The sequence below is a fragment of the Theobroma umbraticum genome, unplaced genomic scaffold (assembly GCF_002168275.2).
Source record: "Theobroma umbraticum cultivar Fairchild unplaced genomic scaffold, ASM216827v3 scaffold_12.1, whole genome shotgun sequence".
Classification (NCBI taxonomy): domain Eukaryota; kingdom Viridiplantae; phylum Streptophyta; class Magnoliopsida; order Malvales; family Malvaceae; genus Theobroma; species Theobroma umbraticum.
In genome coordinates, this window is record NW_018397269.1 from 598266 (window position 1) to 670354 (window position 72089).

Here is a 72089-nt window from a genome sequence, read left to right on the forward strand (position 1 = left end):
TTGTTTAACACTAATCATATTCTATTTCATAGGTGGTATGTTTCTATTCTGTCAAGTGTCTCTCTTTAACTATAAATAAAGAAATATATTAGCATGGGATTGTTGAGTTCTCCTGTTCTGTTAAATAGATGAGTGGCAAGTGTGTAAACTGTTTGTACAGTTTCTGTATTCCAAGCAATTTATAGAATAATCCATTGAGTATATAATACACTAAACCGTTGCAGCTAGTATCATTCTTTAATTTGTTTGTCTAGAACTCTAGATATACGTACAGATAATAAGGTCATTGGGATGAACATAAAAATTACAATTTTTTGGGTTCAATAATTGTGGCGGCTCATATGACAATCAATATAGAATAGAAGTTTATCTCTTCTTTTTTTTTATAAAGAAGATGAATATAAAATGCGCATTCTCTGTGTTTACAGGTTCTTTTATACTAGTTTATTAGCCTCCTAGGCCTGCAGTTGGCATAGAGGTTTTATAATTTTTGCAAAAGCAGATAAGCTTATAATACAAACATAAGAGACAATTCAAATATATAACATTTCAGATGGTCGTTTTGTTTTGCATTCCTGTTATAGCTCCTTTTGACCTTTGCTGCCGACAGATAAAATGAATGTATAATTCCAAGATCAGCATCTTCAACGAAATACAAATCTCTTGCCATGTGTGCCATTTTGCTTTTCATTGTTGTCTTCCATTGTGCTTGCTCATTCATCTTGTATTTGTTTTATTAAAGCAGAATATGGCCTTTCTGAGAATGGCTTTCAATCAGCAACTGTGGAACATGTTTTATATTTGCTATTCCTTTCTTCTTTTTTGACTTTGTTGCCTGGCTGTTGCACTGGCCTTTATTCTTATAGGGTCAGTTACATGAATGGTCAATGGTCTGTCATTAAATATGTATTCTTTGCTCCTGATAGTTGTCATTTGTCTCTCTGGATAGATCTTCTTACCAGCACGGCATACTCTTTCTGTTCATGGCTTTGCACAGACAAACACATGAACAGACATTAACACACTATTGTTAATAAGTTTTTTCTCCCCTGGTAGAAGTTTTATTAGTATTTTTGCTGATGCACTTAAGTTTGCTGATTTGACCGCATGGCTGTGATCTAATAACTGAGGTCAGAATTTACCAATTCCATTCATACATGAACTCTTCGAAGGTGACAGTTTTACAATCTTGTGTGTGCATTGATTTCAAAGATATTGAATTTATGATTGAAATTATACAGACATTGTATTGCACCTTTAACAATTTTGTGATCTTGTTTCTGCATATGATTCAGAGATATAACATTTGTGGTTGGAATCATAAAGAAATTACAATAACATGATGGCATCTGAGTACTGAAAGAAAGAAGCAACAAAGTGTGTGATCATATATTCTTGGAAAGAGAATACATTAGCTTGTCTCTAAGCTCAATTCAATTCTACCATATTTTCAGGTTCTCAACCTGACTACTTGCGGTACCTTTCTTGACCACCGAGTTTCCGTTTGGATTTGCCACTGTTCTCGACACTCTTTTTCGCTTCTTTCTTTCCCTCCTTGCGTGAAGAATGCTTGCTAGCGTAATCACCTTTATCATGATTAAGATGAGCACTGCTATGACTACCTTGACCATCCTTGTGTTTATACTGATGATGACTTGGGGCAGAAGAGGCATCAGATACCATTGAATCATCACTGTTTCCCTCACCATCATCATCTTTGATGCTGTACTTGTTATAATTGTCTTCACTGCCTTCAAAATCATCTTGCATAGGCGAAGCTAAGTACCTTGTCCACCCTGATTCACTGCTACTGCATCCTTCTTTGCTCAGAAAGTGTTTGAAGGGGTCCATTAATAGAGGATAAAGGCGGCTACAAAAAAGAGAAAATCAGATAGAGGTTATTGATGAAAAGGAAGGATGTTATTGAGGAATGATGAAGTTGGAGAGATGACTTAGGCAAGAAAGAGCTATATAGTCTTTGGTGAAGTATGAAGAAACAAAGAGTTATGCACTAAGAACAAAGAACCATGATCTTTATTCTGCGAGAGGAAGAGCGAATTCAAACCTAATAAAACTCTTGTTAAGCACAAGCTTTAACTTGTACTTATATGTTGGTTGGTGAAACTAGATTACACTATATAGCCTCTTTGAATTTTTGTCGCTTACGACTAGAGAATTCAACTTCAAGGTGTCGGGTTCCACTCTTGAGATAGGCCTGTTGGGATTATGGGATGAGAAGGGGTTATCTCTCCTTATGTTGTCCAAGATCACATGTACTGGGAAAAAAAACGAAAAGAAAACTTCGAATTTTGGTAAAAGATAAGCAGAAAATTGGAAAAAAAAAAAATGAAATGAAGTAATCTGTAAACTTCTGTCTTTGTCTAGACTCGATCTCCTGTCATAATCATCCTGGCCAGAACATTAACTTTTTGGTGTAGTGTACAGATAAAACCATTTCAGTATTTCAGAAATAGGAGAGAATATATCTTTACACTCAGACTCCTCTGTCCTGTCACAATGGTGCAGATGAACCCATTCCTCAAACCGGATGAGATATGAAACCCATGTTCTCAAGCATGTTAGGCCACAGCCTCCCCACTTCCATCCATGTTTCTTTTGCGTCAGCCTTCTATTCTTTGTCTTCTCGTCTTCATAAGTCAGCTTTCCGGGATCAAACGTGCATAGTTTCTATGTCAGGATCTTTATGCTTTTGTTCTGTCTTTGTTTGCTTGTCTCCTAAGAAAGCAGACCTCTGTCTTGTTGCTATTGAAATAAAATATGGCATGGTTGGTTAATATTTCATTTTTGGTGGATTGTTAGCCAATCTGGATTAGGTTTTGTTGCAATGACAACTAAAAAGGCTCAAGAATTTCTTTTTTTGTTCCTTTTTATACTCTAAAATTAAATAAATAGATAGAAAAGAGTCTATAAGGTAGCCTACCACTTGATTTAGAAAATGTAAAATTACAATTAATTCTTATAAATCCTCATTAATTTTAATTAATTTAGATTTCTAAATGAATTAATTAAAAAGAAAAACGTTCTCGTCATAACTTCTTCATATTTTCATTTCGTGATTTCATAAATAAAGATAAATTTAAATTTTAGACAAGATAAGTGTAAACTTAACTTTTCCTATTTTCATAACGAAAATCTAGTCAATTTTATATTTTAAATAATTTAGATATTGTTGACTTATTGTCCTGTAATTATTTGTCTAAAGGACCATTAATTTTTTTTTTTTCATATTCTTCATCTTCCAAATGTTTCATTATACTGCAAATTGAGCGCTTTTTGACTAAGGCCAACATACAAAATGTTCACAAGAAAATAGGTCAATCAAATCTTCACAGTCCAATGCCAAGATTTGGCTTGGATTTGCTCCCTATGATTAGGATTTCCCTATCAACATGTTTGGTTGGGGAGAGCAGAATAGTCATTCTCTTTTATTCTTAATTTTTTTTTTTAACATTTTATTTAGTTGGAAGGATGCTGATCCCGGAAGATGAATGAATAGTCAATACCAAGCCCTCCAAGAGGCAAGAAGTAGAGCAAAAACATTAATGAACAAAAATGTCCTTCATTAATTTAAAGAATTCCATACTATATAAAATTCATTTCATTTTTTACAATTTTTTTCTCTCTCTACTCAACTACCTCTCTCCTTCTCTTACTAAATTAAAATAAATTAAAAATAAAAAAATAAAAATAAATTTTAAAAAAATGTTTAAGGTTTAATTATACATTATAAAAGTTAATACTTTAAACTTAAGAATTAAATTAAAATTTTAATTATAAATTTTTTATATTTTAATATTTTAAAAATAAATAATAAAATAATAAAATGAATGTTTTAATTATAAAGATTTTAATTTAAAAATTAAATATTATAATAAATGGTATTTTTATCATTTATCACTTATTCTTTAACTATTCCTAAAACTATTCCTGTCAACTAAATATTACAATAATTTATAATAGTAATTCTTATCTTATTCCATTCTTATAAACCAAATTATATAATAGGTTCTATATCTATGGAATGATTATTCCATTCTATTTTTTTCTGCAAACCAAACACACTCTATAAGTTTATGATTAATTTAGTTGGTCCGCTTTATCGCGATATCAAATAATTATGTTACTTCGATATTGAAAGTTTAGTGCATGTATTTTGACTGGCCTTACTGGTGTGATTCACGTGAAAATCAATTGTGAGGTGACCACGGCTATATTCTTATACAATAATGATTTGCATGAATTTTAACTTTCTCCACGTTTTACATGTGGATTAGCTGGCTTTTAAATTAATCTATGTCAGTTGTTTGCCATTATTTCTTAGTATCACAAAGCAATTAGGTTCACACTTTAAGCTTATATTAATACAAGTTGATCCATCTAGAAGTCCAAGACATGGTGTTTGGTTAGGATTCAGGATCTGAAACTCAATTTTAAGTTAGAAGCTCTAAACTTAATTGCCACCCTTTTCACCTTTGCTTTGGGATTAGGAAAATGGAAAAGAAACAGGGAGAAAACAATGGTTGTTGAGAAAAGTTAAAATACTTTATCAATTTTAATTTTTAATTATAATTATACACGAGTCTATTAATTTATAACATAGACTTTTCATCTCAAATAATCAAACGATGTTAATGTTTAAAATAAAATATCTAAAATTTTCTCTTCTTTTTACTCCTTTTAGATCGATTGGTAATGTTCACTACCACGACTAACCACCCTGTGGCCAGACCTAAACTCAGGGAGTACCCACCAAGATCAGTGATGCCCAAGGAACATTGGATCTGTGCTCTTTGGGGAGCACTTGGGGAGCACCCGTCTGTGCTCCTTGGGGAACGCGCTATTGGTGCTCCCCAGGGAGCACTTGGGGAGGTTTTTTTTTTAAAAAAAAGAAAAAAATTAAAAATTAAAAGTTAAAATTTATATAGTATGTTAATTTTTAAAATTATTTTTTTAATATTGTTACATCATTAAACTAATGAAAGTATTAACGATGGATTAAAGATTGGACTTATGTGTTTAACGAAAAATATTTTTTTGAAGCAGATTGTCTATTTTAAAAACTAATAAATGTGTATAAAATTATGAATAAAAGTAAAAAAGTTAAGGTATTTTATCTTATTGAAAATTTGATATGAGATGGTTGATTATAAATGGTATAATCCATGAAACAATTTTAATTAAAAGTAATGTTTACTTTCCAGCTGGGATGTGATGCTTAATACATTGTCTTAGCTGTGTTGAGATCTCCTAAATATGGAAATAAATTATAAATTTTATCACCTAATGATATTATGTTATCTATTTCTAGTATCTAATGGGAGCCTTTGGCTTGTCCAATTGATCTCTTTTGCAACTTTGGATTTTTGCCATCTTTTCTCTATTCTCCTTCGAATGAGGTGTTTAGGAAAAATTTCCATGCTCTAAAGTCTAAATAAGTAACTACATATGTTCAAGAAAGAAGGGAAAACAATTTATCCTTGTTTCACGTTGTTAAACATGTTGAAGAAAAGCCAAAGATGGGGTTGTTGGTTTAAGGTGTCAGTTCAGATTTTGGTCGGAAAGGGCATGAGTTCAAATCCCTTTCTTGACATGTATTTCAATATTTTTAAAACCTTACTAGAAAAGTGCTATTAAAAACAAAAAAAAAAACCTTAATAGAAAAACAAAATAGCATACCATTCAATTCAACTATTATTAGATTGGATCTCACTCAAAGCCCAAAACCTAATATTCCAATCCAACAAGTTGAGCATATGTGAGTTCATAAAATCATAAATTAAGTTACAATGTGTAGAAGTAGGAGCCTCTCATAATATGCAAGAGACCATTTTGGGCCAGTCAATGGATTGTATTCACTTTTGCTGTTTTGCCCCTTAAGGTTGAGGAGATGTTTTTACTTAATCACATCCACTTTGAGCCCCAAATTGAAAGATCAAATCTTGGAGCCTTTACGGGCAAGTGGATTGCAAGGTGCAAGCAGGATCTGCAATTTGAAGTTTGGAATATATTTAGATAGGGATATCTTTAGAATGATTACCAGTGTTCCGCGTGGGGTCATTTCTTTTACAAGAATTTTTTATAGAAACGTAGAATTAAGAATAGCTAAGGGTTCGTTTGGTAATAAAAAATAACTTATTAAAATAAAACTTTTTCTATATAAAATGTTTTATACAAAAATTTAATATTTTTTTTTGTTTGGATAAATTGTCAATTGTTTGGATTATTTTATGAAAAACATTTTTCATCATAGTGTAGTTATTTAGATGTTAAAATAATAAATAGGAGTTGATTACAAAACAATATTGATATTTGATTTTCACTAGTTTGGGATCAAAATTAAGAATGAAAATGAAAACGGACAAAATCAATAATGATATTTCCTAAAGCATTTAACCACATATCTGTAATGAAAACATACTCTAATTTTCAAAAAAAAAATGTTTCATCTTATTACTTTTTTTATCATAACTATAAAAATATAAATATTCATCAATTGTGTAAGATATCCAAAACCTATATTTATAAATACGTATTCATTAAATGATGATCATTGAAATTTTTTTTATTATAATTATTAGTAAGATTTAAACTTATTATAAATGTGTATTCATCAAATAATGATCATTGAAATATTTTTTATTATAATTATTAGTAAGATTTTTTTCATTTATAAATAAAAACTTTAATTGTATTTAATGGTTCCATTAATATAATATTTTTCTACTTTTAATAGTGTTGTATAATTTAAATATTAATATTTTAAATTAATTATTTTAAAGTTAAATATTAATATTTTTTTATATTTTAAGTTAAATATTAATATTCATCAAACTTATACTCATAAACTTAGTACAAAAGTATTTTTATTGTTCTCTGGAAAATGTCTTATGCCATTCAAGAGTGTAAGATATTTTCTATGGTTAACCTTATTGACTTGTAAAATGTTTTACATCTAGAATTAATTTTTCATTTGCCAAACAAACATAAGTCTTAAAAACGTTTTCCAAAAAATATTTTACTATAAAACAAACAGACCCTAAATACATTTTATATTTGCGGCATGCACAAAAAGAGTTTGACTTGGTCAACTTTATCATCGGTAAAAAATTCATACCCTTTAGAGTTTAATAGGATTCATGATACTAAATTCTTACATATCTTTGAACCATAGACAACATCAGTCAAAGAGCTCAGAACCCCATCAAACATTTTAATTTTTATAAATCCAAGATCTATGACCTTGACGATTAACCTATCATCTAAAATCAAATTTCGAACCACCCTTCTTAAAAGGGATCAAAATAATCCTTTTACCAACATATGTGAGTGAAAAAAGCATAATTCAAATACCAACCATCATTAGAATTTACATCCATACTTTCAAAGATTATAAGAACAGTACCGCAATCATCATCATTGGTAACAATAACACACTCATCTTTGTTCTCATTACCCTCATCCCCATTTATAGGACAATCCATCTAAATATGTTTGTCCCCTTTGCATTGAAAGCACTGAACATTGTTGGATTTAAGCTTGCTACCCTTAGATCCCTTGCGAGTTTACTTACTCCTCTAACCTTAGCCATCAATGCAAGTCAATTGAATATCTAACCCTTGCTTATTTTTCTTTCAAGCTTTACTAAACATTAACGTTTTTTGTGTTTTCTCTAATATTATTTTATCCTTCTCGTAAACTAGAGATTTCACAAATATCTTTAAGGGGTTTGGAAGTGTTGTGATGAACAATAATACTTTCTTCTCTTTCTCCACCTTCACTTAACCTTGTGCAATTGATCAATAATCTCATTAAACTCGCTCATATGTTTCATAAGATCTCCATTCTCCTTCATCTTCAAGTGATACAACTTTCATTTAAACTGCAGCTTGTTGGAATGATTTTTCGCCAAATAAATCTTCTCTAACTTTGCTTACAACTCTTAAGCAGATTTCGTATCAATAACATGGTTAAACACATTATCCTCAATGCGAAGCCAAATAGCGCTAACATGCATTCCCTCCAACTCTTCCCATTCATCATCCTCCATGTCATTTGATTACCTTTTCTCTTTCCATAGCAAGAGGCACATCAAACCTTGTTATATAAGGAGCTCATTCATCCTTCTTTACCATTGTGTGTAACTAGTCTTTCTATCAAACTTCTCAATTGAGAAATTCGTAAAACAAGTAACGTTTTGACATCTTTTGTTGAATCTTGATCTATTGAACTTGAAGCTTTCATTCTAATCTGTTGTGAAAAATTACCCAAAAACAACAAAGAAAAATCCCAAACAAATCAAGAAAATAGAAAACATAAGAACTTACGTAATTCAACAACTTGCCTATGTCCATGAAGTGAAATAGTTTTTCTACTATTGAGAATTAAAATACAACAAAATCTCTTGAATGGTTTCGCAAATCAACTAAAAGACCCTTTGTAAACCCTCTCTCAATAACCTAACAAGAACACTCACTCACACCTATTATAGCTCCACCTAAAGTAAGTAAAAGGCAAAGTTACAAGGTTTTTTTTTCCTCGAAGACTCCCAAAAGCATCCACTCTAGCTCTACCTATAGTAAAAACATAGTTCTTGCTCTAAGACTCAAAAACTCTGCATAAATTTTAAAATTTAAAGAATCACTTTTATAATACAAATGTGATCCAAAGTAAAATAAGTTTAAAACTCAATGTGAATGAAGAAATTTAAAAGTGTACAACTACTCAATTTTATATAAAAATTAAAAATCTAATTAAATAAGATTTCAAATTTTAATAAATTCAAAACTCAACAGTTTCTTATACAATTAGTGGATTCATCTGTGACATATATTTTTTCAAAACAAAATTATAAATCGATAAAGAAACTAATTTCTTGCGACACATACATCATTTCAAAGAACCTTCACTTGCCTCTTTCAAAGATAAACTACTTGCCTTTCTAATCACATGGAATCAAAGAATTATTCGTTTGTAAAGTAAATTATGCTTAAGAATCAACAAGTACGATGGTTTATTTTAATAACAGTTATGATGTCCCCAATATCTCATATGTCCATTATGCTTATATTTGACATGTAAAAGCGTCATGTGATGAATGGCTGAGATTTTAGAGTATCAATTAGTGAAAAATTTTGAGTACTTATAGCACTTTTCTTGAATAATTTTCTTTTCACAAATTCCATTTCTTATTACATTTACTTTTCTGATCAACATAAATGTATCTGAGGTTAAGCATTGAAATTAATACTTCTAATTAATTCCATGTTAATTTTATCATGAAAATCTTGTGCCACGTGCACGTTTAAAAACTTTATTAGTTTGTTTGTACCTAAGTATATAATAGTAGGTGTATGAGAATGATCAGGTAGCTGTAGTCCAACTCAAAGTGTTAACCAAATAATATTAATAGCCTTTAAGATTTGCATTCATCTTAATTATTTTCTTTCCTTATTTGAAATAACATCTTGCACTCCAAATTGTCAATTTTCATTAAAAATTTGGAAGCCCTAGTGACCCTAGGTTGTGCTTTGTACTGTATTAACAATTGAAAACTAATGGGATAAGCAAAGAATATCCTAAGGGCATATATCCACACCAAAAGAGAACTTAAACAGCAACCATTCAACAATTATAAAATCATATCACAAATTGTCTCCCATTATTCACAGTACCAAAAGCAAAGGTCTTTTGTTTTTTATTTTTTCCTCTCAAAGTCCCCCTTCAACTGAAAAATCATTACCCCTTGTGCATTTCCCTGCCGCCGCGTCCACTAAACAAGGAAACCAGCTTTTTATCTGCAATAAATAAATAAATAAATAAAACTGTACTTAGTCAAAGTTTTGTATTAAAGATTAAAGGTGTCATTCACATGCTTGGATGCCTTTTTATCCAATGGAATTTCAGGGATGACTAGGAAAGAAGAAAACTATTAGGACCTTGCGGCTGAGGTCTCAACAGCCACAACTTATGTTTTAAATTTGATGAATGGATGCTAATGGATGTCAATCGGTCATTCATTTTCTATTCCTTTTGTTCCATTTTTTAACAAAAAATAAATTATTATTATTAAAATCATGTCATTAATTTTCATCATAAAAGGTTGTATGTGTTTCCTTCATTGTTGAAAGCAACTCTTTGCTCTTGAAGTTTTTAAAAAGAAAAAGCTTAATAGTACTTGAATTTCGAGCTTAAATGCCAGTACCATTAAGCCATCAAAGGTGATTATTTCTCAATACAAAAGGATTTAACCTGCACCACATACACTAAACTATGGAATCTTAAGTTGTAGTAATTAGTTTAATTCATCTCATCCATATAAATTTAACATAATCCATGAACAGAAAAAGTTAGTAAAATGCACTAATATAAATTATGATTACTTCTCCATTGTTAATGCTCATGCATTTACAAATTCCCGCAAGCTTATTTAAGGCAAAAATGTAGAAAAAAAAACCAAATCAAAACTGAGGAAAAAGAAGAAAAGGCATGAGTCTTCCATCTCTAATATTCCTTGAAAGATCAAAATTGTTTTTCTTCGGCAGATATGCTTTTTGGTCATCTCAAACTTGTTCACAGCAGCATATTGAAGAAGAGACTGGCTTTGCCAAGAAGGTAGGCTTGTCGTCTCCGGCCATGATCACAACAATTTTTGGTTCCGAATCAAGAACTGTGTTCATTGCCATTTCTTGCTTTAACTGAACTTGACTAGATGATGAATTTGCGGAGCGTTTTCTATATGAGCATGCCAGCATAACCAATGCCAAAGCTATCAAAATTAACACCAAAGCCAAGCTACCGAAGAGGTAAGGCAGGGGAGAACTAGTGCTTTGCTTGATGCTTGATGTTGTATTTGCCAGCCCCGTTTCTCTCATGTTTTCCTTTCTTCCTCTCTTAATTTCTCAGACACTTTTCTGTTTGGGAGGTGCAATGAAATAAGAAGTTGGTGGAAGATGAATTTATAGTGGGAAAGGAAGTGAAATAGTGATTTGAAATGTAACAGTTTAGGTCACTGGAGCCAAAAGGAAGATTCTTGGAGCCTGCATAAAATGCCAATCGTCAAGCATCTTTAATGATTTTTTGTTCTATGAAATTGCCCTCTACTTAATTTGGGCGTTATGTATACATATGCAATCTTAACAACTTTTGGTTTTGATGATTGGGATTTAGTTCTTTCCAAATTGTACCCTTTTGTTCAAAGATATATGAACAATCTCAAGCGCTTTCTTCTTCTTTGTTTTTTGGCGATCAGTGCTTATTTAACAATCGATTTTGTGCACTACTTTATTTGCATAATTTCTTTTATTAATAAACAGTCTTCTCATATAATTAGTGAAGTAATTAAACTGCATGTTACTATAGAATATAGATGATCATTTTATCTAATAAATTATGATTGATAAGTTAAGGAATAAAAAAATATAATTGGTTAGATCATACCTTTATCGGAAATCAATTTAAGTATATCTAATTCTATTATAAAGTTTTATTAGAAATAAAACAATAATAGTTATAAAAGCATTTTTAACCTTTGCAAAAATTTCAAAACTTCTTAAGTTCCATCGAATAAATTTATATTTACCCAATTAAATGAAATTACATATATTCCAATATTATGGAATGTAATATATATTAATAAATATTTTAACTATACTACACTTTAATAAATATATTTATTACCCTGACAGTTAAAATGTGAACCAAAAATAGTGATTGTTTATTTACATTAATACAAATACTATAAATAGCTTTTTAAAATTTCTGATTGGTAAATACATTTATTAGTTAATTTTTAAATTTCATTAATGTAATTTTTTTTAAAAAAAAGCTCATTGATTTTACTTCAAAGTCAACAAAATTTAAATTTTTAAATATATTTAATTTCATTAGTATTTTAATTTTTAAAAAAAATTTACAAAAAAATTATACAAATGTTGTGTACTAAAACAACACAGCAAGACTTGACAATTCGTGTTCGCACGTTATAATTGTATCATATAAATATAAAATATTAATAATTATACGGATAAACACGAACATTATACAATTAACTAAATATGTAAGGATCCTAAATATGAATATAGATACATTCATTAAATGTGCAACACGACACATCATGCTTAACATGTTTATTTAATGGATCGAGTTAAATTTTATATGACACAACACGATTTATAACTCATTTGAACGATTAACATAGTTAAATTAAAATGCATCCATTATTTATATTTAAAATTAATAATCATAAATACAATTATAATAAAATAATAATATTCATTAAACAAAATAGAATCCAACACCATTATCATCAACCGTAATAAAAGAAAGTATCTATATAAGGATTTAAACTTGTCATAACCGGATCATAAACATGTCAAATTGACACATTTACATGATTAATAAAATAAATAATAAATTGATCATGGATTATATAACCGTACCATACATGGGAATCTTATTACCTATTTGTATTTCCAAGAATGCATTCAACATTCTTCTTATGCCAAACATGACGTGACGGAATCCTAAGGCTTGGATTACATTGACAAACTTGAAGCCTTATTTTTGAGGTGGGGTATTATAGGTTTTCTAAACCAATGTCCTTGAGTGTAATTATGCTCAATCCTCAAAGACCTTTAAGTAATTAATTTAGTCAAACTGATTCTATGGACATCTAAATGAAAGTAAAATTCTTAACTTGGTGCCCATGAAAATTGCTCTATTTGGGCATCTAGAGGGATCATGATGTATTTCAGTCATTTTGATTTAATTACAGATTAGCTTTGGCCAATTATGACATTCAAGATATAATTAATGTCAACTTTAAGCTAGGTAGCTAACAAATGGCCGCATCCTTCTATAAAAAGAAAGTTTTAAGTTCAGATAATAATGTAGTGGTAGTTAATTTACCAGTGAAAGATAGAAATTTATTTATTTTTTCTTAAAATAGTACATTTTAATAAATGAAAAAAATTAAAATAATTAATCCATTCAAATATATATGTAAAAAAATGTTATAAATAGAATTGTTGAATTATCATATAAAAAATTTAAAATTAAGTTTTTTTTAAATAAATAAAAAGATTCGAATCATATCTTTTAAATAAGAGATTATGTATAAATTAATTAATCAAAAGTTTGATTGTGAATTAAGTTTATTAATATATTTTGGATTGAGCTATCAACAATCAAGTACGTTTGACTATGTAACACTCTTTTTTTATTGACAAGCACTGCAACTTATATACCAAGAAAAACAGAGCATTTAAGGATCAAAGAAAACTGATCCATGAGTTTGACAGTCATCACCTTTGACTTTGTGGATACTGAAATAAGTAGGAAGATTGCTCACCTATTGCTTGTTGGATAAAAAAAAAAAAACAAGGCTTTCGCATCCTTCTTGTACGTCGCTCGCAAAGCTTTAATGGAAAGTCCAACTTCTATGTAACCATTTTCCACCAAGTACCACACGTCTTGGGACTTGAATATGGTATTCATTTTTGTGCTCCATATTTCGTAGCCATTGCCTTAAAAGAGTGGAATTGTGGGCAGCAAAGGATTCACGCCGGTATAGTTGCTAGCCATGCTTGTTTGTACTTCAATGCGCTTGAAACTAAACCTAGTGTCTGATACCAGATGACATAATTTGTTGATCTCTCAAAGGAATTTTAATCACATACAAAGTATTCAGAAAATTGAGTATTAGCTGAAGAAAGAAAGATGTCCTATTTCCATGTTAGTACCAGTGCCCTGAGTCTTTTCTAGCTTAGAGAAAGGTAGCAAAACATTTTGCTAATGTTGGCTTGAAGGGTGGTTCTGCTAGCTTCTAGTAAATTCAGAAGCACAAATATGACCTCTTAAAAATCCTCATATTACTGGAATTTTGGTGAAATTGTTAGCAATCTGATTTCTTAGCTTTTTCCTTAGTTTTTATTCACAAAATCTGATGACTTGTTTTGCTTCAAATCAAAGTAGCTAGATGTTAATGGCATTTGTGATTGTGTGGAAACGCTTGTTTCTTGCTTGTCTAAGACAATTAATTCAATCAAAATTTTGTTGAAAGCTCTAAAAGGAGACGGGAAAACCACCAAATATGACTTGTAAAGTTAGGACTCCAAAAATAATATAAACACCGATTTAGAACTTGGAATCAAAATCAGCCTCCATTGACAATAATTTTATGTAGTGTTTATTTTGTCAACACACCCTAGCTAAATTTTATCATATCAAGCTTATATTGATGTCAATAACATTATTGTAGAGTATATTATGTATTCTTTTCAAGGGCATTAACTCATTGACAAATTATATGGTGCTAACTTGGAGGATGGTGATTCGTAGTCATACTCAGTTGACACCACAACATTATGTACTTGCTCATTCAAAAGTGAAAGTTGTTAACATCAAATCGATCAGTGGAAGAAAATGTGAACAAATGGATAATTATAAGAACCTTTGTTTTTTTGGCTACAAACAATAAATAATAGTCTTTTTATCCATTTTTTTAACATATATTATAAAAAAAAAAAAAGAAGAGAAGCATGTGAATATTTGACTGAATAAAAGGTGTATGCATCTGCACCTCAAAATGTCAAGTATGAATCCATTTCCACCCAAAATCATTAAAAAAATAAAAAGATAAAAGAAATTGTGTCAAATTTTTCACTTCATTCTTCTAATTTTTCTTCTTCTATTATTTGTGCAAAACCAAAGAAAAAAAAAATCAAGGGCACCATAATAACAGTATTGGAATCGAAACTACTATACTTAGCATTCATGTTCGAGAGATACAGAGAGATATCATTGCGGAAGGGACAAGTCAATTTGGATATCACAACTTTGCAAAGCAATGTCTTCCGCTAATAAAGAAAACAAAATCAAATACTAATTTCTGACTCTAATTCCAACGTGCCATATTCTCAAAACCACGTGTTTTTTTTGGGGTCTCTCTTTTCCTTTTGCCCCTTAAAACCACATGTTTTAGGTGGCTCCTTTTTGCACATACCAAAAGCTTTATCAACCTCCCACCAATAATTTTCTTTTCCAAATAGAATATGAATAGTTTGCTTTCTTATGTTTTCAACGATTTTCACAACTCATTCAACTCTATGATTATGGAAACAGTCCTCCGTATGTCTCCGAGCCGTACCATCCAGCCAGCAATCCAGATCAACAGTGAACACATTTTCCATTAGTTATCTTTGTCATATTGTCAAATCGTCAACAAAAACAAGAAAATGAAGTTATCCAAGCGTAATTTGCATGTTCCTGACTACATAGTGGCTAGATCTTATCCCACTGGCTTCAAAAATTCTTTTTCACATCCATACAAAAAATTAAAATAAGAATAAAAAAGGTTTGTGAAGCAAATAAATGCATTTCCTTCAATGTACCATTTTCATATGATTAGTGAATGCCAGTTTTTTCATGCTTTGGTTAATTAGCTTAATAAAGAAGAATTTACAATTTCGAATGCAACATTTTCATATGATTTTATGGGCTGATGAGGTGCGTTGGATAGCTATATATGCCTCAAACAAAGCTCCAAGCCTCCCCTAGCAGCAAAGCACCCTATTTAAGCTTTATATTAGTTTTTTTTTTCCATATTTAAGAGAAGGAGAAGCACGACTATTGTAAACGGATCAAGTTACTTGTGAGCTATTCAGGCTCATTTCAACGAGTACTCAAAATTCAATCTAGTGGCTTGTATTAAGATATTGTAATTGTGTGGCTATATATGGTTGCTTGTTCAACAAAACGATCTGGAAGGGTCTTGCATAACTTTCTGGACTTTTAAAGTTGTTAAGATAAAGGCATAGAGGTTGAAATCAAATTCATAACAAGTAGTCATTGTCATCAACTATATAATGATTTTCATGATATTTGGCATATCCTCAAACATTGTTGAGTTGTTTTCAAAATAAATAAAATCCCACCTAGAAAATCAAGCAAATGATTTTAACAAAAGGACATACAATAGCCTTCTGTAAATGTTCCATGAAACCATGGGAATTGCCAATTTCTTCACTGTTATTTTTAATCTATGGAATCCGTCTTCCATTAATTAAATTGAAGTGATAAAGTTCCCTTTTAAAAATCCCAATTTTGCATATTTTACATATGCTTTAATTTACTTCCTTGGTGCTCTCTCTCTCTCTCTCTCTATACTACAAATCAAAAAAAAAAATGATCAAGTTTTTCACATTGAGCCATCAAAAGAGAATTGTTATAAAATTTGACTTTGGACCAACCACATCACTAGTGACCTGTATGAGTAATAAACTGCAATTAACAAAATTTATCAAGTCAAATTCTAGTATATATAAAAGCCATGCCAATTGAACCCTTTTAGTTTATACCCTCCCAACATTTCCTAGTGACGAAATCATGGTATTGTTCATTCATCACCGACCATAAGCGAGTAGAAGAAAAATGAACATATCATTTGCTTTGTCATTAAAATATTCATTATTTCAACGCTATGATTGATCTTGAAAAATTTTCTGTTTACGTCTCCCAGTCGTCACATCCAACCACCAACCCAAATCAAATAAGTTGAATTAATGCCATTTTTTTCCCATCATATTCCTCTCCCAATTGACGGGTTTGGTATGGCAGAGAGGAGAGGATGTGCTGGAAAAGATAATGGTGTGATACAAAAAGTTATGAGTTTGCGTATATTTTGGTCAATTGTGAAGTGGTGACAACACTAATGGAGCTTCTTAGACCGTCCTTCCTTGTTTCCACTTAGGCATTTTAGTTTAAAATAATTAATAGCACTCTACGCGGCGACCTGGATTAAAATCACAAAATGGAACTCAATCCTCTCAAATCATCTCTTTTAAAATCACATAATATAGTGCTATACAAGTCAGAGATTTATATGCCATAGGTAATTCCTATCACATCATCAGCTGTTGTTGCTGCCAAAATTTTGGTTCAAGATCAACATCAGTTTTTAGTCAAATATCTGCAAGAGGTCAATCTCTTTGATGGTATAGTCAATGTAGAGTAAGAGTCGAAGAGAATATAAAGAATAAAGCATACAAAAAAGAGAAAAATGAGAGCTCTGTTTAGAGATTTAAATATATTACAGTGATGATAAAAAAATCTTGTATCGTTAAATTAAAAATATTTTGAAGGCTTAAATATATTAAAGATCATTTTTCCTATTACTAATATATCTTATAAATTAAATGCTTATTTAAAATTCAACAAATCAAAATATATCATTGTATATACGTTTGTAGCTTAATCATAACAATTCTCTGATATTAATTATTAGATAAGTTTCTGTGCATAGACATGTCAATTTTAATTTTCATTCTACTTTGTTAGACTTACAAATTGACTAAGAAAGCCTTACGTAATATGTCTTGATTTCTTGCATATACATTAAAAATTCATGGTCATCTATATGCTGCTGTATGGACATTCACACATATGAATCTCCGCCCACCACGGCTAAGCTGTGACTCTGGATCCCATGTTGTTCATGCTTTCCATAGATATGGCCATGGGTCCAATATATTGGAAAACAAGGGAACATAAGGGCCCCAAAACCACTAGTAAAACCTTTTATTTGTTTCCTGTTATTCTCTTTCTTTCTCTGAATTTTCCATGAATTTTTTCTGCTGAGAAAAGACTAAAGAATATCTGCGATTTCACTGTTCACTATATAGATTAAGCTAATTTGAACAAAATCTAGATTGTCTCCCACTAAAACAAGTTGAAGTTGAAAAACCTCTTTACCTTAGATTTCTGCCAACTGGTTCTTCATGTGCCAAACAGTTCAAAGCTTAAAAGGCGTTAATTTTCACCTTCCCATAATTCTGTGTGCCGCTGGACTGTTTTCTACTGAATTTATTCTTCATGGACTGTTTTTACATCAATCATGTCCAGTGAAGAAATCACTACCTTTGAACAGAGTTTGTAAAAAAGACCTTATCAAGACGCTGACCGTTTTGTTTACTCAAGTTGAAGTCATATTTCTAGCTAAAAGTGAAATTAAAAGTTCATAATTACTCACTCAATTGTCTCAATATTCTTCTCTATATATCATATACTTTTTTTTTTGTTTCAAATTAAATATTCATCTTATTGTTTTAAAATGTTTTGAAATAATATTTATTATTTCAAAATGAAAAATACTTTTTTAATGTTACATTTTTTGAAATAAATATTTTAGGTGGATTATCTCTCTAATTTTTATAATTTTTAAAGAAAATAATTATAAATAAAAAGCAAAATGCCTTACTTTTAAAATTTTATACCATTTAAAAATAAATATTCATTTTAAAATAGAAAAAATTAATAAATCATTTAAATTTAATCACATGCCATGTATCTTAAAATTAGAATATGAAACCTCCAATGCATACAAAGATATTTTAACAATATAAACCCTATCTCAATTAATTATATAAAATATGCTCTTTTTATTAATTTATACAAACATACATTCTCAAATTGATTATGAAGGGTTCGACTAAAGACAAATCAAGACTGACGGATTATGAGAGTGTATCGAGAAATCATGCTGAAGCAGTCTTGGGATTACTTTATGGGTCGATTGGAATCAAGGACTCTAATGTATCTATTAGACGAAAGGACAAGCTAGCTCGAAAATTCTAAAAGAACATTGATAATTTGATATTAATTCAATGTTTATGCAAAGGCCGCTTCTAGATAATTTAGTGGATTGACGCTTTTTCTTTTCCTAATGCTCATTTAGTAGATTAAGCTAGATAGAATTAATTCAAAACCCCAATGCATATTAAGAATGAATTTTATACTCTTTAGCAGCCATTATGCAACTCATTCGAAAGATAAGGGTTGATATTCCCTCACTTGTGTGCCTTAAATTTAACAGAATTTGGACTTAAGTATTATTGAGAAGCCACCAATTCTTTGAAGGCACCTTTCAGATTCAAGCAACTTAACCAAGAATCAAGTCGCCAATTGGATCTTTAAACTATAATGAAATAAGGTGACATCATTTTGATTCTTAGCCCATTTTCTAGCAATTGACTAAAACAAAATTACACCCACTCAAGCCCTGTTTTAGGTATTGGCTAGGATGTCCAGGGATTCTGATTAGATATTTTTCACTGTCTCCTCCTAGAAATTAATAAGGGAAAGGCATTACTAAAAAGGAGGCCGTATTTAAAGCTACATCATCTATTTGCATTCTTAATTTTCTTAAATTAGTAGGCAAAAAGGTATACGAAGTCCTATAAAGAGTACAGCTCCCACTTGTTCATTCATGAATCTTAATTTTTTTTCTTGTAAGGAAGTGTAACAATTAGAAAATTTTTCATTCTTTAAGACCACATTACAAGAATTAAAAATTGAAAATTTATCTTGCAAGTTTAGGAGAGGGAAGAGATCCTATCTCCGGCTATAAGCTTCAGATCGAATGACCCTCCATAATTTTCTTTAATCTAAAAAATTAAGAGTGTTTAGTATTAGATACATAAGGTTTTCTTACATTCTTTTCCACTTAATAATTAATTGGTAAAATTAAAAATATAAACCCATTATAAAAAAGTGGATTAATAGGACAAGGCAAATTAAGCAGATAGGCAAGATTCTCTAATCTCTAGGTTGCTTGGACACTAAAGGCCCCAGTAATTAGCACAAGAACATTTGTTATTCCAAACTTGTAATTAAATTAACTAATTAATCAAATCAAGAACTTCGATGAGAAATTAAGAATAATAAGATGATTTTTGAAGGATTTGTCAAAACTCGAATATTATTATTTTACTATTCATTATACTTGACGGCTTCAAGGGGGACATGTTAGATATGATTTGATTCACCTAAACATCTTTTCATTAGTTTCTAACTTTCTGTTACTCCACTAACAATTCCAACCCCACCCCCCCCGCCCCCAATGCTATTAATGCACAGCCATGTGATTCCCTTGTTGAGGCCGTCCATTGCCAACAATTTTGCATTTTAATTGACGGCGGAGGCTACCAATATCATGGCCAAAACTATGCATTTCAATTGAAGAATTGGGTCAATTCCAATCAACTCCAATGGGGAAACTCAACAAAAATGTGGAAATAACTAAGCAGTTTCTGGTGGAAACTATCATTTCGAATGTTTCCCACTAAAGAAAAAGCTGATTTGGAAATGCACTTTGCCTAACATTGATTTGCCATATTTTAAGAAAACAACCTTTCTTTTCACTTGCTCTAGTCCTGCCCAATTCTACACTAACCCTTCTAACTTTTTTCTTTTCGAAGTCTTCCAATAGTAACAGCACCCAAGTACATTTTCGAGCCACCACGTCTTTCAACCTAATCCATTACTAACTTTGAACCTTTTTTTTCTTCCTTCTAATCAACCATGGTAGCTAATGAGTCACAAAGTAATTTTTTATAGCCAATAATTTAATGGATAAGGAGTCTAATTAAAAAGGTAAATCAATTCATTTTGTGCTTTGGGTATTTTTTCCACTAAGGACGTCTATTTTAAATTGCCATCTATCATGAGATAAGCTTCACTCATTGACAATTGTGACCAAATTTAGAGAAATTGATAAGACCACTTTCTAGAACAAATTGTACTATTACAATTTGGACTAGCAATAATGTCCTATTTAGCTCTTATATTTGAAAAAAAAAAATTCTAATATGGTACTTGTATTAAGAAAATGTTTAATATGATAGTTCAACTTTCTTTTCATGTATCCACCTATCCTCGACCCTTTAACATTGTTAATAGAAGTTGATGACATGTCTATCAATCAATCAAAGTTTGACACATGACCCATTAAACACCATGTTAAAATATTCTTTTCATTTGTACATGTGGCACATGTATGGCCCCACATGGCTATCATGTGTCACAAAAATTCACTCGGCATAATATCTAAAAAAATCATTGACCTCTTGCAGTCTTGTGCATATCATGATAACGTAAATTGTGGAGGTCAGTGGTATTGGTTTTTGTTAACCACTGCTCCCCTCTTCTTACGGTTGATATATATATCCCTTGATTTAAAAAAAATATTTAAAAAAATTAAAAAAATTATTATATTTTATTACGTTCAATTAAATTTTTATATTTTTTTTGTTAAATAAGTCTTTATATTTTTATTTTCAGTCAAATAAATTTTTATATTTTTATTTTAAGTCAAATAAGCATTTATAATTAATTAATGATTGATTTAGTCAAAATATTATTTGTTATTTTATATTATGTGAAATTGACGTAACATACTAAAATATCACAATTGATGATAATATAATATACTGATATATCATAATTGATTATAAAATGATATATTAATTTGATATGATAACATGATTATGTGATTTGTTTATCTTCTATATCAATGTCATGTCAGTACCACATGGATATAAAATAATAATTATTATATTAACTAACGATAATTAGTCAATAATTGATTATAAAGATTTATTTGATCTGAAAATAAAAGTACAGGTACTTGATTGACTCCAAGAATTTGTTTCAATTTTCTTAAATAAAAAACTTATTTGAGTATTATGCCAATTCCCTCCAAAGGGATGCTCCAATTATTTTGACATGTGGTAGCCATGTAGGCGTCACATGTACAAATGGAAAAGGTTTAATGGGTAACATAGCATATATTTTGTCACATTTCCCAATTTGGTTGATTGACAATCGGGTCATTAACTTTAGTTAAAGAGGGTTATAATAATGAGATAAATTTGAAATAAAAATTGAAATATCACATTTTTAGCATAAATGTCACATTAAATTTTTTTTTTTGAAGTACAAGAGCTAAATATATACGGCATAATTCCATTAGACTGTTAATGACAATGGAACTTCTTTAGTCAATTTTATTAAAATTCAGTCCATATATACATAAAAGGTCAATTCTCTTAGAGAAATCAGTGTCTCATAATGGGAGGAGATTATAAAATATGACAATGTTCCATGAGTTATTTTATTAGTTTTATTTAGGGTAAATCATCTCTTCGATCACCGAAATTTTTGTATTTGTCTAACATCGATTAGAGTGGCTTTTGATGTATAGATATGTTCATCGTCCATGGGTTGCTTCGCTCCTGTTGAGTTTGTTTTAGGACTTTTCTGTGCTCAGGCCATTATCTATTTTAATGGCAGGTGCCTCTGACAATGTATAGGCTTCTTTTGCTCAAACCGAATTAACTTATGTCGTGAGAGTCTTTTACAATTCAAATAAGAGACTTGAAATGATATTATAGTGATGAGGTTAATAAATTTGCTTTAAAAAATAAAAAATATTACATAAGCTGTGCACAATTACAGGCCATTAGACAGTAAGTAAAAGCCTTTTGGGCATTTCACATCAACGGTTAATTCAACTAGTTCTGCGAAGCTTATAGAGCATAAAACAATTATGGAATTCTAAAGTACTGAAAATTGATACCCGAAAAAAACCTATTAATGACTCGACTCAACGGAATCGTGCATATATTAAGCTTATTGGACAGCAAAGCTAGTAGCAAAGCTAGTGGCCCAACCTATAACAAAATAAAGTCTCTGTCTCCTTTCCCCAACAAAAGACGCCATTGATTGTATTGGTTGTTGCTCTCTTTTCCCTCTCCCATTCTTTTCTTCAAATTTGCCAGAACACATTTTTGACACTTTGGATCCATCTTCAAGAGCTATGGTTTTTTTTTTTTTTATGCTCTTTAATTATAATCAATGAACTTTGGGGTCCATTTCCAATTAGTACCACTCTTTCCTCCTCTTCTTCTTTTTCAGCTTTCATGTCTGCCAAGTTTTGCAAGCAATGCGATGATATTTATGTGAGTTTAGCTCAAATAATCCACAAAATTAAGGATGCTATAAACTTAAAACAGAACAATATTTTTTCTTCATTTTTATTTACTTTGTTCTGTTTTTGTTTTTCCCCTTTGCATAATGGATCAATTCCGAATTTCCAATGTATATATCCTTACTTGAACCCTCAACCAGAAAAGAAAAACAAAATGAGAAAAAAAAAAAAAGAATAACAAGAAAGGAAAGGAAACAAATGAAGATTATTTGTAAAACACCCACAAAAAAGGTGAGCTTAACATTTTTCATATGCTCATCAACATATACATATTCCCGCAAAACTGCAACTACACCTGAACTAGAAAAAAGAAAACAAACACAACAAAAAGAATTATATGGAAAAAACCATGATGAAGGAATTAAGGTTGAAAGATAAAAGATATTCTTTAAGTTTTTCCCTTTAAGCTTCATGTAACTCTCTCAAACTTGTTCACTAAGGCGAGTGGAAGAGGCCGGCTTCGCCAGGTAAGTAGGATTTTCATCACCAGCCATGATGACAACAATCTTAGGCTCCATTTCTAGTTGCATGCTCACTTGCTTGGCAGGCTTTTCTTCAGCTTCATCATGAGCGGAATTGGATGGAGAGTTTTTGTACGAACAAGCTAGAATGACTAGTGCAAAAGCAATGAGTCCTAGCATGAGTGCTAGGCCACCAAAGAGGTAAGGAACGGGAGAGTTCCAGTGCCCGAAACCGGCTCCAGTTGCAGATGCAGTGGAGTTGCTTGCAGGCCTCATCTCTTTTGATGTGCAAAACTTTATCTCTTACTACTTGTTTTTCTAACTGGTTTTGATGGTGCAGTGTAATGGGGGCTTTGAATTTATAGTACCAACCAATTGAGGTCCACAGTGCCTGGATTAGGACAAGGAAACTGAGGCTGCTTTTGGTAAGGTACCAAATTGCCCCCAATTTTTAAAAGAGATTCTTTCTTGGGCTCTACTGATACTAGGGTATTGATTATTTGAGAAGCTTCTTGGTCAGTTGGGCAGCCAAAATGCCCTCTTTCATTGCCTGAAATTACATATTCTAATGATTCCGTAGATAATTTATTTATATAGCTCTTGCAATGTAGGTTAAGCCAACTTAATTAGGACTATCCAAATTGAGGATTTCAAAAGAGTCTTCTAAATTATGGAGTGCCAACCACAATTGATTCAAGAATCCACATACCATTAATTTTTTTTATATATATAGATAAGTTTTGCAGTTGCAAATCAATTAGACATCACTTTCAGCTTCAAAGCCTGCATATAACTATAACACTGTTAATCTTAATTAAGATGTAAGGCAGTGTAATCAACTCATGATATACATATTGCAAAAAGGGATAGATGGGTAAATTTGCTAGGGTGGAAATTCATGTTACAAGAATGAAGCAACCAACAAAGAAAAAAGAGCGAATGAATGCGAATGTGTGTCCAATGAAAGGCTTTTCGTTTATCTATTAATAGGGGTCCCATTAAACGTGTCCTTTTGGCACACGTATTCCCTTAATCTTCCCCTTCCGAGCATGACTCGGGGAATGAATCTGCTAAGCAGCCTCTTCCTTCCCTGTTGAAAATGGGACAATTTTCCATGTGCTTGCAGCATAACAAGATGCCAAATACTATCCCCTCCTTAACAAGAAATCACCCTTTTATAATTACACAATAATAGCTTTGTTGGGATATAATTAATTGTTTGGAATCCAAGTGATTTTCCTCATTGCAATTCATCAAACAATTCAAAATTTTTATTATCGCTATATAAACAGACATGACCCTTTCTTATTCCATAATCTTTTAAGATTAATGATTAGTCTAGCTATATATATATGGAACGAAAGTTAAGTCCCTTTCCTAAAACTTCTGTTGCCAAAAACATAAATTTTTTTTTAATACAAACAAGTTAAAAATCTTGTAAACCATAAACCCCAATATTACTTAATTTCTATCCAAAAGCCCAGCAGAAAAAAAAAAGTGAAAATAATGAATACTAAAAAACCAAATGAATGGGGTGTTTTCAAAGCAAAATAATTCCATATGTATCCTTAATTTGGTACGTAGCTGGTGAGTTTCATGTTGATGAACAAGGTCTCCCTTCATCACAAAGCATGCTTAATTAACTGGTTTGCAGTTAGCTAAGGTATCAACTTTGGTACCATAATGAAACACTCACCTAAGTATTACTGCTATTCAATGTGAGGCATTTGCTTTTGGTATTGTTAGAGTGAAAAGGACCATGCATTTTGCCACCAACATCATATATATATATGGAGAGATTTTGAATTAATGTTTCTCATGCATTAACATGGCTAATAAGACTGTGCTTTAAGCTCCCTATTAGTTTCATTATTATTAAAGAAAAAAAGGTAAATGATCTCCTCCTACTTGGCTAGATATTTGCTTGTTAAAGAAATTTAAAAATACTTAAAATGTAAAAGGACGAGGTAATTTAATTTCTCTGATTTCCTTGCATCTTATGAAAACTTTATGTTGTGATTCTCATAATGGTATTAGCTATCTTATTCCTGTTGTCTTCGCGATTTAAATACAAGATTTCTAATTCTAGTACCAAAAAGAAGCAGCATTTAAAGTCATCTTGTTTAGACTAACGATAGGGATATATCTAGCTATTCCCACAATAATGACAACAGGCTGGAACTTTGCTGTAGTCAAATGCGTACAATATCATTTAGAATGATTGATTAATATAGGTATAACATATACAAAAGTTTTTGAATTATTTAAAAATTTTAAATAATTTTTATTCTTTTATTATATTCAAATCAAGTCTTTATATTTTATTTTTATTCAAATATATAAACACCTATAATTAATGGTTGATTAGCACAATAATAACTTTTTCTATCAATTTTATTTAATATGGATAATTAAAATTGAAAGTTTTGCATTTTAATTTGAAAGAAATAATAAATTAAATTCTAAAATGAAAATTTTATATTGACAATCAAAACACTTTCATTATATATCAAATAATATATTTAAAAAAGAAATTGATAAACAAATCAAACAAAACCAGTATAAATTTAGACTAAATCCACGCATAGAGGAACTTGAACATGAGATCATAAATGTCGAATTCGTTGATTTGAATTTTATTCTATTTTCTTTTTTATTTCAATTCACTATTTCAATCATTATCTAACTTGCCTTTTCTACAAAGTGTCAACCACAAAACTGACATCAATCATACACAAAGCTTAGTGTAAAAAGTTGCTTGATCCATATCAGCAAAAATAAACCTAAACCATCATTGTCGGCATAGCCAATATGCTAAACCGGGGATGGTTTTCATGGTAAAATTGTTGGCTACCACATTTTTTTTAATTGTGATTTAAAATAATTAAGATGGAGGGTTAATCTAAGCAGATTAGGATTAATTGTGATGAGGAAAGAAAACTAATGGTGGGGTTTGGCAGTAGTGGGAGTGGGTGGGGGCGAGGGCTCCTTTTGGATTACAAAGAGCCAAGAGTGCAATAAGAAAGATCCTAAATGCTTTGTTAAATAAATTAATATACAGTATTATGATGGAAGTGCTGCTATGAAGTTTACATAAAGTAAGATTCACAACTACATATAATTAAATCCAGGTTTTATAGCATCAAATCCGAAGTGACATTTCCTAGAATTTATTGGGCCGCTGGGTTTATTTAATTGTTTTCATATTGATTAATGGCCGGAATAAGTGGCGGTTTCGTGGGTGCAATTTAGTTTGCAAGATTTAAATCTTAAACCTTAATCACTTTGAATTTTATAATTTTAAAAGGAATAACAATCCTTAAATTAAAATTGAGTTGTTTAAGATCATGTACTAACTAATTAATCATATGCTTAGATACTATTGTAAATCACATGTTATTATTTTATTACTAACATAATTTTTTGTGAGATATATGAAAAAATTTAAGAGATGAATAGAAGATCAAACTTTAAATTTTAAAGATTTTCATGATTAGTGTTTTGAATTTTTAATTTTAATAATTTAAGTTTATAAATGATTTTTCTAGTAAGAAAAGATGTAACGTTGCAACAAGTCAAGCAAAATGCACTATAAACGACAAAGAGAAAGATTAGAATAGTTCTTGAAATGTTAATTACTCTTGTGATAAGAGAATAGGGATACAAGTGATGAGAGATGAGCGACATAAATTAGAAAAGAGGTAGAGAAAGTGTTGTGGTGAAGTACGGAAAAGAATGAGGTGGAAAGACATTTGGAAATGAGAGAGAGTATTTGGAAAGAGCTTAGAGAGAGAGAGAGCTTTTTAAAGAGAATATCGTAAACAAGGGATCTTCTCTCTCAAATGAATTACCAAAGTGAAAGTGGTGACTTCGAAATAGTTTCTTGGGAAGAGCACGATTAGGACGAACATGTTCATCATGGGAAGAAGGAATCCATTACAGAAGAACATGTTTATCAGCACAGTAACCACTACGTATATTGAATGGTTAATATTTTAGCTTAATTATAGAGTGGAGCTTAGTGATGTGTCACATTTTTTCTTGAAAATGAGAGAAAAGGAAAAACAATTGTATTATTTTCTTTTACGCTCTTCAATAGATATAAGCCTGTTTTCACAATTTATTAACTAAATATGACTCCCAAACCTAATTGATTTTTCATAATCTTACTTAATTTGTTTGATTAAGAATAATCTAAAGAAAGAAAAAAGAATCTTCTCTAATTTTCTTTGTTTGTTTTTTTAAAAGAGAAAAATCGGGGGAGTTGGGCTGGCCAACTGAGACACCCAGCCCCAATATAGTGGGCCAACAAGAAATCCGTTATCCAAATCATATAAGGAAAAGGAAAGAAAAAAAACAAAACCCCCATGAATTTGGAGACTCAGAAAACCATGACAGTTTGTTTCAGTTGCATGCTTTAAAGATTTTGGTTTTGGTTATCTCTGTTACATTCCTTCAAAGGTTTTCCCTGCTTTGATTCTTTTCTTCTCTGCATTTTTTACTTTGATAAATTATATATATTAAGTTCATTTCTATTCTGTTTTCTTTTTATTGCTACAATAAATTTCCACTCTTTGTTTCCTTTTGGGTCTGAACAAAATCTAATCTTCATAGCTTTATACTTGAATTTGATCCCATTAGTTGAACTCATTCATGTTTTTGAAAAATCAATGTGGGTTTTTTCTTTTTGAACTCTCGTTGTTATTCATTAGCTATAAAGCGAGGAATCGAGGTTTTCTTTTTCTTTTTCTTTTTCTTTTTCCTTTTGGGGCCAGATTACACCAAGTTTTTCCTTGCTGTTGAATGCTGCATTTGTGGGGGTAAAGGAAGATTCTAAGTCGAGGTGATTCTCAAAACTTTAACTAGATTCATTTTTGTCTGTCAGCTAGTTTGCCTATGCCGTTCCTTTACTTAAAATCCTTACTTTTTTTTATATTATAGTGCTATTGTCTGAATCATTGCAATTATCGATAATCTGTTATTATAGGGTGAAGACGTTATAGTCCTCCTGGAACCCAATGGTTGTAAAACTAATTGTAACTCTAGGTAGTTTTTCATAATGCTTTTAAAGTTAAATCAAGTACTGATCAAAACTTATATGCACATATGTATGTATGTGTGTAAAATATAATTTATGTTTCATATAAAGACATGTACGCTTTGTCAATATAAGCAGAGTCAAAGTTGCAAGTATATGTCCTTATGCATGCGGACAATATTGTTTTTGACTGTTAAATGGAAGGAAATTAAGAATTGGCAGTTCCCAACTCTCCAGACAGGAGTTGGAATTGTGTGAGGAAAACTCTTGAAATGGCGCATTATAGGGTGCAACTTTGGGATCAAACTGACAAGCTAGAATGCACTAATGAAGAAAAGTAAAGCTTGATATTTTTATATAAGTTTGGTAAGTTCCAACATTCTTGAAGGACAATAAATGAACAAACCAGTGGTGGTGATGGAACAGGATCAACTAACATCAGCAACAGTGAGGCCATAGAATTAGGGGCCTTTTGCTAGCTTGAACAATTTTCAGAATAATTCTCAGTGTTACATTATTAGGATTTTGTAGTAGAAGGTTGTTGAGCTCATACTTTATGTTGTAAAAGATTGAAACTCTCTAAGATTAGCAGTGCTTGTTCCAATTACTGTTTCATGTATAGAAAATTTATGGTCTTTATAGTATCCATTTGGAAGTTACGGATTAACAACTAAACTATAGAATTAAGGTTATTAAACTTAGCTGATAGTTGGAAATATGATCTATTGTGCTGGTGATATTGTATATCAGTACAAACCCACTGAAGCTAAGCGGAGAACATTAGGCAGCTCAGGCCAGACTTGCTGATAATGTATACATTGCTAGGCATACCAACTAATAGATAAATTTTTAGAGGTTAAGTTCCAAATTGCATAGTGCTTTTTATTTGAATACGTAGGTGCAACTGTAGCACTAAGAAGACAGAAAGAGGTTAACCAATTTAGCCCTTAGAAAGTGAACTTTTAAAGCGAAAACCATTAAAACCTATTGGTTGGCAAGATTTCCACTAAACTAAACCTGGAACTTATTTTCTCAGTCATAATTGACTGAGGTGTCAGAGGCGTATCAGTCTCAAAACTGACAGACATCTGTTGGATTACTATTACCTTAACTCTGTAGCTTAATTGCTGAAGCTTGTGAAATATATGAAAACATTAACTGCTCCTGGTTAATTGTAGGGACTAGAGGCCTCAAAAGAAACAATGAAGAATCTTTGTCTAAATGAGTGAAGGTGAAGCAATGATGACGAACATTTGACAGATCAGAAATTGATATTTTGAGGGCCCGAGGATCAGGTTGGAGCTTGAGTAAAAATAAGCTTTGACTGGGCACCAAACTTTTGAGCTAGTGAACAATGACCTCCACAAACCTCTCCACTTTCCAAGGCTGAACTTTGTTCTTGCATAACTTTTGATTTGTAAAAAGTGCAAAGTACAATCTGCTTTTTCTATAAGGTTCTACTGTCAGTGCACACTTCACTTCTGAATTTTCCCCTTTCTCTTTTCTTCTTTTTGTTTGTGTGAGTGCAAGGAATAAATGTCCCTCCTGTTCAAGAGCTGAAGATCATTTATCGTTGGTTGAGAGGCTGTAACATTGATTCAACATAAAAATATCTTTGGTAATTTAATTGCTCCTACCAGGTTTCGCTACTTTTCTTTGTCATCCTGTGATGCAATTTACGTTTATTTTAGGGATATATTAACTAAAATTTAGCACTTTCAAGACATCCTTCAGATTTCATTTTTGTTGATGACATATATTTTGGCATATATTTCACCATGTGGATATATTTGGTGGCATAATATTTGTGAACATTTAAAAGCACGAAGCTAAAGCCAATGCTTGCCTAGTAGAGAAATTGACAAAAGATGCATGTGACATGAACCAATAGAATCAAGCATGCTCAAGTTAGAATACTACAGATTGTAAGTTAAGAGGGCACCACTGTTGTGGGTAAAGTGATAGCTCCCTTGACAATGTTATGTGTTTCTTTACGTCTGGCTGAACTTTGTTTCCTTTACACATATCCCTCAGAAAGTGAAAAAAGCGCAGCATTCTAAATTAAAGGTTAATGAGAGCCTACCTTTCTTTTGTTGAATAACTCCTTGAACTTGGCTTTTCATTCCACTCAATCGAAAAACTCTGGACACCTTCAATGAAAGGCTGAGGAGTTGAACTGTCTACATCATTATCCTAGCCATCCACTGTCAGAGTGGGTGATGGTACGCTATCATTAGCAAATGAGAATCTTGATTGAAATGCTTACAGTATGGAAAAAAGCACTGATACTTAACAAATGGCATTGCTGATATGGATACTTCAAGGCCTCTAGGATCAAGGAGGACCTCAACTTTAAAAGTAAAAAGGCTCACCAAGCGCTGATGATATTCACAGAATGCAACAGGTATGATCCACTACAGCCATGAATTGAGGTCCTCCAATAACCCTTTGATCTCCTTTCTGTTGTAATGTTGTCTTTTTGTCATTTGTAGATGACAGAAAAAGGAAAATTATACTTTTGTGAGAGCTTTTAATGTTTCACGAGTATATATGCTATTTTGGAGCAAGTGGCAACTTTTCCACCATTTTCCCTGCTACATGACAGAGAAGTTGTTGACTGTGTGGAATGGTGCCTACATGATCATTACCATGAAGATTGGCATCAAGATGATACTAATGGTATATACAATAACCCTTTTCTAGAATGATTGTCTCGGTCCAATTTTTCTCTAAATACTGTACCGAACAGAGTCAGATTGGCAATTGAGCTCAGTATATGCTTCTGTTGTATGCTCACAAGTGTTGCTTTTTCAACTTTTAATCCAAGTTCCAAAATGTGCAATATTAATCGTACAAAATGGGCATGTAGCAAACCCAAAGCTTTGTTAATGTAAATTTCCTAGTCTTAAAAAAGGATGGATTGCCACATATGCTTTACATTTTTCTGAGATATTGGTTACTGAAACCAAGGAATCTCAATCCATGATATACATTTGTGTAGAAAAATGCTTTCTGAATATTCTATTAGATGCATTAGTAGATGCTTTTATATTTCTGTCTCATGTAAGGTAAAAGCCATATGATGATTGTTCTTATTAATGAAAAGCAGAATAGATGAGATTCCTATAATCTTTAGCTTAATACCTACTGATAAGCAGATTATCTACAGGTTATGTCCAATCTGGTGGGGGAATATATGTGGCTGGACTTACAGGATATTGCCTGTGGGACTTTCCTTGTAAAGCAAAGATCCCCCTTCTTCCATATTAAAGCTAAACATTGTTATTTTTTGAAACACTTCTGTTACTGACCCATCTTTAATGTTGTTTTAATGGGTACATCAATTTCCTTTACCCTAATAGATGGATTAAATGAAATTATTCAAGTTTGCATTAGGCACCAGTTACCGCTTGTTCGGCACATAGGAGCAAGAGGATTCTCAATGCCTTGTAGGAATAGCAATGGAACATGCTGCTTTCGTTTCAAAGGACCTGATTATTCTCTAATCTGTGTATCTCTCATTCTCTCTCATTTTCATAGCCAGAGTTCCCTTTAGTGTTTCTGTCTACCCTTGGTATATAACTTCTGAATTACTTGATTATCAGGAAAAAGGCAAAAAAAAGGCCACATCCAAGTTGCTTTTTCCTTTTTGGATGGACACTTTTCTGCTTGTCTAAGGTGGTGCGCATGGAATCTTCAGCCAGAGAAAAAGAGTGGGGCTAGCCAAAAGGCCACTCGAACGTTCGAATAATCTTGCAAGAAGAAGCTGGCAGTTTCGTTATCAGATCCCTCTCATCATTAACCGCCTTCTTGCTGGACTTCTCTCTTTTTTCTCCCAGAAAAGGGTTTATGGTGAATTCTCTTTTCTTAAAGGTCAGTACGGTAGGCCATCCATTTACCATGGAAGCCTTTGATGTTTTTTTCCTTTCTCCATCGACCAAACATTTGAAATTGTAACAAAAGATGGAACCCCAAGAAAAGGATAATTGTAATTCCAAAGCACTAAATTCCAAAATTATAGATATACATGCATTTACAAGATAGCATGATCTAGACAATCAACAAAATTACTAAACATATACTATCTAATTGATTCAGACCAATTAGATTGAAAAAGATACAGTATCAGCATTAGAGCTTTACTATCAACTCGTACAATTCTCATCCATAGAGGTTTCTGTTTCCTTTTTCCTTTTGTCACTGCATTTAGAATGAAGGGACAATGCCATATCCAGTTTCTGTCATTAGTGTTGTGGAGAACATCTGGTCCACTTCAACTTCGACATCTGCTCTCTTTGCAAACCGACCCTTGATCCGAGGTCTTGTTTCTGCATATGCCTTCCTTGAAGCATACCTTATTGTCTTTTCAAACTTTCTTGTCTTCTTCTTCTCTCTGTATCTCAGGACCCTGGCCTCCCTGTCCATTGGCGTAAGTTGTGTTGGCATCTGAATGGGAGGTCCAGAGAAAAGGTCAATTGTACCTTTGGGGGGCCTTGGGTGCGAGATTGAGATATCACTTATAGTTGATTCTGGCACAATACCAACATCCACAGAGGAAAGGGATACCTGATATGGTTCAAGTTAAGTTAGAAAATCATCATTTAACATACCGACTAGATAGGATATATTGTGTATGCAATGTGCAATTCTCAGATGAAGCTGAAGGAGAAAGCAATGCATGTCTGGAAACCAGAACCAATTATCATTCTAATATTTTCACAAATACTGGAAAATACAACCATAAACTTGATATTAGCTTCTACAATCTATTTCTTAGTTCAAGGTCCAATTTTCATGTTTTTTCATAATGAAAATCAAAAGCAGTTTAGTAGAAGGATTATTACAGTTCTGAGTTAGAAAATTTTCTAGTCCAGGAAGACCTTAGCTTGAGAAGTGAACATGAAAAGATGAATTCTACATTTTAATGATCATATATGATCCCTAGAACTATTTGGTGAATGCCATATCATTTAAAAGAAAAGTTACATATATATATTTATAGTTATTTCCGTATAGTAGGAAACAAAACTTTTAGACTCAAAAACAGGCTTTCCTTTGTGCCCCCACAAGGGAAGGAAAAGGGCTTCCTTTAGAAGTAAAACTAGTTATATGTTGATTTTGTTAGGAGCTTAAAACAGAACTTTTAAGCATTGAGTAAGCGATGAATGATTGCAGATCGTATGTTTTTAGTCAGTAAAACTTAATTTGGAACTAATTAAGCTAAACCGATGCAGTTTTCCTGTTTATATAAACCATGTTTTTGTCAAGTATATCTGATCTGGTACAAAAGGGATAAGAAAACCAAAAGTGTGGAGATATTATTCCATTTGATTTTAGTCTTTATGGAAGAAAGGTAAAGTAAAGAAGAAAAGCAAACTAATAAAGTGCAGAAGAAAAAAAAAAAAAAGAAGATACCCCTTAGATTTTAATTTGTAGATTAAATGAAAAGTAGTTACTATCCTCTACTTGAGCTAACATAAATAGGGTGAAGAACAATTCCTTAAGAACGTACACAGAGATGACATAGGGAAAAACTAGCTTTACCGGGGTTACTCATGTTTCTTGTAGTCAAGTGAATAGCAATGGAAAAAGACCTTCAACGTTTGCAGAACAAGCCAGAAACTACGAGTATAAAGCAATTACATCTTTGTAAAGAATGTGGCTTGATTAAAACTAAGGTAATAACCTGAATAAGAGCAAATTCGAAGATTTCCAAAACTACTGGTTGTGAAAATTGCATGTTTAAGCAGATAAAAACAGGCTATAGATGAAAAAAAATTTCGTTGGCTGAAGTAATTATATACTGTGACCAGACTTGTACAGTACTACACTTTTATCTGAAACTCCGAACTAAAATCACTTCTATGTTCAAAATACTAAATCACCTCCTGGCAAGTTGTTTGTATAGAAAAGGAAACCTTACACTGTGACTAACGGAACCATTGTAGCTGTATGCAGCTTTTGAGGACTCATAATCCAGGCCAAATTGAAGACTCTGCTGTTGATGTTGCTGCTGCTGCAAGTGATCTTTGGCTTCTCCAGACTGAATTGGCACAACACTGTCACCCCCATAACTCTTGTTTGGAACACTATAATGTTGCTGCTGCTGATTATAGTGATCTGTGATGTGATTCTCAACACTTGAATTGTACTCCACAAGGTCCAGATAGTCATCAACCTCCCCACCGAACAAGTACCCGTTATTCTGGTTTGTGCTATTCTTCCCAGGATTCAGCAGTAACCATGAAGCTGCCTCATCCTCATCTTCCTCGGCAATTGTCTCATCTCCTTCCGGGTCCATAAAACCGTCTTCAGTTTCAGCTGCTGATGCAATTTTTCTTCCACCTAGGTCAGTGGCCGAGGGGCCATAAACGCACCCTGAAATTGGAAGAATTGGAACACGTTGGTGGCGACGTGCAAGTGGATTCGCAGAGTGTATTTCAGCATCACATGTAGTGCATAAGGATGCAGCGTCTGCCTTGCACAAGAAGGCAGCAGGTGCACGCTCACATGCCTCACATACCCACACACGTTCATGGCGCGAGGCCACCCGGTTTGCAGCATGTACACGGGCATCACATCTAGCACAGAGGTAGGCTGAGTCTGCTCGACAGTACACTGTGCAAGCTGCAGAGTGGCATGTGTCACATACACGTGCCCAGTTGTTGCTGCTGCCACCACCACCACCACCATCACTAGTCTCTTCTTTCAACATCTCTCACACACAAAGCTCTCAGAACTCAACTAATTTCGAGTGTGAGCACAGTGAAGAGAAGCCAGGAAGGGAGGTCTAACTGTAGGGAGACCCAAGTGGGGAGGAGAGAATCCAGGGGCTGACACGTGGCAACAAGTTAGTGGCATCAAAAGTTGTTACGTTATCTGGTGGTTAGCTTAGTTTTGGGGTGGGCCCGAACCCACAGCTTCTGCTTTGGCTTTTGGAATAATTTAATGTCTTCAAGTAGATGAACAGATTGTACTCGCCAATTTAGGCGATGACACTTGGCAGTCAAGCATGGATTCTGGGTCCACCGTAAATTGCTAAGATTCTGTATAACACGTGTCTTTCCTGACATGTGAGGACCACGTGGTCTTGTGTCAGGCTTTTGGCAAGTTTTGCATGGAACATTTAAGTGCCGTTTGGTACATTACAATACAATATGATTGCAAGTAATATAATTACAAATAATGTGATTGCAAGTAATGTGATTACAGGGAAAATAACATTACAGTGTTTGGTATGTAAGTAAAACAATGATTAAAATACCGGGAAGATAACATTGCAGTGTTTGGTTTACAAGTACTTTAGTGGGAATGTAATGCTAATTGTCAAAATTACTCCTAATTATTAAAATATAAGTTTAATATATTTATATTTTATTTATTAATTTATATAATATCATTTCTTAAATATATTTTTAATATCATATATTTTATTTTTTATTTATTATAATATTTTATATTTTATTTTAATATATTTATATTTTTATTATTATTAATTTTATATAATATCATTTCTTAAATATATTTTAATATCATATATTTTATTTTTATTATTATTAAATATTTTTTATTATTTTTAATATATTTATATTTATATTATTAATTTTATATAATATCATTTCTTAAATATATTTTAATGTCATATATTTTATTTTTATTTATTATTATAATATTTTATATTTATTTTTAATATATTTATATTTATATTATTAATTTTTATTAATATCATATTTTAAATATATTTTTAATGTCATATATTTTATTTTTATTTATTATTATAATATTTATATATTTTATTTTCATTTCTTTAATATATTTTTATATTATATATTTTATTTCATTTCTTAATATATTTTTTATATTATATATTTATTTTAATTTGTTTTATCTATATTATATAAATATTAATTTTTTATATTTTATTTTATTTTAATTTTTATTCTATATTATATATTTATTTTAATTATAATATTATAAAATATTTTAATAGATAATAAAATTGAAGGGTAAAATTATCTTTAAGAACATTGCAGAGTGCAATGTAATGTGATTGCATTGGTTTTGGACTGCAATCACATTACATCCATTGGCTGCAATTGTGATTGCATTGCAATCTTATATTGCAGTGATCTGTTACAAAACAAACACTGTAATGTAGTTTAATAAGCCACATTGCAGAGAATGTGGCTTACATCCCTTATACCAAACGACACCTTAGTGCTATATACGTGATCAGTATTCACTTTTCCTTTTCAACGGAAGAACAGTAGTCATATTCTGCAATTCTCAACAATCTTGCTCTTGGTTATTTGTTTAGATAATCATCCTCTCTAATGTTGCTATTGCTGAATCTCTGCTGCTCGGCTTCGACGGATGTGCTTCTGGTTCATGGTGTTTGATCAAAATCTGTCATGACAGGTTGAACTTAGCGTGGAACAAGTTTGATTTCATCTGGTAAGCGAGAAAGAAGTCCTAAAATGGACTTCCAAGTGTTCAACTTGTACATTTAATCATCATATTTGGGATGGTTTCTTTCAACTCCTTAATTTACCAAGATTTTCTGAATATTAAATGCTGCAATCTAACACTAACTAATTACATTTGGGATGATACAGACATATAACTGCATCAGCAGTTTTAACCTGATGATCATTAATGACTGGTTGCTATCATTTAACCATATGAACGAAGCTCGTCCACATGCATGGATTCAGAGGTTACTCAAAGAAAGAGGGTAGAGAAATGAAAGCACCATCTCTCTCTCTCTCTCTCTCTCTCTCTGCCTACTTGTCAAGCAAAAAGAAAACAAAAGTGAGTGATTAAATAGATACTGTTAACACAATCACCCGGACCTTAGTGATTTAATTAAGCTTTTTTTATGTATAATACTTATAAAAAATGTACACAAAAGTGACAGCTAACACAATCCAGAGTGTAAAATTAGATGATTCTCATGAGTGGTTTTAATTAAGCTTTCAAACATGCTTAATCAGTCAATTAATGATTACAAATCAATGGTTTTGTTCACACTAACTTTGCTCTAATTGCAAGCATTGAAGTGGGCCAACCACAAGACAACATGTCAGGCTGACTTGTATCACTTCAATCTGGGCTCTTGTCAGAACAGCGCTTACCTGGACATGATAAGCAGCTTTCACCTGATAACAAAGATGCTGACTCGGAAAACCCTAGAGAAATTCATGCAACCAATGGAAAACAGCCATGTGGGGGCTACCAGATGAGGATGCAGCTACACCACAAATTCGGGATACAAACACTGCTGAACTGATCCCCTCAAGTGGCCTCTTGGCTCCAACCAAAAGGTTCATATCACTCGCTCTCAAGGCTGCTGATGTGTCTCTTATCCCCAACCATTAGTGCTTAAAAGTTCAAATTGCATGCAGCTTTTTTGCCTTGTCTTAATCACTTTGATCATGATATATATCTTCAACAAAATAAAAATATGTGGTCCTAATTAATAGTCCCTTCCACCCCTTCTTACCCCCTAAATCACTCCTTTCTGTAGTATGTAATCAACAAAATTTTTGCATATCATACTTCTTTACGTTGCACGTCCAAAGACTTCTTTTCAAGGGATGATTTTGTCATATATAGGAGATTAATCTGGAGTGGCCTTTAATCTTAACTTGCCACTTTTGCAAACAAAATTATTATAGAAATAATGTATGATTTAGTTGTTTACTCTTCCAAAGAGAATCAAGATTCAAGATGTAACTTTTTATTTTATTTTGTTTAAATATACATGAAGAGAAAAGATTAAAAACGATATAAACTTAATTACCAAGGTAACATAATATATATACATATATTGAGATTTAACAATATTATATATATATATACATTAATATATTATTATATTATCAAATCGAGATATATTGATGATAGTTTAAACCTTACAAGTCATGATTTGATACTCAATATTGCTTAATATTTCAATCTTAACAAATAAATTAAAATTCTCACAATACCATATAGGATTATTACTATATATATGTGTATAACATTGAAAAATATTTGTAATATTACATGAATGAAAAGTAACCACGAAGTCAAGGAGTTCTCTAGAGCTAACTATTTTTCAGAAGCAATTCTGGGTATCCAAAAAAAAATGGGAAAAAATTTTCTGCCAACCAATTTGGATAAGGCCTAAGCTTATCAAACAAAATTGTCCTAGGGGATGGAAATCTCTCTAGCATATGACTGTATCTTTGTCATGTTGCTGGAGGACGAGAACAAGAAGATAACCCCAACCAACTTGAAGGTGATAGAAGTTCAGAACGTTTTAATGTTGTAATTTTGTACCCTTTTTTTCTTTTTTTGGGGTTCAGTATTCGGCTTAGGATAAGCTTTGAAAAATCTGTCAGCAAGATTTTGACAAGGGATTTTTTGTCGATTTCTGTGGAAATGTGAAGGAAAATTTTTAGACGGCTGCTTCAAGCATAGTGCCGTGCGAGATTGGCAGTAAATGGCTTCAGGACATTTAATTCGAAACTACAACGATCTTTCATTACTGTATAATCACGTAATGATGAGTGGGTTTTGGTTGTGATGTATGAATTTGATGATGGGATACTGTTATTTTATCCGACTGTCAGCACAGTTATTTACAATCAGTATGCAAGAATAGATAACAAAAATGAGAATTTATTTTGATGGGCAATGGGACTCATACGACATTTTCACTTTGATAGTACTGTTGTGATGCAAAAGGATAAAAAATAAAACAATGTCTTCTACTCATTAATGGTTAAGTAATTTGCATTTTGATTTTATATTCTTGTGTTATAAGGCAAAGTGCTAGGATTTGAATTTGGATGCTAGTAGCATGTCATGTTGGAACTTAACCAATAAATTATACCCATACCCATGGTAAATAGACAGTACAAATCAAATCAACATAATCACAAAATAATAAATCTAAGCTATTGATCAACCAAAAGAAAAATAAATTGAGAGATAATGCAAGTATAAACAAAACATAAAAAAATAGGACAAAATACTCTAATTTATTTAAGTTTTGACTATAATTCTATACGGATCCATTAATATTGAAAATAGACAATTCGTCTAAAAATATATTTTTCGCTAGACACATAAGTCTAATCGTTAATCAATTATTAATGTTTCCGTTAGTTTGATGATGTAACAATATTTTTAAAATAATTTTACACTTCATTAATTTTAACAATTATAACAATATAAATTATATTTTTATATTTAAATTTTTATCTCTTTTATTCAAAAAAATTTTGTCTCTATACTAACCAACCATCCTATAGTCAAATCTAGTCAGGGAGCATCAGACCTAGCCAAAGGATCGACACTCTTTCGAGAAGCTGACAAATCTGGTATTCCACAACTAGATCCAACCACGAGGTGGTCGGTCGATGTAAGGGAGCGCCATCGGTCGGCATGAGAAAGGAAAAGAGTTGAAAAGGAAGAAAGGCATTTTAGATATTTCATATTTAGGTATTAACTCGTTTACATGTTTGAGACGAGGTATCCATTTTAAAAACTAATGGACTTGTATGAAATTATTGTCAAAACTTAAAGAAGTTAAGATATTTTACTCTAAAAAATATCAAATATATATATATATATATGAAAAAGCTTCCAACATAGAGAGAAAAAAATCACTTGACAAACTGGATAAAAATCCATTATACGAGAAATAAACAAACTTACAAAATTGAATATCACAATTTTTTTTTGGCAAAACTTAAGATTCACAATAATTAAAATAATACGATAAAATTATCTGTTTAAGAATCTCTAAATTTACTCTCAAAACTACCCAATTATTGAATAAGCTTATCTCTCATTTACACTTTCTATAGAGTAAGAAAAACCGCTTTTTTTCATCACTTAGCCATACACACTTTTAGGCCCTCAAAGCCTTACAAATTTTGGCTTATATAAAGTTGGGAAGAAAAAGAAAAGAAATCCCTTTTTTTAATCAAATGACTTTAAAGGCTAATTAGTTATAAACCTGTGCTACACTGCGTGAAATATTAATCGACGTAAAATTTGAAACTTATTTTGTTTGCAGATTATTTTAAATAGTTAAATAATTTGATAATACATTTTAGTATGAAAGGAACAAATTGGTTTTCTGTAGATAAAGCTATTTGATTGTGAAGGAGCTATGAAATAATTTAAGTAGAAATTTACTACAATAATATCACATATGTTATCACTACATATCATGATGTCAGTTAATATTTTACGTAGCTACAAAGATAATTCATTACAAAATGTATAAGAATTGTTTTATGTTCAATGATGAACAACTGAACACTCAACTAAACAAAAAATTTTGATATGTACAAACTATTTATGTAGAACTCCAGAGGAGGACATGAATTAGCCTCGAATCACGTTAAAACTCGTGAAAATTGCAAAATTGGCTGGTGCTACACAAATGAGGAGGCCGTGGATTACCTTGTTCAAAAAACTTTTACATGTGACATAATGAAAAAGCACCTGATTAGACTTTGCAAAGGAACATAATCTTTTTTAATTGCTGAGAAAACAGTAAAAGGCAATAGGAAATTTAAATTTCATTATTGAAACACGTCTTACAACATCATTTCTTTTTTCCATTTTGCATCGCCCATGCAACAATTAAAACAACTAATAATTTCAGGTTAAAGAGTTATTTTTTTCACCAAATTAAAGAGTCAAATTTATTCCTACCCAGGACGTCTTAAAGAATGTTCTAATTCTCATCTGTTAATTTCAATTTTGCAGGTAACATCTTTGCTTTTTATGTTGTTCCTATCACTTATGTAAGTTATTTTAAACCTTTATAAGGATGAAATAAAAATCATAGGAGAAAAGCTTAATAGGAAAGGCTTATTTACCAATAAATAGTTAAATGTAACCAATGCATGTAAACTATTTCAGGTTCTTAAATACTAATAACTCTATCTCAAACCATCAAATTGCAACTCATTTTTCTATTCCATGATCATCTTTGATAATATCTGAAATCATCCATCAACAAGTAAATTTATTTGTTGCCATTAAACAAAACAATAGCAACCACCCATGATGATGAGTATCACACCTTTGATTGGCCAAATCTTAACAATGTTGTCCATGCCACAGCTTGCAAAGCAATAAATATTTGAAGGATGAAAAATCCTACAATAGCCATCATAACATCCGTTTATGTTGGTAGAAGAGTAGCAATTCTACTTGGAAAAACACAACATTCATTAACTCAATGTTGTCTACACCTACTACACTCAAAAATAAATAAACTTATCAACTTAAATATAGAAAACATAGTACAAAATGATAGAAAACATAATAAAAACAAAAAAAATATGAAAATATTGTTTAAACAAAACTGTACTCATAGTTACATTCTTTTTAACAAATTAAAATGTAGATGAGGACCAGGAAAGAGAGGGAATTACCACGACCATTAAAGGCAACGCATTTCATAACCCATGCTCCAAATACTTTTCTATCACCTCTAGAAAATCTCCTTGTAATAGATCTTCTATCAAAAACTAATTTTTTTCACCTTAATCAGCAAAAAATCCAAAATAAGCAAAGGAAAAAAAGACAAAAAATGACAAAGAGAGAAGACGTCTTACTAATAATTACGACATTCATCTTCCCTTCTCATTGCTCTGCTTAATGCCAATGAAAAACCCAAAGAGAAACCAAAAAGTGATTTTGAATAGTACAACATTTCATTTTCTGCATTCAGATGAAAAAGCAAGAAATTTCTAGATTTCTACAGTAAACAATAATTTAAAAATTAAGATAGTGAAAATCAACAAAAAAAGGATCTATTAAATAAACACCTAAGTAGTCACCTTCCAAAACCCTAGCAATATGTTAAAGCACAAAATTACAGAATCCATCAATGAGAGGTTAGGGGAGATCAGGAAGAAAATAGAAGAAGAAAACATTCAAGAAGTCTCTAGTGAATAGTAAAAGAAATGGGAAAATGAAGAAAAGATCAAAAAGAAAGGAGATGAGGATGGAAACTTTTAAAGAAAGAAGAAGCGCAACACCTTAAAAACACCCTTGTGTTTCAAAGGAAAAATTGAAAACACCCCTGCCTTCTATCCAAATTATCAAACTATATCAAGTTCATGTCTAAAAGCCCAAAATACCTTTTAAACACGTTCAAATACCAAGGACAGATGTCACGTGTAGAGAGGATATGTAGGTAGGATTCATTATACTTCAAATAACAAGCTAAATGGGACTAGGCCTCATTATGGGTCACCAAGCCCTCATAAAAATAACAATCTCCCCCTCCAACCCCATTAAAAAGAGATTAATTGCTCGACTCCTCACTTGAAGTCTATCTTGGCTTGCTTAATGCAAAGCTCGAAGTCTATCTCAACTTGCTTGGTGTAGAGCTCAAGCTTTTCCTTAGGAATCATCTTGGTTAACATATCAATAATATTATTATCTATGTGAATCTTTTTCAAAAGTATCATGTGATTCTTAAAAACTAACTGCAAATGCATTATGTGATCCTTAATCACTAACTGCAACCAATGCTACCTCATATCTATATGCTTCATCTTAGCACAATATATGGCATTCTTACTCAAACCCAAAACACTTTGGTTGTCACAAAACACCACATAATACTTTGTTTTACTGAACCCCAATTTAAAAAGGAAATGTTTCATCCAAAGCATCTTTCTATCTACTTCAATCACTACAATATATTCAACTTCTATGGTCAACAAGGCAACACACTTTTGCAATATAAACTATCATAACTTCCCTTGCAAAAGTGAACAAAAACCTTGAAGTAGATTTTCTACCATTAATATCACTTACCATTTTGTATCAATGAACCATTTTAGAACTAGATCTAGAGTCTCAAAACTCAAGCACATATTTGAAGTACCTTTCAAGTATTTGAAGATCCAGTTAATAGTATCTTAGTGAACTTTTCCTAGATTAGAAAGAAATCTATTAACTATATCAATTGCATGAGCAATGTTAAGTCATGTACAAACCATAAGATACACCTATGAATCAATAATAGAAGAGTAAGGAATAGTTGACATCTCAAACTTTTCTTCTTTAGTTACAAAAAAAGAACTCTTATCGTGTTTAAAATGATTTACAAGAGTTGTGCTAACTGACTCATGCTGCATTTTAAATCTCTTAAGCGTCTGTAAATCATATCAACATCTTAACCCACAATCAACTTGTTGTCAACATATAACAAGAGAATAGTAAAGTTGCTATCATAAAATTTTCTAACATACACACAATGATTCCGCTGTTGTTCTTTTATAGAATTGACTCGCCATAAAAATCAAACTTCTTATACCACTACTACCTTAAAGCTTGTTTCAAGTCATACAAGTTCTTCTTTAATTTGCAAACCATGTATTCTTTTTCTTTTACTTCAAAACCCCTCTAATTGATTCATATAAATCTCATATTACAACTCATCATGCAAAAATACAATTTTTACATTTACTTGATCAATTTCAAGGTTTAAACTAGTTACTAATCTCTGTACAACTCGAATGGAACTCATCTTCACAACTGAAGAAAAGATCTCATCAAAATCAATGCCCTTTCTTTGGCTGAAGCCTTACACCACCAAACAAGCGTTGTACCTCATTGGCTTTTCATCATTATTTTTCAGCTTGAACGCTCATTTGTTTTTCAATGGTCTCTTACCTTTTAGAAGCTCGATCAACATATTGGTGCCATTTTTTTTTTTTTGCAAAGAATTCATTTCTTGTTTCTTGTTGCATTGCTTCCAATCAACAATTCTTGTTTCCAATCAACAATGCTAAAAGGTGTTTTAGCATATTTTTGTGCTTGCTCAGGCAAGAAGGTAAGCATGGAAAAGTCTAGCTTTTGCTGTTCAAAGAATGTCAATAGCAAAAGTATCAATGATATCAAAATGTACTCAAAATTTAACTATTCAGAAGATTTGGGAAAATACCTTGGGGTGCCACTGATTAACGGTAGAAAAGGGATAAATAACTTCAGTTATTTGGTAGATAAAGTGCGGAGTAGATTGAGCTCTGGGAAGGTTTTTTTTTTTATCTTTTGCTGGTAAATTTACTCTAGTAAAATCCGTTTTGACAACCATCCCTTACCATACTATGCAAATGGTCTCTTTACCAATTGATATTTGCAAGAAAATATAAAGCTTATGTAAGACCTTTCTTTGGGGGGTGATGTTGATAATAGAAAAGTTCATTTTATTTGTTGGCTAGATTTATGCAAACCTCACCAAGAAAAAGGGATGGGCATTTGAGGTCTTACATTAATGAATGACGCTTTCCTTCTGAAAATAATTTGACAACTGTTAACCAGGTCAGAAGCTTTATGGGGACAGGTGTTAATAGGTGAATATAATTTTGAAGTGGATAGGCATCCTAGGAATATTCATCGGTAGGGTGCTTTGGCATTGTGGGTATCGCTAAGCGAGCTTTGGCAGATATTTAATGTCAACATACAATGGCACTTGGAGATGGGGTTACTATCAGATTTTGGACAGATATCTGGTTTGGTGATTCAACATTGCTAACTAATGGAAATCAGTAAATGAGCATGAAGTGAAAGCTGTCCAGGTTCATTAATTCTTAGCACTAAATGGAGAATACAATCAGGATAAGCTACTGGAGCATGTGCCAAAGGATGTAACCAGAAAGATCATGGTGTCCATACCTCCTTCATTAACTCCCAATCCTGATGAACTATATTAGGCCTTTACTTCATCAGGTGACTACATAGTAACTTCAGCCTATGAAATTTGCGAACACAGTCAACAAATGAAGTTGTACAAACAAGTGGAGTGTGGAACACTGCTTGGAAATGGCATGGTCCCCTTAGAATCAAAATGTTTCTATTCCACTACCTGCATGGATGAATTCTCACTAATAAGGAACAACAACACAGAAGAATGACTAGTAATCCAAATTGCTTCTAGTGTGTCTATGAGGAAGAATCAATTCTTCACTTACTAAGGGATTGCTCAGTTGCAAATATAATTTGGATGAAAGTCATCCCACAAAGTGAGTGGGATCATTACTTTACTCTTCCATGGTCAACATGGTAAGTGAAGAACTTAAACAACAAGCAGCAATTAGCTTTTGACAGCCCTTGGTCAATTGTTTTTGAGACCATATGTTGGTATACATGGAAGTGGCGGAACTCACATATTTTCGAAGGCAACATACAACATGTGGAAAGCAAGTTAAATGTGATTCATAGCATGGTTTTTTTCTTTGTCGGAGAGCATCAATTCTTTAAGTTCCAAGAATGAAGAGATTCTTATTAGTTGGAACCCACCAATAAGAGGTTGATCTGCATTAAGCTCCGATGGGGCACACTGTTGTAGCCGGATGTGCAATACCGGATTTTGATGGACATTAGTTAAGGGGATTTACAATGAAGCTTGATAGTTGTTCTGCCTATCAAGCAAAACTGTAAGGGTATATCACAGTCTTACACTTGCATGGGAACTGGGCTTGAAAAGGATCTGGCTTCAAGTTGATAATAGGATGGTGGTTAATGCTATCACTATGCCATCATCTTGTCTTTATGCAAATTCAGATTTACTCCAAGTCATCAAGACCTTCTTACAACGATAATGGGAGGTTAAAATTTTGCACATTTATCGAAAAAGGAATATGGTTGTTGATCATATCACGAACATAGGTTTTACCTTAGAAGAACTCAAATCAATTCATTATTGTCCTTCAGTTGAAGTTAGGAGATTAAGGATGTATGACATGATAGGGGTTTATTTCCCTAGAATGGTTTGATCTTAATAAAATTTCCTCTTAAGAAAAGAAAAAAAATTATACAAAAAAAAATAATACAAAATAAAAAAATAAAGACAAGATAATGTTAACAAGAGTCCTATCTAATCATTTTGAAAAAACAAGTTAAATTCAATCAAAATTTAGGGAAAAAAATTTAAAACAAATTCGACTAAAATGGTTCTATAAAGACCCATCCATCAATAATAAAAAAACACACATCAAGTATCAGCACCAAGGATACATGATTACAAGTAGAAGATATTGATGAAACTATCAAGCAAAATAATGGTGGCAATTGGCAAGGTGAAAGAAAGATTTTTTTTTTAATTTTATTTTCTTTTGGATCTTTAAGCCTATGGTAAGCTTTTGCTTCCTTGTTTTAGAATTCCTTTTGATACTTACTTGTTTTCTTCTAATATTTTAATCAACTTAATGATAAATTGATAATTTCTTTGGTTACGATATTTTTATTGTTTTATATTTTAGATTAGTTTGGTTTCTTTGTCATATATAGTAAAACCTTTACGATTTAATATTCAAAAAATTAATAATTTTAATTAAATAATATTTTCAACTGGTCTTGCCTTGGGATCAACATGGTAAATTAATGTTTCACTAAATTTATAAGATAGTACATTTAAAAAAAAACTTAATATATAAATTAATAATCTCCTTATACATCAAAATTATATATATATATATATATGCATGACTCAATATGATTATAATGTTACTTGTTTCTTCTTGAAATTGATGTCTCATTAGACTTCATCTCTAACTTTTCTTAGTGCATTAAGAAGTTCTGGTGTAATGTTCTCATATTGCAAGAGAAAATTATGTAATGTGATTATTGCTTTAAATGCATCTTTATGTGAGACAAGCTCTAATACAGAACTATCATTTTCAACTTCATCTTCTTTTTCTATAACGTTTTTAATAATTTTCTCGTCACGAATAATGATAATTCGTAATTCAGTAATTAGGTAACATTCGTATAATCATAATACACAATACATGTATTAAGTTCAATGTTTTGAAAAAAAAAATAAAGAATACCCTGATAAATTAATTTTTTTATTAACTAATATATAAATTAATAAATTATTAATTTATTGATCAAATAATATCTCGATTAATTAATAAATTTTCTTAATCTCAAGAGTATTAATTTATAGAGATTTTTAAATATTTTTGTTATGGGATTATAAAAGACTTAAATTGTAATTAATAATGATGGTAAATGAGACATTAAAATACTTGTGAATTAAGAATAAAGCCAACATAAATGTGTTTATGTCATAAAATATCTATTTAATTTGTGCAAATCATCATGCCAAGAGAGATGGCTCGTTGGGAATTTCTAAGTGAGGAAATTTTTCAAAATTATACTAAAAGATTAGAGATTTTGGAAAATTTTCATACAAAAGATTTACATAAATATTAATAGTAGAGATAATTAAACAAATGGATAAAAATATAAGACACAAATAAATAAAAATTTTTCAATGATAGAATCTCAATGATGTCAAAAGTGATGACTTCTTGGAATTTATAGGTGAGAAAATCTTTCAAAGTTATGCTATAAAAGTTGGAGGCTTTGGAAAATTTTGATTATCAAAGAATTTTTATTTGTTTCAAAGAAAAATAAAGTAAAATAAATTAACAAAATAAAAATAATAAAGTAGAAAACAGGTCGAGGAAATAAAATTGAATATTGAACTAAATATATTTAGTAAGGTTAAAAGATGACAGAAAACTAATTAGGTAACAACTAAATGAGAGTTTCCTCACACATAAATGAACTTCTAGATCTAAATCTATTTCATATATTAAATTTATTCTTTTTAATGAACCTAAATCAAATCTAAGACCTCATTAGCAAAAAAACATATTTATCTTAGTGGTCTACCACACCTAAACAAAAAACATTAATGACAACGCCTCTTAAGTCAAACGATTGAATTTCATGACTCACAAATTATGATGTGACATTTATCATACTAACATGCTATTGGTTGGACTAGTAACAATTTATGTTGACATAACACTTGTTAACGAGGCCAAAAACTATTGACATGACTATTAATGGATGACCATACGAACAAATAAAAATAAAAAAATAAAAAGAAATAATCATGATTTTTATCTCATAATTTTTCAAAATGAATATAAAAATAAAATAATTATGCAAATAATATAAAAATAAAATTTTGAATTATTAGAATTGAGTTTGATAAAATAATGAGATTTAGAATATGAAAATAGATAGTAATTAGTTCGTTTTAGTCAAACCATACAATACACCAAGATGTGTGTAGATATGGAAATACTTACAAATCTTTGATTGTGTTTCCATAGCAAGTAGGAATATGAATGGAAAGGCCAGACCACCTTATTTGTTTTGTTTCTTTTTCTTTAAAATTAACTTTAAATTTCTTATATAAATTCAAATTAAAATTTGTAAACAAAAACAAAACAAATATTTAAAAAAATGTAAAATACTCTCACTCTTTAAGTTTTACTAGATCTGGTGTTCTCTTGAGAGTCTCAATGGGCTCCTCGGGGGAGCACGATGCTCCTTTAAAGAACTCGATCGGGGTTTCCCAAAAGAGCTTTGGTGTTTCTCATCGGGGAGATATTTTTTTAAATTAATAAAATTATAAAAATTAATCAATAGTAAAATTATTTTTTTATCCTTGTCATGTCATCAAATTGATGAAAATACTAACAATTGACTAACAAATGGACTTAAGTGCCCAATGAAAAAAAAAATTGAAGCAAAATGTTCATTTTAAAAACTAACGAATATTAGTATAATTTTGATCAAAACTTAAAAAATAAAGATATTTTATAAAAAAAAACCAGTGAGCAACAGTATATTGCATCTTGATTTTTGGTTACCTTAGTAAGTGTCATATTTGTATATATTATTGTCAGTTGGATCAATGCCATTTATGGGTGATAATTGCATAATTTGATTCCGAATAGTGGTATTTTATTTTTGTTATTGGGCTCCAACAATTGCAATGACATGAAAGCTTGAAGTTTCGATGTTTGCAGCCCAATAGACGAAAAGAAGGAACAAGGAACAATTCATATCACGAAACTAACTATTCTTTCTTTTCGGGCACCGGGCAAGGACTTAACTAACTTTACGGCTCGGGGACTCTGGGTCATGGGCTTTCCTTTTCTGGAAGGAAGAAGCTTTCCAAGTTTTCCATACAAAAAAGTGCACTATAAAAGTAAGAACTGAACTGTTTTTCAGTATTTACTCCCAAGACGGGTCCGGTGGTTGATCTCTGATACTCTGGTAACTGTTCTCAAACTTCTACCGCTTTCTTTAACAATTTATATCTATCTCCGTTAATGGGTCTCTTTTTTTTCCTCTATTTTCGGGTGAGATTGTTTTTTCTCTTCATCAATTATATTGTGTTTATATTCCATATGAGGTTTTATCTCTGTTTGGTTGCTGAGAAAGTGTATGGGAAAAAAATTGGTGTAGAGAATTTTGTTAAAATTTTTTTTTTCTTTTCTTTCATTAAATGTAATTAGAAAATATTTGGTTTTCCCTGAGAGTGCAAAATTTAACGAATTTAGCTGTGGAGTGGTAAAAAAGTGCATGAAATTTTTGTTTAAAGGAAGATTTTGATTCATTATTCAACGTTTTTTTTTAAAAAAAAAAATGATGATGCTCTTTAAAGATGAAGTCAAGGTTATTTTTGTGTAGATACCCGTAAAAGAAGTAATCTTACTTGATCTTTGTTTTTGTGTTTCTTTTTTTCTTTTTTTGAAATTGTGATAGAAATGTAGAAGATATATGGATTGTGCAAAACGCTCTTCGATAATGTTACAACCGTGCTAATTAACTTGGAAGTAGGGGTGATTATGTCTGGAAGCAACTTGTGCTATAGAGAGATGGTTGGGATATATAGTTGATTGGTTGTGAATATTTATATGTGTTTGTGTGTGTGCTTGTGTGTGCCCGCCTCTTGGATCATATCATGACAGTATGAATCAGAGTATTTTTCTCACAAGGTTGAGGCATGACATTTTCTTGTAAGATTTTGGCTAGGAAGAATGGATTGGTAGATGGTAAGTTAGCATATTGTTAAGTTTGATGGCCTAAATGAGCTCAGTTGGAGCTAGAGAACCATGACTAAGGATATCTACATCTGGCTGCAATTTGTAAAACCATGATGACAAGCAAAGCTATGGGCATTAATTTTTTAAGGATTTTGGTGCTCAGATAATGAAAGGAAAAAAAAATACTAATACTGCATCATTTGAAATTTTGTAGGATTAGAATTGAGGAACATAAAGGCATTGGTGAGTCCTTAGATGGTTCTCCATTTGACCTGGTGGACTTTTAGGGTTGTATCTGGCTAGTGTGTCATCATTTATTGTCATTCTTTTTTGGTTTGTTGTCGTTGATGAAATGTACATATATTAATGAGTTTGTGTATAAGAAGACATACTTTATTAGAGAAGGTGGAATTTATAACAAACAGTTTTAGTTGAAATGAATAAGAAAGATTGGTCAAGTATGTTGATTCTTGGTAGGGATAATCTCTCCTAGGTGAACTCCAATCAGAAATCTCAGTCAGGATTTATTATGACATATAAGGTGATTATTTTCATCCAGTTTTAGGGGAGTCTAATTGTTCTGCACGTTTTGTTAATTAGTTGTAAACAAGTCATATAATGTGTTCTGTAAGTTGGACTAGATTGTTATAACATGCTCTGTTTCATTGGGAAGTTAGCATGTATTGGATAATTTTGATGATTTGGGATTTAAGCTTGGGCATCTTGTTGATTCTTAAGAAGTAATTATTTAAGGTTTCAAGGGTATGTTATGTTCCTCTGGGAGGAAGTTTTTGTAAGAGTGTGTTTTTTATCCTTGGCCAACTCATGGGCAAAGAGGATGTAGTTCATGCTTTAAGTTCTGAAGAAATTCTTCGTGATATGTGATAATGAATCTACACGCGTGCATTTTAGTTTTGTTATTGTTTGGAGCTTGTTTGTCCATCTCATGATGTATATGTTTATCTTCTTTTTTTTTTTGAAAAGCATATCTGTTTATCTATTATTCGGTGTTGCCTTAGAGACATGTCAATTGAAAGCTTTGTTTTCATTTTATCTCCACATTGAATTTATAGTTAATACTTTGAACGAATTTATTTCAGTTGAAGAATTATTAAGCAAGCAGATTAGTTAGCTTCAGAAATTTAAAGGGAATGAAATGGAAAAGCCAGTGAAGTCAGATAGGATTAGCAATCTACCATGGGATGTATTGAACAGCATCCTCGTGCACCTGCCACTAAGAGATGTGGCTAGGACTAGTCTCTTATCAAGAAAGTGGAGATATAAGTGGACTAGCCTCTCACAGTTTGTTATCGATGATAAATGCTTCCCCTATTCTTTGCCAGACAAAGCCAGGTGGGGAGAGATTAGGAGAATCTTTCACTTGGTTCAATCAAATCACAATGGCCCAATAGAGAAGTTTAAGCTTGCTGCTTATTGCTATCCAGACCATTCTGATTTAAATGAGTGGATAATTTATTTGACGGTGAAAGGTATCAAGGAATTAATTCTTCAGGACTTCAGTTTTATTAGGCGTTTTAAATTGCCTTCATGCCTTTTTTCTTGTCCTCGACTAATCTGCTTAGAGCTTCATGGCTGCATTTTGAAGCTCCCACCCACATTCAGAGGTTTTAATTGTCTCAAAAGTCTTCAGCTCGCTCAGGTTTCCATTATTAGCGAGACCCTAGAATATTTGATTAGTAGCTGCCCTGTTCTTGAGAGACTGACCCTATTGAACCTTGATCATTTAGCAATTCTCAGAATCCACAATCAGAACTTGAAGCACTTGAAAATAGATTCTGAATTTGAAGATATCTTTCTTCAAAACAGTCCACTTTTGGCTAGTGTTGATATTCGCATGATCCCTGTGGATGGAAGATCTATGCCTCGGTCAGAGGAAAGGGATCCTTCTAACCTAATCAGAGTTTTGGGCTGTCTATATGGTATCAAGAAGCTCACTTTGTCCTCTTATTTTATTAAGGTAACATATTTCGTTTCTGTTTCATCCTTTTACAGCTTACCGGTATATTTCTGTTACTGAGGTAATAGAAATTTTGCATTTGTTTCCAGTTTCTTGCTAATGGCAGTTTACCAGTGAGATTCCCAAGACCACTCCTTAATCTTTTGGTTCTAGACCTTAAAGAAGTAAGATTTAATAGTTTTAAGGATGTTGCGGCTTTCTTTTCTATACTTAGAAGCTCCCCAAATTTAGAGGAACTCATTATATCGGTTAGTCATTTCCCAATATATTCTAGTATTTGATATGAGTATATTATACCCTAGTTCAATTTACTACATTGTTCTTTCTTTTTTGATAAATTATTTGCACTTATTGACTTAATGTGTTGTTGCCCTTTTAGGTTGGCCATTCAAATGAGGTCATCAGACCTGTTGTTGATTTTCTGAAAGATCAGTGCCTGTATAATTTCTTCTTCAGCCAACTTAAAGTGGTGAGGATCAGAGGCCTCTGTGGCACCAGACCTGAATTGGAATTTTTAAAGCTCATACTTGCTCATTCTCCTGTCCTTGAGGCATTGACTATAGTAAAATATGGAAGTGAGAGAGTTCCTGAATCATTGTTGCTGCATGTTGAGAGAGCTTCTGAAAAGTTGAAGATTACGAGCTTAACATTGTAGGCCAGCTATGACATGCAGGTAAAAGGGTTCCTCAATGGTTGTTACTGCAAAGTGAGAAGGGTTCAACATGTAACAGGTGCGACTTTTAGCGCACCTTGTAACTGCCAAGTGTTGACCTGTATCTCAGCATTCTTTACTATAGTGTTTCTTGTTTTGTAGTAAACTAGAAGAACATGAAAGGCATTGCAGTGTAAATGATATTTTTTCCTTAATAAGGGATGAAGATTATGTTGGAAGCATTGAGTGAATGTCTTATTCAAGATGGGGGCTATAATGTTTAGGATATCTGGGTTCGGAATACAGGACTTCTTCCACAAACCTTTTATGGTGGGTGGGATCAATCCGCTGCTGCTATTAACTTCTGAATGGGCATAATCCAAGCAGAAAGGTAAATAGTGGGTAAGAAGCTTCCCAAGGGATGAAGCCCCTTTCTTTCCTATGTGTATAATAAAGCATGAACTTGATTGCAGAATTCCAAACCGGAAACTCAGTTCAAGCTCAACTAAACTTCAATGAACATGACTCAGTTAGACCAGGCAGCCATATGGCCTAAAGGGTAAGTCGATAACTAGTTATCCCGTTTGAAAAGCTGGTAAACCACTGATTCGGAGGGAAAACTAATCATTGTGGATTGAAAGAGAAAATTAATTAGTTGTTTTTTCTTTTACTTTGGAAGAAACAGGCAAAAACATTTAAAACATAACAAGCTCAAGATCTTTGTCTTTGGGTCTCTTTCTTGCCTCGAAACAGATCTCTCATAACAGGGCACAGTCTCAGTTAATTACTGAAAATCAATTAAAATCTAATGTAAGAAGTCCTCAAGCTTTTAGACTCCTAATATTTTTAAATCTCACTTCTAAAAGAAGGAATAGACTTTCACTTTGAATGCATGGCTTTTATCAAATATCGTGCATATGTTGCCTAATCTCAGAAATTCAATAATATATTTATGTTGGGTTTACCAAGGGCAATTTTGTGTACACAAGGAAAAAGAAGCCTAGATAGCCAATTCCAAGAGCACGTCGACTTCCATGAAACCCTCTATCAATTACTACTACTGCCTTTTGATTTCTGTATAGGCCATCACTCTGCTAATTAAATTAATTATAACTTTTTTCTTTTGTTGATTTCAGTTTTCGTATTAGGTTCATGTTATACCTTTATCTTGGATTAGTGTCGAGAGAAGAGAAGCAATTTCTGATTTAACTCGGGAGAGATTTATTATTCCTAAATAATAAGATGAAAGAAGGTTTGATATTCGTAGGTCTTAATAATAATATTGTTTGATGGAAAGGAATATTAGGTTTACTTCTTTCAGCAGTTCTCAAATACCATTATTTTTCCTTTTTTTTTTAATATTTTGGCCACTGCAGGTAACCAGGCAGTAAAGAAACTGGTGTTTGGTTACAGTCATGCTCATGGGTGAGAGAATGAGAATATTTATTTAATTTTATTAGAGAATTTAATGTAGGATGAATTGGTTTTCTTGCTTTATGGATTACATCCGAGTGAAGGAGAAGCAGCCTCAAAATATTCAATATTTACAAGAAACAAGCGTGGACAGACTCAGCTATCTTCCAGCAGAGATTTTAGACATCATCCTTGAGAGATTACCGACAAAGGATGCAATTAAGACAAGCATCTTATCGAAACAGTGGAGATATAATTGTTGTTCAGTTTCACAGTTAACAATTGACTGGGATGGTAGAAAAGGCATATGGTATCAGATTAGCTCAACTATCAATCAGTACCTACTTAACCACGATGGGAGCATTGACAAGTTGAGTTTCAGAAGCCGATGTTATATCCATTCGGATCGAACATATTTGATTGGATTGAAGTTCTATCAAGGAAAGATGTCAGGGAGCTGGCTCTGGAGATGCAATAGAGTCAGTGCACTCTCAAGTTGCCTTGTTCACTGTTTGCCTGTCAACAATTGAATCACTTGCAGCTCTTCAATTGTGAAATCAAGCTTCCTGAAATGTTCCAAGGATTCAAGTTTCTTGCCTGCCTCAACCTCCATCATGTTCAAATATCTCGAAATGATCTAGAAAGGTTTATCTGTGACTGCCCTGCTCTTGAGAGATTGACCCTGCTAAGCATTCCTAAGTTGGGGCATCTTAAAATTCATGCACCAAACCTTAAATACCTCAAGTTTAGTTCCTCTTCAAAAAGCGGATTCAGTCTTGAAAATACTCCATTTACTAAAAATTTTTAGTAACTAGACCTGGAGAGATCTTGTCTCTTCTGAACTTTGCCCATTTTCTTTGAAGCTCTCTTTAAGTGTGTATATGTTGAAGATGCATGTGGGAGAATATCCTCTAAAACAATGATTGCGAACCAATCCTTAGCTTGTCAAATTTTCAATTGTGAGACAGAAGGATTTTATACCCAAAACAAAGGTTAAGGACTCTTGGGTAATGTCCAGTGGAAGGTGAACAACTAAATACTTTAGTACAACTTGTAACCCTATAAATACATAAACTAGGGTTTAAATGAAACAAGAAAGCATGATTACAAAATGGGCCTTCTAACATCATTTTTCAGCGCTGCCGCAAGCAATAACAAACAGTAGCTATCAGTATTCAAATGGTTTCTGGTTTTGGCTCCAAGAGTCCCCGAAGTAATTTGAACTTCAACATCGACCTCATTGTTGTTGAAATTTGTAATTAAGGAGCTCGAAGAGTTAATTTTCCGGTGCCCTAGCTACTCTTGAGACATTGACCTTGTCCAGAATTATCAAGTTGAAGCATCTCGAAATTCAGCATGGAACTTACTTCCATTTATGCAAATATCTATGCAGAAAGTACTTGGAATCTTGGCTGCAGCCTCCACCACAAGGATGTTGAGACTTGAGATTGATGTAAACAAACTCCAAACATTTATCCTCGAGAGTCCTGCTGCTCTTAAGAGACCACCTCTGTTACGAATTTGAACTTATTGGGACATCTTCTTAAAATTGATGTGCCAAAAATCTCAAGTACGTCGAACTTGATTCCAAGCCTACAAACAACAGCTCCGAAAGCTCTCAGCATCTTGCCAATGCCTGCCCCTATCTCATGGCTGACCATATTAAGGAAGATAAACGCGAAAATTTCATTCTGAACTGCCCTTCTCTTGAGAGACTGGCCCTGTTGAGGTATCTTAAAATTCATGGACCAAATCTTAAGTACCTAGATGTTGGCACGGGGTTGGAAAATATCAGCATTGAAAATACTCTAAATTTGGTAAGTTTTACTATCAGCTTGGGGATTCCGAAAGTTCAATGTCTGATTTATCAAGTTCAGCGAAGTATGGTCCTCAGATTGTTGCCCATTCCTTCTCAGCTTCCAGCTCTCGAGAGACGTAACTTTTTCTAGGTAATTTTGCATTACTCCACCAATATTAATTGGTTCATTTTAGTTTTGACAATCCAAGTTTAACTCAGAATAGGGTTCCGGAGTTTCAACTCTGGCCAAGACTATCTACCGAACAAGATTTAAAGCCACCTATATACCTTTTTAATCGATGCCTCTCTTGTTCACCTATGTACTATACTTTGTAATTATCCTATAATTAATCAACTTATATATTTATATCTGATTGTTTAGTTTAGTTTTCGTAAAATTGGAATCTGAAGGCATTGAGTTCTATATGAAACGTTTCAGTTTGCATTTTACGTGGAGGTGTATCAACTCTATTTACTTCAAGGAAAGCCTGAAGTTATAATTAAGAAATTAATTAAATTAAAAAAATTACCAAATGAAGGTGTTTTAATTATAGAGTTTTAAAAATTCATCATAAATTATGAAATAATACTAATCCTTTCGTTAACTATCGATCATTTTAAATGTAAAATTAAAATTAATTCTCGCTGGCTTCTGCTTCATGGAGCAAAGCCATTTTTGTTTAACAAAGTTATTGGCGTTTATTTTTCAGAATTAATTAATTAAAAAATTAACCCATTGTTTAGTATCAAAAAATAAATTACCCTTGTAGCCAGTTGCAAGCGGTCCAAATATACTTTATTCTTTTGTCATGAGATTTACCACAAATGCCAGTAAAAATATAATTTAATCTATTCCCTCCGTTCAATATATATTATCCTATTTTGATTTGTTTTTTCAATTTTGACCCAAAAACAAATTAATTTCGAAATGTATATAAAAAAAACTTAAATTTTAAAAAATTCACATTTGAAAATTAATTTGTTCAAAATTTTTGATAAACATTTTTTAAAATTTTAATAAATAATCATTTAAAAATTAAATTAAATCAAAAAATTGACAAAAATCAAAATAGGACAATATATATGAGACGGATTGAACAGTATATTTTAGTAAGTAATACCATAACGACGATCTAATAGATAATGACCTAATCTAAATGGTACCTGTACATCTAATTCTTACTATCGATTTTATAAGGGTACACATAAGTAATCATTACAAGTAAAATCAATCAAACTTAGGAATTTAAATCAGCAAGTAAGTAGAAAAAAAATTTTAACAAATAGTAGGAGTACTAAATCTGCATAGTCTTGTTACTATTATTTATTAAATATGATTGTGAAATGAAATAATTGATGCCATTCATCGTTCTTTGACGGCAGTCTTTTGTTGTCAACCAAAAATCATTATCCCCGTGGGCCAGTCGCCCTCCCATTACCAAAGCTTCTCTCTCTTCTTTCATGCCCACGAGAGAATGACATCAAAAATCTAGATACAATTATGCAAAAATAAAAGATAAATACCTTCATCCTTTAATTAATTTTAATTATAATTTTACATAAATTTATTAATTTTTAAAATAAATAATTTGTTTTTAAAAAATATATTTCATCGAATATATAAACTTAATTGTTAATTAATTGTTAATATTTTTATTAATTTAATAATTTAATAATATTAAAAAAATAATTTTATTTTTATTAATCTTAAAATTTATCATATCATATAAATTATAAATTTTTATTTTTAATTTTTTTTGTATTTAAAAAAATCTATCTTCTACCTCTTCCCTCAGTCGAAGCGCCAGATCTTCCTTCCCTCTCGCTTTGGTGCAGAGGGTGGCCAACAGGAAGCACCATCATTTATATATTTAAAACAAATTATTTAATTTGAAAATTAATATATTTATGTAAAATTATGATTAAATATTAAGAAACAAACATTTTACTCAAAAATAAAAGACATGAACAAATATATATATATATAGGAAAAGAAAAATGAAAAAAAATTCTCTTTAAATCAATGGATACTCGCAAGCAATGATAATAGGTAGCTATATTACTGGTCAAAGGTCAGCCAGCCTAGAAGCTAAAGGCCGAAAGACCCCCAGTCGGTCTTCATCTAGAAGTAGAAAGGCGGAGACTGAAGGAGTAGACTTTGATTTTTAAAGTCATCCATTCTTTAAAACTTAGAGACCGATAAAATCCCAAGGAAAAGACAAGGTGAAAGACTTGAGACTTATCGAGTTTACCTAGACACAATACGAGCAAGGAGAAGCCAGAACATAAACTGTCATGAACACTTAAAATCAATGAAAAAGTTGTCGTATTTAGAACATGTTGCTCTGACATGGAAACCCCACAAAGCCACCCATGTGCAATTTGCACGCAAATTTTAAGAAAAAAAAATGAAGTAATCATCACAAGATTCTATCGTATGACTAATTAATCCATTTTTCTTCCTTTTCTACGTCAGATTCCGCGTTTTTTATTTCTCTTTTTGTCTTCTAGATTTTGGATTGTGCTTTGGGTTTTCTATTCTTAATTTTAATTCTTCAATTTTTCTTTCTATAAATATGTTTCGGATTTCTATTATGTAATCCAACATTTTACATAAAAAAACATGAAATCTAGTCAATAAAATCGGATATGGCGAAAAAATTTAAATTTACAAGGACAATGGTGCATGGGGTTCGACCAAATAATGCTCCCACATATGAATTTTTCACAATTAATAAGATCAAACCTTGTTTTATATGCATAGATTTTTTCCTTCTTTATATATTGAATATCAGCTCCTGTTCCTTTTCATATATAATGGCTTGAAAATCAAAGAAACAAAATGCGAAACCGTGTTTCGAAATTTCTTCTTTTTCTGCCTCAATAATTCGGATATCACTTTTGATACCATTGCAACAACGTTTTCGTATAACTTGGGCAGGTTTACTGAATCAAGCCGACCTTTTGCATTCTAGTCATTGGTCTGTCGTTTCCTTTTCCTAGTTTGAACAGAATCATTTAATAATTTTCGAAGACCTTACACAGCTACTTACTTTCTTTGTCCAATAGGATCAAGTACATAAAATAGCCCCCCCACTGTTTAAATGTCCTTGCTCATATTAAGATTCAAGCCCAAATCCTTGACACTATTTTGGAAGAAAGTCTTGTGAAGAATTTTACTGGCATTTCCATTGTCATTTCTTTTAAGATATGATAATGAGTTGCACAATAAAAGACATCTTCTCTTATCTCATAAATCTTATCTTTCGTTTTCTAAAATTACTCTATATTCTCTTTTTTAATTAAACAGTAAAAAGAAAGTTAGAGGTCAGGATTTCAAGCTTGACACCCTCTCTTGCATACCTCTTTTTATGCAAGTACTGTCAAAATTTCATGCACAATATATTATATTTATTAAAGTAAATCTAAAGTCCAATTAAACCCAGCATCGGTCCTTCGTGTACCATGGCCCAAATTTTCCTTTTGGGCCCTGACATTACAAATGAGAAGTATCAAACCGTTGACCAGTCCACTAGAAGAGGAATCTTACATTGTTGACGCAAAAAAGTGATTATCTAATTGGTTTAAAAATAATAACTAGTAATAATTTTATGTGTATTTAATCTTGTAAATAGTTAAAGCATACATTCAGAGTATATCAATATTCTCATAAATAATTCTCATGAAGTATCGAAGTATTTAGTTCATGAATAGTAAATATACATTTATCTTCTGAATTATTAAAAAAAAAAAGAATCGGGTTTGAATTCATTTTTTTAATCAAAAAAATAATGATTATAATTTCCTTGAGAAATTAGGACAAATAAATTGTTCCATGGTCAACTCAAGTTTTTATAAACCCTTGTTAAAAAGTCATAGAACATAAAGGAATTTGACATTTTACATATTGTTTTAAAATTTTTTGTCTAAAGCCATGTAGCTGACTTAGCTTCAATTCAAACATATACGGAGAAAGCTGACTAAACTTTTTTTCAGATAACAGCAAAGGACCACACTTCCAGGAAGCTTGATGTCAACAGTTGAACAATCACATATATATATATATATATATATATCGAGATATAGTTCCCAAGAAAGGGTAGAATATCTTTCATTTGCCCTTTCATGCTTAAGAATATAGATTTGAAAGGTCTTTTACTAAGCAATTGGAATTTTATATAATGTATTTAGGATGTTGACAGAGGCAACATCTCGGTAAACGATTTAATTAGTTGTCTCATATCATTGTGCAGAATTTAAAGGAATTCATTATCAGCCGAAGCAATTCTAGGTGATCCAATCAACCTGAAATTTTGTTTAGATAAATACAATGGCATCAATCTTTTAAACCAAAATCAAATCTCATAAATATTGTTTCTTTCTCTTAATAAAGAATTTGAGCTCAGAAACCTACACGGATGCACACACGACACATGTAAATCATTTGAGAACAAAAATAGTAAAAGTGAAGAGACAATTAGATGAACAAATTTGGGCTTGCGGACAATCTAAAATGTCAGATGATCCATCTCACCTTTTGACAAACTTATACCAAATTACCTTTTTGCTCTTATATTCTGCTGTTTCACCAATACCACTACAGCATGCATGCCAGAGAAAGCATCCATTTTCAAATCTGAAGAAACCATACACACTTATTTGGTAACTTTGAGAATAGTTGGATTATCTGAAAAGTTGCTAGACGAACGACGCTTGAATCAAAGATGTTTAAAATCGATTTTAAGACCATGGTAGGGTTATTAATTAGAGTATTGGTTAAGAAGGTCCCAACAGTTGTAACATTGCAACAGAAAGTAAGGGGGGCACCTTGAATTAGCAGAGACCTCTTTTATGCCCTTTCACATTAATAATCTAAAAGATGAGTTTGAAGACGGTGGCAAGTCTCTCCTGTACAGTGATAGCTCCGTAGCTGTGTCGCAAGCTGATAAGCCTTTAAGAGGCATGGAAAATTTATACCATTATTTTGACCCGCATGCTCAATGAAGCTACTTTCCCCCCTTTTATTATTGTATACACAAGTTAGAATATTATGGCTCATTTTGCTTTAAAAATAAGATAGCTGGACCAGTATTCAAACAATATAAAAGTCATGTATTTCGGCATAAATTAGTTTAGATACGATGTCCCACTGTATATTGGTATTATTGTATACCTAATCTTTTATGTATACAACCATTAGAACTCCATTTGGTTTATAGCATAATAAAAGTTTCCTCCCTCTTGTTGGATTCTCCTTGATGAGGAAGGGGGCAGAAGAGGAGATGGAGAGCCTTAGAAATTAGACAAAAAACTTTTGGAAGAGTAGAAACTGGACCATTTTACTTAGTACATAAGACTATGGAACCATTAGACAAAAGTATACAAGTCCTGTAAGTTTAAATATTAGTATACAAGCAATGAAAAGGTAAAAAAAAATACAAATGTAAGTGAAATCTCATAAATAAAAAGAACTTACAAATTAACTATCTTCGTAGGGAGAGATGTTGGTTTTTGTTTTACTTTTACTTTTCTTTGTGCTAAGGTGTGTGTTAAGAGTACCTCACGCTTGAAACTGAAGCGAAAAAAGCCAAGTTTGATGGAGTAGAGCTTTCTGAAAGTGACATCGCACGTGTGTTACGCGTTGCATCATCGATATACACGTGGCAACTGCAGACCCAGACTAATACACGAGAAAAACTATATAATATTTATATTTGTCATATTAAAAAGTTTCTATAAAATAAAAAATTAAGGCTGGCCTTGGGTTGATTGATTTATATAAGAAGGTGGAGACTTGTCTGTGTGCCTGGTTAAGCCTTGTTATCAGTGCTTAAAAATTTGGACACGGTTGCTTTCCTCCTTTCCTCTGTCTGTCTCATTTGTTATAGTTCTTTTTTCTCTTCTCTTCTCTTCTCTGGCAGAGCTTGGTATAATTATCTTTGGTGGAGCCTTGGAACTCAGTTTTTGAAGGAGAGGAAGAGGGTTTTTGGAAAGATGGGAAGGCAACCATGCTGTGACAAAGTCGGGTTGAAGAAAGGGCCATGGACTGCAGAGGAGGATAAGAAGCTTATCAACTTCATCCTCACCAATGGCCAATGCTGTTGGAGAGCTGTTCCTAAGCTTGCAGGTCTCTCTCCCATTCTTTTCAGTTTTCAGCTTCGTTCTCTCACCACATTTTAACAGGGAAAGAGAGAACCATAACAACTTTGGATATCAATTTGGATTTTTATTTTTTTTTAGTTTTTGGTTAGGAAGAAGGGTATCTTCTGTTTTTACTTGAATTTGGAAAATTTTTTATATAGTCTTGGGAATCTTTTTGCTGCTCAAATGGAATTCTATATCTTTCTTACGTTCTTTTCTCAGTTTTTGATGAAGCAAAAAGGATTTTTTTCAAGCTGGTTTTGACATCATCTTTGCCTGTTTATGTGTTTTATTTAGCTTTATATTTCTTTTACTTCGTGGTGGATATAAAAAAAAAGGGAAATGGTGGGGGTTGGCATAATGATTAAGAAGACCAGACTCAGAAAAGCTGACCACTAAGAAAACGTATAAATTCCTTTAAAATTAGTAAGAATTAGTCTTTTCACTGGAAAATGAATTTGCTGGATATGTCATTGCAGGATTATTGAGGTGTGGTAAGAGTTGTAGACTGAGATGGACAAACTATCTTAGGCCAGACCTGAAAAGAGGCCTTTTATCTGAATATGAAGAGCAAATGGTCATTGATCTGCATGCTCAACTTGGCAACAGGTTCCCCATCTTTGATCTTTCTGCATTTCTTTTTCTTTGTCTTTTTCTTTTTCTTTTTTTAACTCACCAATTCCTCTGTTTTGGGCTGCGGATTCTGGCTCTGATTTGAACTCATTTCATTACTCAAGACATTATTACTTGGTGGTGGTTTCCTTTGAATCAACTCCATGTTTCAAAATGATTTCCAAGACATTAATTATCAAAAAAGCAGGCTTTTCCTTTCTCCCCAATCTTTGAGAGTTTGGACTTTGAATATTTTTTAATGCAAACCAGCATTGAGTACAAATAATGGACCTAGTTCCATTAAGCATTTTCTGGGAACTTCATAATTTTAACATTGTAGACTCAGCCCCATGTACCAATTTCTTTATTATGCAGTAGTCATCAAAGTTGTCAGTCTAAAGATTATATATAGGGTAGAGAGACCATTCTTTAAAGGTTATAACCCAGTAGCTTTAGAGGACTGGGACAAATTTCTTTTACATAGAATTTTCTTTTGGCCACAAAAAGTCATCCTTCTTTCAAGTGGTCCCAATTTTCACTTCATTATTCTACTTTATATCATTACACTTGCTTCTTCTTTTTTTGTTGGGTTTAATTTTTTTTTTCTTCTTTTTCAATTTTTATTGTTTTTTCACATTTGCAGATGGTCTAAGATTGCTTCTCATCTCCCTGGAAGAACTGATAATGAGATCAAGAATCATTGGAATACTCACATCAAGAAAAAACTAAGGAAAATGGGCATTGATCCTCTCACCCACAAGCCACTATCTAATGCTGAACAACAACCCCAGCAGCAGCCGCAGCAGCAGCAACAACAAGAAGAGCAAAAGATACAAGCTTCAAAAGCTGCTGTCAAGTCTCAAGCGGACAAAGCCAAGGAGCCTGAAACATCCCTACAATCAACAATCACTGAAGCCAAGGAGGAAGACAAGAGCATGACAAGCCCATTGTTTGATACAATGGAGATGATGAACAATGGTTTCTGCACAGATGAAGTTCCATTAATCGAACCGCATGAAATCTTGGTCCCTGCTTGTGCACCATCAACTTCATCATCCTCATCCTCTTCTTCTGACTCTTCCAAGTTCCTTGAAGAATTGAAGTTTCCTGACCTTGAGTGGCCCTCAGATTACAACACTAGTAGCAACAACAACAACAACAACAACAACAGTTTGAGCTTGTGGGAGGATGATTTTAGCTGTTGGGATTTGCTAATCAATGATGATAGTGACACATCAATGCTAGCTCTTGATTCATCATCATCTCCTCTAATTCAGTGCCCAAGAATGGCTTTTGATCAAGATTCTTGGACATATGGGCTCTTATGATTTGCTTTTGATTTCTCTTTCTTTTTTTTTTGTCAAATGTGGGTCTTGTTTATAATTTGGCAGTTAGTTTTCGCATTGGAGAAAAAACGAAAATAAGATATCAAGAATCAGTGGGGAAAAATCCTTCACTTCTTATTAGTTTCTCCTTTTTGAGTCTTTTCCAAAAAAAAATAAATAAATAAAAAGTACACGTTTTCTTTTTTTGTATATGATGAAATGAAGAGAAGAATTCAATGTGATGTGAGTTCAACTTGATCTTTATTTAACAAGAAGGGGATTTTGTGAAGAAACCCCCTCAAGTTATTACCTTGTTAAAAAAAAAAATTGTTTGCAATGATTTGCAAAGCTTTTGAGTATTTTGTCATATCCTACTTATTCTTACTGCTTACATTTCTTCATTACATCTTCAAAGTTTCAACACTTCATAGTGATGTAATCAATATTTACTTGTATGTTTTTAAATGCCTCCATATTTATTTATATTTTCAATTTGATCTAATTTTATCAGTATATTTTTTGGCTCGAAACCAGGTAAGTCTTTCACTGATTCCAACGGTGTTCTCATGGTCATACATAAATTATATTGAGATGAGACAAAAAAAAAAATTATATTTAGAGTCAAACAATTACAAAGATTTTTTTCTAAATTAAATTTTAATGACTCTTTCCACCATTAGTGAATGCGGATTTATTTCCATAATTTTATTTCTTATGGCATTACTTTCAAAGTGTTGAACTCTAAACTAGGGGATTAAATAAACTTAATTTTGATTCAAACACTCAAATAATACTTGTAAATACATAAATATATACAATTTATTTATATAATGCATATAATATGAAAAACCATCAAAATATTTAAGTGAACAATATTTAATTAATTCATAAATCACTCAAGTCAAGTAGTAAAATATTCAAACTCAACTCAATTTGTTTTTTTTTTTTAAAAAAAACATATTTATTAACTCAACATAGCCTACATGCCATAACAAATCCTGAACCTTAGAAATAAAAGATTTGTAGTTGCATGTCAACTCAAACTATGGAGGAAGATAACAAAACAATTATAAAAAGATTGCATCGCTTCAAATAGATATTGATAGCTCAACCTCAACAATAAGTTCCTTATACAAAAAGGACTAATCTTCCCAACTTCAATCAACTCAATTTGCTAATTGAGTAGCTCAAATTCAAGTTCCATTTTGACAATGAATTATCTTCAGAGGCCAAATAACTCGCAACTGAAAATTAATTGTATGAATCAACTTTTGTAAAATATAAAAATCATGGAAAATGTGTACCTTTCTAATTTATTAATATATAAATAATTCTTTCAAAAAAAATAAATAATCTATAAATAATTCAAACACTTATAAATTATTGTACATAGTATAGTCATGTAAAACGTGCAACTTTTTTGTTTCTATATGTTTCGTACATACTCTATACTTGTGCCTAATAAACTAAGGGCAATGAACATGCTAGCTAGTGTGAGATTATTAGACATTTAGATTAAACTTTATAACAACTTAATGATAGATAATTAGTAGATCAACTAATTTTGCCGTCTCTTTTTTAATGCTAGTAACTTATTTAGCAATTAAACCAAGTAAGGTATTTAGTTATGATTATAATTGCCCATATAGTTACATATAGTTACTATTCTATCCCAACTTAATTGGAATTTTTTATTATTATAATTTAGAACTAGTTTTATTCTTAAATCTAAAGAAAATTCTTTATTCTTATAAATCTTAACATACAATCTCAAACCCACCAATATATATCTATATATATATATATATATTATATCCATATTGAGGGTGCATTTATTGATAATGTAAGTTTGTAATTAATTTGTATTTAGGTATGCATTTATCACTTTGGCTTTACTTGGCAACCATTGCAAAAGATTGCTTTGTCGTGTTAGCTAAAACCGTAGATCACTAGTAACAATGACATTGGTCCAACCGTATATATAATAAATAAAATATATATCAACTTTAGCTTCTTCACCCCCACATTCATTTGCATTAAAGCATGGTCCATTAAATATTACTTTAGCTTTGCTGCATGCCACCATATTTTTCTATTCTGATTTTTACTTTTGTCTATTTTTCCCTCTATTTTTCTATGTGCATGTGCTTCTACATATACATATTGCACTATACTACAAATTATTCATCTTCACCACCCCGTTCACATGAAGTTCAAACAACGATCATCTCAAATTAATTCTTGCACTAGTACAAATTATTTTTCGATTTGTAATTAGATATTACAGAAAAATGATGTGAACCTGTAAGGTATTTGATGGGAAAGGGAAATTGTCTCCATATTTTTAATAATAATTATATTTTACATTTCATACGTATGGGACCTGAAAATTAATTGTACTGATGAGGACAGATTGAGTACTAATATATACTAGTATTTACTTTGAAAAGGAAAAACAGGAGACATTGTTAGGGAAAGGGAGAAAGAACAAAGAGAAATACTACTTATTTTTGGAAATAGTGTCGGTAAGATGTACCTTCAAGTATTAATAAGCTAAAATAATATGAAATTAAAGTCCAACACCTACAGCTCTTTTCCTTTTGATAATTGCATATAAAGATTTGCAACTTGGGATATAGCAATTTGATTATTAACTATAGAAAACTTGAATATTCTCAATATCCACCCGTGACCTTGAATAATCTCTCCAAATACAATTATATACGTTTAATTGCTTAATTTTCTTCATATACCTTCTAATTAAGTTCTATTACATAACATTTATATAAATAGGTCGAATAGAAGGTCAATGATTATCATTCATCTATTGACACAAAACTGTTATTGAAAGTAAATATCTGACATCAAGAATTTAGAAAATAGTATTGAAAATTAATTTTAAAACAAAAGAAAGTGCTGACTGGGGAAAATATAAGTCTCTTAAGGCTTCGTTTGGTTTAGAAGTGTCCACAACTCGAATTGTCTCTAGTTGACATTTCTAAAATCTAGATTTGGTCTAATTATTTATTAAATTTTATTAAAATGTTTAAAATAATATTTAAATATGTTTCAAAATTAAAATTAAACAAAAAATAATATTTAATATAATCATATCCCATATCCAAGTGGAGCTTAAAAATCCTGCTTCACGATCGTTGTCCTGTCAATTAACAAGTCTAGTTTGGCCAATATTTTTATTACTTGCCTTTTTATGTTAATCTTTTATATTTTTATTTTTTATAATAATAATAATAACAAAACTAGAGCTGGCAGATATGCTAACGGTTAAGCAAGGTAATCCGAAAACCGAGTCAATGGGAATCCGAACACCGTATATTTTTGAAAGTTGCTAATTAAGAAGTATAGTACATATGACAGCATTTACACTGTGGACTTGAAAACTCATCTCCATTTTGTTGAGTGTTGACTATGCAAATTTTCTTTTTCTTGTTTCTTTAATTTTAAAAAACAAATTGCTGAATTTTTTTCAATGACAATTACTTGATTTGTTCAATCTGAATTTTTATCGTTCATTTAAAAAGTCAAACATAAAGATATTTTTTTTAACACTTCACTTCTTTTATTATTGTTGTAATTTTATAAGTAAATTTAATATTTCTCGATAAATTTGACACTATAACTACTAATGGGTTAGCTTACATTTCCGATATATTTTAGTTTTTTCAAACGAGATTTTTTTTCTGAAAAACCAAAGTTTAGCGACAAACTATTTAGACTACTACTAGTACCAAGTATACTTCAAGAGAGAAGGATATTTTTACAGAATGTTTTGCTGGAAATTTATTGAAAAAAAGTCAATTCTAACGGATTTTTTATTAGAGGTTGAACTAATCAACTTTGGTTTGGAACCAAAGACAGATGAATAAAGGTTAAGAATTTTAAAAACTAATATAATGAATTTAACCAACAATTAAAGAATTGATAATAGAAAATAATTTTATATAAACATATAAATCAAGAAAAAAAGACTTATAGTAATCTTTTAAGAAAATTGAGTTCAAAGAAAAACTTATGATAGTTCGTTAAGAAAATTGTGCTCGACCATGTTTCTTGGATTCAAATTCATCAGTTATTGCTTATGTACTAGAAAAACATCCATTTCTTTAAAATTGAGTCTTGAGCGTTTTGATTCGCGTTGCTTTTGTATATGAGTTGAGGCAATTGAGGTTTCATGGCTTAATATAAGAGAATCATTTAGACAATTTGCATCTTTTCTTTAAAGGATTTATCAATTGTTTTCAATTTATTCACACTTTAATCAAATCTGAAAAAAAAATTAATGCAATCAATATCTAATATTCTTATTTTATTTCTATTTAAACTTATTTTATTAAATATAAAATTATAATGTATAAAATACAAATAGTTAAATATGATATACATGATTAATAATTTTCTTTCAACTAAATATAAAACGTAAAGCATACAAAAAAGCTATATTCAAGATAATTTTCTCTTACATAATCATGATTAATAAAAAAATGATACATTAGATGAAACTTTAACTAACAGTGCAACACTACAACTTATATTTGAAAATTACATAATAATTTATTAATTTTTAAAAATTAAAATCATAGAAAATAAAATCTACATAACAAAAAAAAAGACATGACAAATAGATAATAGAACCCACAGATGAGATAAGAAAAAGAAAAAAAAAGAATATAATTGATAGTTAGTAAAAATTTGAAAATGAAAATCTATAGAAACTTAGAGCATATGAGCAAATAAAATAGAAATAAATAAATATAAATAAAATTAATAATATAAATTAAAATAAAAAAACTTTAAAATTAAGTGAGGCATGTGAGATATGTTTTTTATTTTTATTTTTATTAATTATTAAATAAAAAAATTATTTTGAGAGAGCCATTAAAAAATATATAAAAAATTTAAAATTTTTATATAATATAAGAAAATTTAAAAATTTTGGAAGAGAACTCCAAAAATTTTATATAACTATAATTTTATACTCTTCTTAACATATAATATAATATAGTTTCATGTTCCCTCCCATTTTACTCTCATCTCAACTCAGCTGAATTTAACCCCGAAAGTAAAGAATCTCAATAACATTTAATTTTTCAATTGAAATCGTATCTAAAAGTTAATGTGACAAGATATGACATAGCCACATGGCTGATAAAATTAAAAGTGCATTAATCACTTTAAATTGTAGTGCTAGACCTTTACAACATGTTGAATAATCATGCTCCCTATTCTTAATTTTTAAGAAAACTTTTTCATTAGGAGACATACACTTGACGGCAGGTGGTTTTTTTAATTTGTAATTAAACTATATATCAACTTACTACTTTTTTCCCATTCTAGTGTGCCTTGTGTCACTCATAAGAAAGATGTTTGAATCCTCTATATAAGACTTAGGTTTTATCCTTTTTTTTATGTTTATTTTTTTATTATATACTTACGGTTTTTATGTATCTAATAAGAGATAATCTTCCCTTATCCTATATATTTTATGTTCAAATTAGAGATTCTTGAATCAAAGTCTTGAATTAATATTAATTTTATTAATTTATTTATAAAATAAGAATGAATATAATTACAATTAAAACTTTCAATTATATAGTAATCTACACTCCAATATTTGATTTATTTATTAATATATAATTTTTTTACTTAAAAAAATATGAATTTAAATCTCTTTTTTTTAAAAAAAATATATATCACAATCTGATTGAAAGAAAATTACCTTTCATAAAAAGAAATTAAATAAAAGGTGTTGTCTTGGGAATGACCAAGAAAACGCGGTTAGAGAATGATAAGGGGGATGAGGATCAAAGTAAAAGTATTGACCAATTGTTTTTGGAGTGAGATGAAAAGAATAGAGTTAAACAAGAGGAATTTAATGCTTCCATTCAAAGATAGCGATTTGTGGCGGCAGTGCAAACTATTTTTTATATAAATAGTTTGAAAACTTGAACTAATTTCCCCACCATCTTTGAACCAATTGCACTGTTCCCATTTGTATGTGGTGAACCTTTCAACATGTTTGATAGCTTTCACACTCTTTCTTGAGATTCACTTTATCCTTTGCTTATACAAAGGTTTCATGCCTTTGTTCTCCTTAAATTTTGCAATATTTATTCAACAGTCTTCTTCTTAATTTATCGATTCAACAGTCTTAATACCTTATCATTATATAATTTAATTGATTGTACAAGTAAGACTCAACAAATTTTTATTCTACATAGTTAATTTTACTTTTTTTTTCCTTTCTTGAATCATATTTATTAGCTAAAACTTTTTTAAATTTTTTTTCTATGTTATGAAATTTTGATTATAATATATCCCATCATAACATTTAACTTAATAATACAAATATTGATTTATTATTCGAAAAGTGAATGAGAATGTACTCTAAGTGTATGGTAAGCGATATATATATATACTCGAAAACTATGGTCAATTTTGGCTTTAACCGTTCCATTTTGATATCAATACAATCCTTAAATCTAAAGATAAGATTAAGGAAAAGTTTGAAAACAAATTAATTATATCATTTGTTTAATCTCGGTTGTGCTTACAGCACACATGACGATATCCTACTTTTACATTTGCGTCTTTTCATTTAACTTTTTTATACGATTACATGAATAACTAGAAATTATAATGATTACAACCAATCAATCATCAATATATATAATCCAAAGCAAATCTAAGCAAGCAAATCAATAAACTAAGTATAAAATTAGTCCACATTTGACCAAATCCACATACAGTATTGGATTTAAATTTGAAACCTCAAAGCATCGACTCCAAAGCATCCTTGACTTACTACAATGTTAAAATTAAAACAGCTATGACATCTTTAATAATTTATAAAAAGGAAAATCGAGCTTATTTCAAGGTTTAATGCTTAATAAAAATGGAAAATAAAAAAATGGCTTGTTTCTGAGTTTACTTCTTAATGTTGATTAACAGAAGAAAAAGAGAGGGGATGGGAGAAAAACAGTAATATTAAACCAAATCAAGATATGAACAGAATCTTTCTTTGTCAATCATTGTGTTTTGAGTTTTAAAGATTTTTCAAACATAATCATTTGTGTTTTCCCATTAAGCATGCGTTAACTGCCATTAATAAGATACTACAAACACGTATCCCAAAAAAAGTGATATAAGCATTTTAATTATATGGTGGGTCTTAACTCAATAATCACATCGAATGTTAGAGCAGTTGGACCACTCATAGTTTGTGGTATAACATTTTTCATTGTTTTGTTTGATAATGTTTTTTGGTACGGAAAGAGGAATTTCAACTTGCTTTTTAAATGGACGGATACTTATATTTATTAATAAAATAAATATTCAAATACTTGTTCGATAATTTAATTATAACATAAAAATTACAGCTTGAAAATTGGATTATGAAAGAAAATTGTTGGCAAAAGAAAATTGTCTTTATAAGCACAAAAGAAAAAACATGATGAAATATTTGCCCTTGGCCTAACCTTAATTTGTCACCGTTATAGTAGAATAGGATTAAGATTCAAATCTTCTTCTTATTTTTTTAACTTCTTCATATTCATTCAAAACAAGTGATAAAAAAAATTTACAAACTTTGGTCATTTTTAATTTTTTTTATGTACATTTGGAAATATTAAGTTAAAGTTGATGATTTGTGAACATTACTTGTAAATAGGTTGTATATATGAAAATTACATTTTTTAAGTTGGTTCAATTAGGATTCTCCATTGAATTTGATCACTATAAAGTTGGATTGGTTTGGTTGAGGTTAATTTTATATAAATTGGCTTTAAAAAATTTATGTATAATGAGTACAAAGCTTCACTTGCCATTATCGGTTATAATTCAGAAAAACCTTTTATTGTTCAAAATTTTGATATGTATTGTTTAAATTTTGAGATCAATAAAAAAGTGAAAATTATTAGGAAA

At 31.2% G+C, this 72089-nt stretch overlaps 5 protein-coding genes and 1 long non-coding RNA gene across 14 annotated transcripts; 3 read left to right on the top strand and 3 right to left on the bottom strand.

Annotated features, from left to right (window-relative positions):
- Nucleotides 1–1467: 1467 nt before the first annotated feature.
- On the bottom strand, nucleotides 1468–2139 carry LOC110426010 (protein SOB FIVE-LIKE 4-like). The gene has a single exon (XM_021441096.1). The coding sequence runs from the start codon at nucleotides 1849–1851 to the stop codon at nucleotides 1468–1470; it is 384 nt and encodes a 127-aa protein (XP_021296771.1). The 5' UTR covers nucleotides 1852–2139.
- Nucleotides 2140–22831: 20692 nt separating this feature from the next.
- Nucleotides 22832–23618, bottom strand: LOC110425914 (protein GLUTAMINE DUMPER 5-like). Its single transcript, XM_021440996.2, has one exon. It carries the CDS (start codon nucleotides 23578–23580, stop codon nucleotides 23266–23268), a length of 315 nt encoding a protein of 104 aa, XP_021296671.1. The 5' UTR covers nucleotides 23581–23618; the 3' UTR covers nucleotides 22832–23265.
- A 4066-nt stretch (nucleotides 23619–27684) lies between these two features.
- On the top strand, nucleotides 27685–34429 carry LOC110425754 (uncharacterized). 7 transcript variants are annotated; one of them, XR_002446065.1, is made up of 7 exons: nucleotides 27685–28147; nucleotides 29521–30746; nucleotides 30835–31021; nucleotides 31512–31580; nucleotides 31739–31853; nucleotides 31948–32215; nucleotides 34301–34429. It is a non-coding gene; the product is annotated as an uncharacterized LOC110425754 (long non-coding RNA). The 7 variants fall into 7 exon arrangements; XR_002446061.1 differs by having other exon boundaries at nucleotides 31512–31853; XR_002446066.1 differs by lacking the exon at nucleotides 31512–31580.
- Nucleotides 32307–35456, bottom strand: LOC110425753 (zinc finger protein CONSTANS-LIKE 2-like). The gene is made up of 2 exons (XM_021440746.2): nucleotides 34266–35456; nucleotides 32307–32908 (listed from the first exon to the last, which is right to left on the bottom strand). The coding sequence occupies exons 1-2, from the start codon at nucleotides 35055–35057 to the stop codon at nucleotides 32549–32551; spliced, it is 1152 nt and encodes a 383-aa protein (XP_021296421.1). The 5' UTR covers nucleotides 35058–35456; the 3' UTR covers nucleotides 32307–32548.
- Nucleotides 35457–49292: 13836 nt separating this feature from the next.
- Nucleotides 49293–53098, top strand: LOC110426012 (F-box/FBD/LRR-repeat protein At1g13570-like). 3 transcript variants are annotated; one of them, XM_089785187.1, is made up of 4 exons: nucleotides 49295–49456; nucleotides 51330–52207; nucleotides 52297–52455; nucleotides 52587–53098. In XM_089785187.1, exons 2-4 carry the CDS (start codon nucleotides 51386–51388, stop codon nucleotides 52860–52862), a joined length of 1257 nt encoding a protein of 418 aa, XP_089641313.1. In that variant the 5' UTR covers nucleotides 49295–49456; nucleotides 51330–51385; the 3' UTR covers nucleotides 52863–53098. The 3 variants fall into 3 exon arrangements, with proteins under 3 accessions (XP_089641315.1, XP_089641313.1, XP_089641314.1); XM_089785189.1 differs by lacking the exon at nucleotides 52297–52455 and having other exon boundaries at nucleotides 49293–49456; XM_089785188.1 differs by lacking the exon at nucleotides 49295–49456 and having other exon boundaries at nucleotides 49485–52207.
- An 8732-nt stretch (nucleotides 53099–61830) lies between these two features.
- Nucleotides 61831–64358, top strand: MYB43 (myb domain protein 43). The gene is made up of 3 exons (XM_021441009.2): nucleotides 61831–62197; nucleotides 62691–62820; nucleotides 63467–64358. Exons 1-3 carry the CDS (start codon nucleotides 62065–62067, stop codon nucleotides 64149–64151), a joined length of 948 nt encoding a protein of 315 aa, XP_021296684.1. The 5' UTR covers nucleotides 61831–62064; the 3' UTR covers nucleotides 64152–64358.
- Nucleotides 64359–72089: the final 7731 nt, after the last annotated feature.

Bases quoted from the DNA above. Each gene is read 5' to 3' on its own strand.
- LOC110426012 (XM_089785187.1), top strand. From the start codon at position 51,386: ATGGAAAAGCCAGTGAAGTCAGATAGGATTAGCAATCTACCATGGGAT. The intron at 52,208-52,296 runs GTAACATATTTC...ATTTGTTTCCAG, and splicing joins TGTCCTCTTATTTTATTAAG to TTTCTTGCTAATGGCAGTTT. The intron at 52,456-52,586 runs GTTAGTCATTTC...TTGCCCTTTTAG, and splicing joins TAGAGGAACTCATTATATCG to GTTGGCCATTCAAATGAGGT.
- LOC110425753 (XM_021440746.2), bottom strand. From the start codon at position 35,057: ATGTTGAAAGAAGAGACTAGTGATGGTGGTGGTGGTGGTGGCAGCAGC. The intron at 32,909-34,265 runs GTAAGGTTTCCT...GAACCATATCAG, and splicing joins ATGGTTCCGTTAGTCACAGT to GTATCCCTTTCCTCTGTGGA.
- LOC110425914 (XM_021440996.2), bottom strand. From the start codon at position 23,580: ATGAGGCCTGCAAGCAACTCCACTGCATCTGCAACTGGAGCCGGTTTC.
- MYB43 (XM_021441009.2), top strand. From the start codon at position 62,065: ATGGGAAGGCAACCATGCTGTGACAAAGTCGGGTTGAAGAAAGGGCCA. The intron at 62,198-62,690 runs GTCTCTCTCCCA...ATGTCATTGCAG, and splicing joins AGCTGTTCCTAAGCTTGCAG to GATTATTGAGGTGTGGTAAG. The intron at 62,821-63,466 runs GTTCCCCATCTT...TCACATTTGCAG, and splicing joins CATGCTCAACTTGGCAACAG to ATGGTCTAAGATTGCTTCTC.
- LOC110426010 (XM_021441096.1), bottom strand. From the start codon at position 1,851: ATGGACCCCTTCAAACACTTTCTGAGCAAAGAAGGATGCAGTAGCAGT.